Source organism: Phacochoerus africanus, chromosome X (assembly GCF_016906955.1).
Source record: "Phacochoerus africanus isolate WHEZ1 chromosome X, ROS_Pafr_v1, whole genome shotgun sequence".
Lineage (NCBI taxonomy): Eukaryota > Metazoa > Chordata > Mammalia > Artiodactyla > Suidae > Phacochoerus > Phacochoerus africanus.
The window spans coordinates 63,563,272-63,635,360 of record NC_062560.1 but is presented as its reverse complement, the minus strand read 5'-3'; the positions used below and the strand labels follow the sequence as shown (position 1 = coordinate 63,635,360).

The following is a 72,089-nucleotide window of genomic DNA, read 5'->3' as shown; positions in this document are numbered from 1 at the left end:
TTTGCTGTATTTTATTTTTAAGTTTCCACATATAAGTGAAAACATACAATATTTGTCTTTTTCAATCTGACTTATTTCACCAAGCAGGTTCATCCATGTTGTTACAAATGGCATGATTTCATTTCTTTATTATGGCTGAATAATATGCCATTGTAAACATATACCACATCTTCTTTATCCATTCATCTGTTGATAGATTCTTAGATTGCTTCTATTTATCGGCTATAGTAAATGATGCTGCTATAAACATTGGGGTACATGTATCTTTTTGAATCACTGTTTTCATTTTCTTTGGGTAAATAACCAGGAGTAGAATTGCTGAGTCATATGGAAGTTCCATTTTTAGTTTTTTGAGTAGCCACCATAATGTTTTCCATAGTGGCTCCATCAATGTACATTCCAAACAATAGTGCAATGAGGGTTCCCTTTTCTCCACATCCTAGCAGCATTTGTTATTTGTTGCCTGCTTGATAATAGCTATTCTGACAAGTGTGAAGTGATATCTCATTGTAATTTTGATTTCCATTTCCCTGATGATTAATGATGTTGAAACTCCTTTTTTTATTGATACATAATTCATATACCATAAAATTCACCACTTCAAAGAGCATGATTCACTGGTTGTTAGTATACTCATAGATTTGTGTAACCCTTACCACTATCTAAAATGAGAACATTTTTATCACCCCCTAAAGAAACCCCATACCCATTATCACGCATTCGGTCTTCCCCCAAACTATCCCTGGCAAATACTAATTTGTTTTCTGACTCTATGGATTTACCCCTTTTGAACATTTCATATAAATTAAATCATACAATAGGTGGCAGTTTTTGTCTAGCTTCTTTTACTTAGTGTGGTGTTTTCAAGGTTCATGCATGTTACAGTATGTATCATACTTCATACCTTTTTATGATTAAATAATATCCCATTGTATGGATATATAGTGTATTGTTTATTTCATATGCACGTTTGAGTTTTTACTTTTTGACTATTATGAATAATGCTGCTATTGAACATTCATGTAAAAGTTTTTCTATGGATATATATTTTCAATTCTCTGGGGAATATACCTAGGAGTAGAACTACTGGGTAATGTGTACTGGGTAATGTGGTAACACCATTTTAAGCCCTTTGAAGAATTGCCAAATTATTTTCCACGGCACTTCACAATTTTACATTCCCACCAGCAGTGTAACAGGGTTCCAGTTTCTCCACATCCTTGCCAACATTTGTCATTTTAATTATAGCCAGCCTGGTAAATGTGAAGCAGTGTATCATTGTGCTTTTAATTTGCATTTCCGTGACAGCTAGTAAGGTAGAGCATCTTTTTATGTGCTTATTGTTCATTTGTATATGTTCTTTGGAGAAATGTCTATTCAAATACTTTGCCCATTTTTTGATCAGGTTTTCGGTCTTTTACTGTTGAATTATAAGAGTTTTAGATATATTCTGGGTATATGTCCATTATCAGGTATGAAGTTTGCAAACATTTTCTTCAAAATATAAATTTTTTCAAGTTCTTGATGTGTCCTTTAGAGCATAAAAAATTTAAACTTTGATAAAGTAAAATTTTTCTGGGTTTTTTCTTTTTATTAGGGTACAGTTGATTTACACTGCTGTGTTAATTTCTGCTGTACAAGAAAGGACCCAGTTATATATATATATATATATATATATATATATATATATATACATTCTTTTTCTCATACTATCTTCCATCATGTTCTATCCCAAGAGATTGGACATAGTTCCCTGTGCTATGCAGTAGGACCTCATTGTTTATCCATTCTAAATGTAATAGTTTGCATCTACCAACCCCAAACTCCTTGTCCATCCCACTTCCTCCTCCTCCCCCTTGGCAGCCACAAGTCTGTTCTTCATGTCTGTGAGTCTGTTTCTGTTTTGTAGATAGTTTTATTTGTGCCGTGTGTGTGTGTGTGTGTGTGTGTGAGTGTGTGTGTCTTTTTAGGGCCGAACTCAAAGCATATGGAAGTTCCCAGGCTAGGGGTTGAATCAGAGCTGTAGCTGCCAACCTATGCCACAGCTGCAGCAGTGCCAGATCCACGCCATGTCTATGACCTACACCACAGCTCACAGCAACAGCAGAACATTAACCCACTGAGTGAGGCCAGGGATCAAACCCCATGTCCTCATGGATACTGGCCGGGTTCATTACCACTGAGTCATGATGGGAACTCCTGTGCCATATTTTAGATTCCACATATAAATGATATCATATTGTATTTGTTTTTCTCTTTCTGACTTACTTCACTTAGTATGAGAGTCTCTAATTGCATCCATGTTGTTGCAAATAGCATTATTTCGTTGTTTTTTATGGGCTGAATAGTATTCCACTGTGTATATGTACCACATCTTCTGAATCCATTCATCTGTTCATTTAGGTTGTTTCTGTGTCTTGGCTACTGCAAATAGTGCTGCTATGAACATAGGAGTGCGTGTATCTTTTTGAATGAAAATTTTGTCTTGATATACAGCCAAGAGTGGGATTGTTGGATCATATGAGATAGTTCCATATTTAGTTTTCTGAGGAACCTCCATACTATTTTCCATTGTGGTTGTACCAATTTACATTCCCACCAACAGTAAAGGAGGATTCTGTTTTCTTCACACCCTTTCCAGCATTTGATATTTATAGACTTATTAATGATGGCCATTCTTACCAGTGTGAGGTGGTACCTCATTGTAGTTTTGATTTGCATTTCTCTAATAATAATTAATGGAGTTCCCGTCGTGGCGCAGTGGTTAACAAATCCGACTAGGAACCATGAGGTTGCGGGTTCGATCCCTGCCCTTGCTCAGTGGGTTAACGATCTGGCGTTGCCATGAGCTGTGGTGTAGGTTGCAGACGTGGCTCGGATCCCGCATTGCTGTGGCTCTGTTGTAGGCCGGTGGCTACAGCTCCAATTGGACCCCTAGCCTGGGAATCTCCATATGCCACAGGAGCGGCCCAAGAAATAGCAAAAGATCAAAAAATAAAAATAAAAAATAAAAATAAATAATAATAATAATAATTAGTGATGTTAAGCATTTTTTCATCTGCCTACTTGCCAGCCATATGTCTTCTTTAGAGAAATGTCTATGTAGGTCTTCTCTTCATTTTTCAATTGAGTTGTTTGTTTTTGTTGTTGTTGTTGTTGTTGAATTGTATGAGCTGTTTGTATATTTTGGAGATTAGACCCTTGTCAGTTGCATCATTTGAAAAGATTTTCTCCCATTCTGTGGATTGTCTTTTCATTTTTTATGTTTTCCTTTGCTGTGCAAAAGTTTTGAGTTTAATTAGTCCCATTGGTTTATTTTTCTTTTTATTGTCATTATTCTAGGAGGTGGATCAAATAAGAAACAATAAAAAGTATTCTGCCTATGTCTTCCTCTAGGAGTTTTATAGTATCTAGCCTTACATTAGGGTCTTTAATCCATTCTGAGTTTATTTTTGTGTATAGTATTAGGGAATGTTCTAATTTCATTCTTTTACATGTAGCTGTCCAGTTTTCCTAGTACCACATATTGAAGAAACTATCTTTCCTCCACTATATCTTCTTTGCCTCCTTTGTTATAGATTAGTTGACCATAGATGCTTGGGTTCATTTCTAGGCTTTCTGTCCTATTCCATTGATCCATATTTCCGTTTTTGTGCCAGTACCATACTCTTTTGATGCCTACATCTTTGTGGTATAGTCTGACATCAGGGCGCCTGATTCCCCCAGTTCCATTTTTCCTTTTCAATATTGTTTTGGCTATTCAGGGTCTTTTGTATTTCCATACAAATTTTAAAATATTTTATTCTAGTTCTGTGAAGAATGTCCTTGGTAATTAGATAGGGATTACATTGAATCTGCAGATTGCTTTGGATAGTAGGGTTATTTTGACTATATGATTCTTCCAATCCAAGAGCATGGTATATCTTTCCATCTGTTTGTGTCATCTTTGATTTCTTTCATCAGTGTCTTAAATTTTTCAGAATACAGGTCTTTTGTTTCTTTAGGTAGGTTTATTCCTAGGTATTTTATTATTTTTGAGGTGATGGTTATTTGGATGGTTTCCCTAATTTCTCCCTCTGATTTCATTATTCATATATAGAAATGCAATAGATTTCTGTATATTAATTTTATCTAGGTTTTTTAATGTGTGTTGCTGTGCCCTGGGCTTTTGATGTCATATCTAAGAAACCACTGTCTAACTTGAGGGCATGACTGTTTACACCTAAGTTTTCTTCTAAGGGTTTTATACTTTTAGCGCTTACACTTAGATCTTTGATCTATTTTGAATTAATTTTTATATATTGTGAGAAATAGGTATCCAACTTATTTCTTTTGTATCAGTTGTCTCAGCACAGTATCTTTAACAAAACTAGTCTTTCTTTGTTGAAAATTAGTTTACCATAAATGTGAGGATTTATTTCTGAACTCTCAATTCTATTCCATTGATGTATATGTCCGACCTTATGTCAGAACCACAAGTCTTAATTACTATAGATTTGAAGTAAGTTTTAGAATCAAGAAATATGAGTGCTATAACTTTATTTCTTTTGTTCCAAATTCTTTAAGCTATTCTGGATCCTTGCAGTTTCATATGAATTTCAGGATTAGCTTGGTAATTTTTGATGTATTCAGGCTGGGGTTTTAATAGAGATTGTGTTGGATGTGTAAAAAATTGGGAGAAGTATTGGTGTCTTAATATTAAGTCTTCCAATCCATGAACAGTGAATCCCATATACGTTAGTTCGTCTTAAATTTTTTAATGACATTTTGAATCTTTCTATGTATGCTTTGTACTTTGATGTTAAATTTATTCCTAAGTGTTTTCATGCTATTTTATTTTGGCCATGCCCATAGCATGTGGAAGTTCCTGAGCCAGGGATTGAACCCATGCCACAGCAGCGACCCAAGCCACTGCAGTGATACTGGATTCTTAACCTGCTGTGCTATGAGAGAACTCCTATTTTAAATGGAAATTTCTTAATTGCATTTTCAGATTGTTCATTGCAAGTGTATAAAGCTACAGCTGATTGTTATATATTGGTTTTGTATTGTACAACCTTGTTAAAATGGTTTACTAGTTCTAGTTGTAGTAGTTTTTTATGGATTCCTTAGAATTTTCCACATATATAAGATTATGTCATTTTAAAATAAATTTAAAAATAAATAAAATACAAATATATATAGTTTTATTTCGTTCTTAATTTGGATGGCTTTTATTTCTTTTTCTTGTCTAATTGCCGTGGACCTCCACTATAAAGTTGAATAGAAGTGATGAGAATAAACATCCTTGATTTGTTCCTGATCTAAGGAAGAATGGGTTTCCATAAGTGCTGTATAAGTTTCCTATTGCCACTGTAACAAATTACTGCAAAGTTAGTGACTGAAAATAACACAAATTTATTCTCTTAACACTTCTGAAGATTGGAAATCTGAAATCAGTTTCACTTAGTTAAAAGCAAGATGTTAGAGTTCCCATCATGGCACAGCGGAAACCAATCCAAATAGAAACCCTGAGGTTGTGGGTTTAATCCCTGGCCTTGCCCAGTGGATTAAGGATCTAGTGTTGCTATGAGCTGTGGTGTAGGTCGCAGACATGGCTCGGATCTGATGTTGCTGTGGCTAAGGTGTAGGCCGGCAGCTGTAGCTCCAATTGGACCCCTAGCCTGGAAACCTCCATATGCTGCAAGTGCAGCCCTAAAAAGCAAAATAAATAAATAAATAAAATAAAATCAAGGTGTTAGCAGGCCAGCATTCCTTCTGAAACCTGTAGGGGAGAATCTGTCACCTTGCTTATTCTTGCTTCTAGAAATTATATGCATCCCTTGGTTTATGGGCCTCTTCCATCTTCAAATCCAGCAGCATAGTATCATCTATAATCTCTCACTTCTGATTCCCCCTGCTCATTTTCTTTGACTCTAATCCCCTGCCTCCCACTTAGAAGGAACTCTGTGATTACATTTGGCTCACCTGAAAAATCCAGCATAATCTCCCCATCTCAAGATTTTAATCACATCTGTGAAGTCTCTTTTACCATGTGAGGTAACATGCTTACAGTTTCTGAGAAGTAGGGTGGGGGCCATTATTCAGCCTTCCAAAGATGTTCTTTTCCAGTTTGGATAAGTTCCCTTCTCTTCCTAATTTGTTAGATTTTTTTTTTCATGAAAGGGTTTGGATTTTGTTAAAAAATTTTTTTAATTTATTGAGATGATCATGTGGTTTTTGTGCTTTATTCTATTAATAGGGTGATTGATTTTCATATGTTGAATCAACCTAGCATTTCTGCAATAAATCCCAATCAGTCATGACATAGAATCCTTTTAAAGTTTCTAGGTTCATTCTGGTAGCACCTTGTTCAAGATTTTTGCGTCTGTATTTTTTTTTGTCTTTTTTTGCTATTTCTTGGGCCGCTCCTGCGGCATATGGAGGTTCGTTCCCAGGCTAGGGATCCAATCGGAGCTGTAGCCACCGGCCTACACCAGAGCCACAGCAACGCGGGATCCAAGCCGCGTCTGCAACCTACACCACAGCTCACGGCAACGCTGGATCCTTAACCCACTGAGCAAGGGCAGGGATCGAACCCGCAACCTCATGGTTCCTAGTCGGATTCGTTAACCACTGAGCCACAAGGGGAACTCCTGTGTCTGTATTCTTAAGAAATATTGGTCTATAGTTTCCATTTTGCCTGTCATTTTCTGGTATCTCAGTATTGGTAATTCTAGTCTCAGAGAATGAGTTGGAAATTGTTTCTTCCTCCCCTGTTTTTTGGGAGAATTTGTGGAGGGATGCTAGTTCTTTAAGCATTTGATAGAATTAACCATTGAAATCATCTGGACCTGGGCTTCTCTTTATGGGCTTTTCTTTGATTACTAATTTTCTCTCTTCATTTTAAAAGGTCTATTTAGATTTTTTATTTCTTCTTGAATCAGTTATTGGTAGTTTCTGTTCTCTGTCTCTCTTTCTTGGCCATATCTGTAGCATGTGAAACTTCCCAGGACAGGGGTCAAACTCACACCACAGCAGCAACCCAAGCCATGGCAATGACAACTCTGGATCCTTAAATTGTTGCACCGCTGGAGAACTCCTATGTTCTCCTTCTGAGTGCTGCTTAAAACTATTTTAGACTAAACTTCTGTAGGACTGAAATAATTAGAATATTTATGAGCCAAGTTATTGGCTGCTTCTGTAAGTCGGAAGTATTCATAGAAAATAACTTTTCTCTGGTTAAAAATGAAAATTGTGAGGGCACCTTATTTAATTTTTCATATCTCCACTTCAAATGTGAAATTAGGGAGTTCCCATTGTGGCTCAGCAGGTTATGAACCCAACTAGTATCCATGAGGTTTCAATCCCTGACCTTGCTCACTGGGTTAAGGATCTGATGAGCTGTGGTGTAGGTCACAGATGTGGCTTGGATCCCACATTGCTGTGGCTGTGGCATAGGCCCACAGCTATAGCTCTGATTCAAGCCCTACCCTGGGAACTTCCATATGCTGCAGGTGCAATTTTAAGAAGAAAAAAAAAGTTCAAATGTGAAATTAGTATATCTATAATTTCCTTAATTTCTATTTGATATGAATTTTCTTCATAATAATTGATTATCTCATCTGGTGATTTGTATGCTTATAATTAATTTACTTTTTTCATTTATCTTCAAATTCAGGAAAAAATTCATATCTCTTGATAAAGTTTTACATTCATAAAACCTACTTTCAAAGTTGGTTTATTTCATTACTATTAAAAATACATAGAAATATGTATATGTGAACACACATTTTCTTTTGCTTCAAGCTCTAATATAGTTTAGCACAACAATGCTGGTTTTCACTTAAAATTTCAATATTTTGTACATTATGGATCTATTGCACTATTTTTTTCGGCCATGCCCATAGCATGTGGAATTTCCTGGGCTAGGGATCAAACCCGAGCCCCAGGAGCAACCCAAACTGCTGCAGTGACAAGGCTGGATCTTTAACCTTCTATGCCACAAGGGAACTCCAACACTAATTTTAATTTTTAAAAAACTATTGCATTTATAACTTCATGTCTGCTAGAATGACTGTAATAAACACACAAGTATTGATAAGAATGTGGATAAATTAGAACTCTCATATATTGCTGCTGAGAATATACAATAAGGAATAGTTTGATGGTTTCTCAAAAAGGTAGACCTAGAGTTAACACATGATCCAACAGTTCCACTCCTAAGTATATAGTCAAGATAAAATATATATCCACACAAAAACCTGTTCGTAACTGCATTATTCATCACAGCCAGAAAATAAAGACTATTCAAATGTCCATCAACTCATTAATGAAAAAACAAAATATATCCATAGAATGGATGAATGAAACTTGAAGCCAGTTACAAAAGACTATATAGTGTATAATTTCACTTACATGAGGTGTATAGAATAGAAAAATTTATAATAACAGAAATTAGCTTTGTGGTTGCCTAATTGGGAGGAGAGGGGTTAGGGTTGAGGGCAATGGGCCTGATTCCTAATGGGTACAAGGTTTCTTTTGGGAGTGACAAAAATATTCCAAAAATACAGTATGGCAGTGGTTGCACAACTCTGTAAGTATAATAAAAATCATTGTATTGTGAACTTTAAATTTTAAATTTCAAACAAAGCTGTAAAAAAGTAAATAAATATCTTAAAATGTTATTCATCTTTATTGCTGAGTTTTTGATGCTTTCTTAAATTTTGAATCTAAGGCAAGTGCCATACCTCACCTTAATCCTGGCTCTGGGAAGCAATGACTCCCAAAGGCTCCTTGTATGAAATCATGCATTGTCCACAAGCTACTGATCCCTGAAATTTCAACCATTAGAGATTATCCTTTTAGTCTTAGGTTGTCATTCCTATTAGAATGTTAGTTCCCTAAGGGGAAGAAAAGCAAATAATATCCCAGTAAGTATTGTCCACAATTTACCTCTTGTAAGGGAAGTCATTTGTTCTTTTCCTCAGAGAATTATTTAATGGGAAGGTATGAGGCATTAGGTCTCTGAAACAAAAAGGGCACTAGGGATGAAAGAAGTCCAGAAAAAGAGATCAAGGCCCACAGAAGCAAATTCTACTTTTTTTTTTTTTTTTGCTTCTTTAGGGCTGTACCTGTGGAATATGGAAGCTCCCAGGCTTAGTGTCGAATCAGAGCTGCAGCTGCCAGCCTACACCACAGCCGCAACATCATGAGATCTGAGCCACATCTGTAATCTACACCATAGCTTGCAGCAACACTGGATCCTTAACCCACTCAGAGAGGCCAGGGATCCCCTTATTCTCTATTTCTCCTGCTTCTAGGTGCTTCTAACAAAACCTCAAATTCCCTAAATACAGAAACCTTATCTTACTGTAGTTTTAATGTCTAGAGCAGGGCTTAACACAGTGCCCTGAAAATATATATTCACACCCAGCAATGGCTTATTGAAATGAAAAGTTAGGAGTTCCTATTGTGGCTCAGTGGGTTAAGAACTCCATGTAGTCTCTGTGAAGTTGTGGGTTTGATCCCTGGCTTTGCTCAGTGGGTTAAGGATCCAGTGTTGCCTCAAGCTGTGGCACAGGTCACAGATGTGGCTCAGATATGCTATTGCCATGGCTGTGGTATAGGCCAGCAGCTACAGCTCCCTAGCCCAGGAACTTCCATATGTCGCAGGTATAGCCATAAGAAAGAAAAAAGAAGTGTAAAATACCAAACTAAAGTATCATGTTGTTATTGTATTAAACAGGTTGGTTCAGATTATAGGTGTGCCCTTTGGCTGCCACCATCAGCACAACAAGAAATCCAGGCAGGAATTCCTGGAGCAAAGAGGGCAGTTTCCTTCCCCACCCATTATTTACCAGGTTTTAAAACCACTTTATTGAGGTATGATCAATACACAAAAAGTTGTACATATTTAATATATACCTACAACTTGATTAATTTGGAGGTAAGTATATAACCATGAAGCCATTGCCACAATCTGTGTTATAAACATATCCTTAAACTCCAAAACCTTCATCCTGTCCTCACTACTTTTCTGTGTGATAAGAACACCTAAGATCTATCCTCTTAGCAAATACAATACAGCATTGTTAACTATGGGCACTATGCTGCATAATAGACCTCTAAGACTTATCCATCTTGCATAACTAAAACATTGTACCCTTTAACTGATACTTCCCCATTTCCCCCTCCCCTAGTCCCTGAAAACAACCATTCTACTATGCTTCTTTGAGTTTAACTATTTTAGAGGCCTCATATAAGTGGTACCATGTAGTAATTATACTTCTGTGTCTGGCTTTCTTTCACTTAGCATAATGTTATCCAGGTTCAGGAAAGGGGACAGTTCCTAATAAGCAAATCACTCCCTGTCTCCTCCATTTTCTTTCCTGGCAGCCTCTCTCCATACAAACACATTTATATCCAGATGAAATCAATTTTTACTAAAGGTCAAAAGTAGTCTTTAAAAGTTGGCAGAAAGGCAGTTACAAAAAGATACCTTGAAGTGTATGGATGAGAATTCCCAATGTCATATCCTTACTATGTCCCATTTGGACATAACGAAATATTGAATACTGCCCTCAAATAACCCTAGATGACCAATCAAATATCTTTCATGGAACACAGAAGTAACATAAATGAGTTAAATCACAAGAGAGTAGGGAGTTGTAGAGACTATGGGCAGCTAGAGAATGCATGTTCCATGTGATGACATTTTTATTTAAAAATTGAGGCAACAATGAGCCTTAACATTAAACCTCAAAAGACCTGTCCACTTAATCAAAAAGTCAGCCTAAAAAACACTTGGTTGCTCTTTTTGTCTCTTTCTTGGCCGACGGGTACCCACAAAGCCTCATCAATTTTCAACTCTCTGCATACTTTTTACTTAAAGAAAGTGGTACCTGCCAGTGGCAGTGAAGACAATTCTGAATAGGGAAAACAGAAAGCTGAAATTTTAGCCTCAGCTCTGACTCTCACTTCCTACATGGCTATTCCCAAGTACGCCATCCTGAATATCCTGCTTAGGAAGTGACAGTATATCTTTGAGCCTCAGCTTCCTTAAGTATAGAAATGAAAGGACTTGGCTTCTGACCCATAAATGCTTTTCAACTGAAACCTTCTGTATTTAAACTTGGGGTGAGGAAGATGGAGTAATGGTAGTTCATTTTTTGTTACTCAAGCCAGAATTCCTCTTGTCGCTGGTCCTAAGAACAGCCCAACTTAATTTTGGATTGACTCAAATTCAGAGGAGTCAGCTTTCACTGGATAGAAAGTTTTTTTTTTTTCCCTGAAAACACTGCCATTAGTCAGAGAAAAGGGCTAACCTTACAGGAGGAGACCAATTAATACCACCTGGACCCCCTGCCTATGCAGGCAGGGGAGAGGGATTGGATACAGGAGGTGAAAGCAAAGAAGTGACACTTGAGGAAAGTAACAAGTGGCTGCAGCAAAGATTTCTGGACCTTGGTCCTCTTTGCACTGCTGTCCTAGTTTTCTATCAACTTTTGCCTGATGCCTATTCTAGAGTATTCTATCCTGGTTAGCCTATTCAGCTTGTAGTGTCAAGATCATGGCATTGGGGGGAAGCCAGATAGGGATAACTTTGTAAGTATGTGTGTTTGTGGTAGGAGAACAGAAGGCAATGGAATTATGGGTTCACCTCTCCTCACAACGCAGTAAACAACTGAGACATCTGGCTGATGAGGGGGAGACTGGGAAGGGGAAGACAAAAGAATCTCACCAAGAAGGATGCCGCTAGTCGGATTGAAGAGGATGGTGAGGTCCCAGAGCCTATGGGTAGGCTATTTTTGTAGGAAACGCAGAGAAGTGGGAGTTGGGGCTGAAGAGAAGTAATTAGGTAATTGCCCCCTGGTCCAGGGGGCAGTAGCTCTGGGAGATGGAATAGCAGCTCCTCCCCTCTAAGCTCGTTCAACAGACAGCCCAGCTGCCTAGGTGAAGGAAAGCTACAACTCAGAGATGCTCTCCAGCCCCCAACTACCCAGGCACCCTCTACCCATGGAGAGGAGGTATGTGGCTTTCCCTACTTCTTCTGTCACTTGCCTCCACCTGTTTCTGCATTCTCCTGGGGCTTAGCAAATAATTGTGGGGGCGGGCGGGTGTTAAATTACCATTCTCCTAGACTCGTCTACCTTGGAAAGGAACAAAAGTCCACCTAAGGTCAAATAAGTCAATCTTTAAACCCAAGAAATTGTCCCCTCTCCAAGGGCTCCTGAGAAGGATTTCCAGAAGAGTAGGGTAATATAACATGTTGTCTTTATGCTGTTGTATAGTTCTGGGGATCAGCTTCCTCACTCACCATTTCATTAGAGAATATGAGGCTAGTAAAGATAAGTGTAGCTCCTGAGGCTCTTCTCATCACAACCTTCCTCAAAAAAACTAGGAACAGATGCCTCGTGGAGAAACAAAAACTCCCTTTAGTTCCTCCTCCACATTCTCCCCACACTGCATACCAGGATTCCTCCAGTTTATTTCTCTTTTTTCTCTCTGGCCTTTGTCTCTGTCTTTCAGATGAGACCAAAGCATCAAAAGAGGTTGAGGAATTCAAGCCTGAACCTTGTAAGGGAGGGGTAATCTCCCCAGATCTCCATGGGTCTCCCTCCCCTAGAAAGTCCATCAAGTAGTTTAATGAGAAAGTCTGAGAGAGTTAGGATGGGGTAAGGTAAAAGTAGACTTTTTCAGTCAGAAAGGGCTGTCTTGGAGTAACCTTTGTGGCTTAGTGGGTTAAGAACCCCACTAGTATCCCTGAAGATGAGGGTTTTATCCTTGGTCTTGCTCAGTGGGTTAGGGATCCGGCATTGCCATGAGTTGTGGTGTAGGTCACAGATATGGCTCAGATCTTTGTTGCTGTGGCCGTGGTGAAGGTTGGCAACTGCAGCTCTGATTCCACCCCTAGCCCAGGAACTTCCATATACTGCAGATATGCCGCCCCCCAAAAAAAAACCTGTCTTGGAAAGACACAGAAATAAAATATTGTATACACATTTTCTACTCGGTGTGTGTCTCTGTCGTCTGTGTGTGAATATTTATGTCATATGTATATGTGTGTGTATTTTTTTTAGGGGTGCACCCAATGCTTATGGAAGTTCCCAGGCTAGGGGCCGAATCAGAGCTATAGTCACTGGCCACAGCAATGACAGATCTGAGCCCTGCCTGCGACCTACACCACAGCTCACAGCAATGCCAGATCCTTAGCCCACTGAGCGAGGCCAGGGATCAAACCTGCGTCCTCATGGATACTAGTCAGATTCGTTTCTACTGAGCCATCACAGGAACTCCATGTGTGTGTATTTAAAGCATAGTATATGTGGTTGGAGTTCCCTGGTGGCCTAGTGGGTTAAGGATCCAGCCTTGTCGCTGCTATGGCACGGGTTTGATTCCTGGCCCAGGAACTGAATTTTCTGCAACAGATTCATGGGGAGCCTGATTACCTAGATGTCACTTTGAGAAGTATCAACCTAGGCCTTACATCCCCAAGGGATAGCCAGGGGTCCACCCCTAAGAAGAGACCAGAGGCAGAGTGTTGGTGGCAATGGGCAAGAGGGAGAATTAAGCTTTCAGAAAAATTAGAAAGCAGGTGAATCCTTGCACCTCTCCTTTCCTGAAACAAGTATCCCTCTCAGGCACTCTGTCTACCCCCACCCCAACTACCTCACCTTACATCTAAAATCTGAGCCGTTTCCTATTAATGAACAGACCGTAGACCATTTTTCCACCCAGATAGCTATTTTTGTTTTGAAGACTTTTAGAAACCATGTGGCCAGCTCTCTCAATTTTCATCTAGGAAACTGAGTTCCATGATATGGAAATGATTTGTCCACAGTCACACAGCAAGTTGTAGAACTGAAAATGACTCCTGATTCCTTGATCCACATTTCTACCACAACACAGTAAGTCTTGATCTCTGTTCCATTAATTTAATTAGGTGAATTGCATTTCTGTAGGTTTTCCATCAGATGAGAGTGGGGGGCAGATCAATTTCCAGGTTCAGGATATACCATTTGTGGGTTTTGTTATTATTATTATTTCTTTTTAGGGCTACACCTGTAGCATATGGAAGTCCCAGGCTCGGGGTCAAATTGGAGCTTCAGCTGCTGGCCTATACCACATCCATGACAACACCAGATGCAATCTGCCTCTGCAACCTACACCACAGCTCGTGGCAACACTTGATCCTTAACCTACTGAGAGATGCCAGGGATTGAACCTGCACCCTCACAGACACTATGTTTGGCTCTTAAACCACAATGGTCACTCCCACCCTTTATGTTTTTAGATGTCGGAACTCTTACTACCTTTTTTTTTTTTTCCCGAATTGGAGTTGAATTGGAGCTACAGCTGCCGGCCTACACCACAGCCACAGCAATGCCAGATCCAAGCAGCGTCTATGACCTACACCACAGCTCACGGCAATGCCAGATCCTAAACCCACTGATCAAGGCCGGGGATTGAACCTGAAACCTCATGGTTCCTAGTTGGATTAGTTTCCGCTGCGCCACGACGGGAACTCCTCTTACTACTCTTTTTTACCTGTATGTATATCATACTGGTTCCAGCAAAACTCATTTCCCTGTCAATGTCCTAAGTGCCCAATATGATGAGGGAGAGGGGTTCCCTGTGGCAACCCAGAAGGAGAACTCTGCCCTTCATAACTCTTCCCATGGTTTGATTCCCTAGGTATTTAATGGATAGACCCCTGGAAGAACAATTGTTTCTGGAACTACAAAAAGTATGATAGTGAGCTGAAAGCTGCATACATATGCCCAGATATCTCAATATTAAGGCTGAGTACTGAGCAGGAAGGCCAGAGATTCTAGATGGGAAGCGGGAGATATATCCACTATGAAACCTCCTTGGCAATGCTGATTCCTTACGCCTATTTCACAAAGTGTAAAAATTGTGTACCCCTCACATTTCCAAATAAGACTTTCAAATTTGTGTGAGTATATTCACCACAAGAAGTCAGTTTCTTTACTACTTGGAAAGATAAAATGAAATCAGAAAATTTGAAGTGACCTCCAAAACTACACAGAATCCATGCAATGCCAAGAAAATCAGATGGATTCTTTTCATTCAAGTATTTCAGTTTTTATCTCCACTAACTGCCTATGAAAAAAAATCCTGTTTACACAATCTGATTAAGCTTTTTTTTTTCTTTTTAGGGCCACACCTGCGGCATATGGAGGTTCCCAGGCTAGGGGTCAAATTGGAGCTACGACTGCTAGCCTACACCACAGCCACAGGAACTCCAGATCCAAGCCACGTCTACGACCTACACCACAGCTCACAGCAACGTCAGATCCTTAATCCACTGAGTAAGGCCAGGGATCAAACCCTAAGCCTCATGGTCCTAGTTGGATTCGTTTCTGCTGCACCACGATAGGAACTCCTGATTAAATTCTTAACCATGGCCAGTTGTCTTATCAATGTTATACAATAATTAAAGCATCTATTTCTTGGGCATTTGATAATAAGAATGGTAATATATTTAACACCAAGACTTTTAAGACATTGTATTTCAAAACCTCATACTATCTCAGTCATCTTGAGAAAATTCCTTTAGATAATTCTCCTAGAGTTGAATTATTGTGGGTAAAGTTTAGTGAAAAAAAATAATACAAATATATTTGATTAATAAATTTAACTTCTTGTCAAATGTATAAAACTCTTTTTTGGTTTTGTTTTTGTGTTTTTCTTTTTTAGGGCCACACCTGTGGTATATGGAAGTTCCCAGGCTAAGGGTCAAATTGGAGCTGCAGCTGCCAGCCTATGCCTTAGCTCACGGCAATGCTGGATCTTTAACCCACTGAGCGAGGCCAGGGATCAAACCCGAATCCTCATGGATACTAGCCAGGTTCATAACCCACTGAGCCACAGTGGGAACAACATCTTACTCAAAACAATTCTAAATATTCAAAGATACGTCATAAATATCCAGAAAGGTGGATAATAGCTTGTCCATTTTATAATTTGTTCTGAGGTTGCTATTAAAGTCTTTAGTCATTAAATAATGGAAATCTATTTTATTTAATTTTTTGTCTTTTGTCTTTTGTCTGTTTTTAGGGCCGCTCCCAAGGTAAATGGAGGTTCCCAGGCTAGGGGTCGAATCAGAGCTGTAGCTGCTGGCCTAGCCACAGACACAGCCATGCGGGATCTGAGCTGCATTTGCGACCTACACTATAGCTCATGGCAATGCCGGATTCTTAACCCACTGAGCAGGGCCAGGGATTGAACCCAAGTCCTCATGGATACTAGTCAGGTTCATTAACCACTGAGCCATGACGGGAACTCCTGGAAATCTATTTTAAAAAATGGTACACCTCATCTTATGAAAGACAAGGTAACCTCCCAGAGAGATTCAGCATATTGTCCACAGACACACAATAAAATTGCAGTTCCCACTGAATCCCAGTTCACATCACACTTTGCTCTAGGCTTACCCCTTAATTTACTCATTAATTAATTTACTCATTACTCATTAACAGCAACAAAAACAAAAGCCAAGATGCATGTCTGAGTGTTTATTGTAGTTATCCTTGACTTCTCTTTCTCCAGCTATTTCTTCACTTGGCTTGAGTGAAAGAGTCATAATTTCCATCAAAAGACCTTTGATTTTTCCTTGATCTTTAATGCCACAACCTTGATTTTAACAAACAATGCTACTTGTGAATGAGACCTGGAGAAGGAATGCAGAGGAAAGAAGATAAAGGAAAGGAGACTGAGTTTGGAATGAGTTTATCTTTCTTCTTGCCTTTTTTTTTTTTTCCTAGGGCTGCACCCGTGGCATATGGAGGTTCCCAGGCTAGGGGTCTAATCGGAGCTATAGCCGCTGGCCTACGCCAGAGCCACAGCAACGCAGGGATCCAAGCCGCATCTGTGACCTACACCACAGCTCATGGCAACGCCGGATCCTTAACCCACTGAGCAAGGCCAGGGATCGAACCCGCAACCTTATGGTTCCTAGTCGGATTCGTTAACCACTGAGCCATGACGGGAACTCCTATCTTTCTTCTTAGATTGATCTTTTTCTGATTAAGAGGAAAACTGCTACTCAGTTCAGCTGCCACATAAGCCTAGACATTTGGCATTCTTCAGTGGGGAAAAGTAAGGGATGAGAAAAGATAGGAAAGAAAAGAGGACTGAGTAAAGTTAAGCAGTGGGTGAGTGTGGGTGTGGGGCGTGAGCAGAGTCCATGTATCAGGGTAGAATGATAGAAGCAAATTCTGAGATGAGTGTTGAGGAGTGGGAGGAGAGTTGAGGAGCAAGGAGAAAGAAGTATTGAAGGAGAAGCTCTCTAAGTTTTTACTCCCACAGCAAATGCTACACATTTGAGCTACTGCAGCTCAGAAGTATGTTTATTTATGGGTGTGTTGTGTGTGCATGCATGTGTGTGTATGTGTGTGGGCTTAATAGCTGGCATCCAAGAAATCTGTGCTCACGGGTACACTCAGAAATGAATCTGTCTTCAAATGTTCTCCCAAGAAGTAAAACAAGAAAAAAGAGTTAGATGGGTCTTTGCAGTTTTTGAATAGATATTTACACTTGAGATTTGCCCCCAAAACTTCCAAAACCATGCACAGCTGATCAGAGTAATAGTGGTGGAAAATACTTCATTAGTAAATGTAGCTTTAAGGAATATGCAGAAAATCTGTTCAGTATCTGTTCATAGCAGCAACTACCTCTAATTTTCCTCAGCCAAAGAATTTAGTGGAGGAGAGCAAGCAAGAACATGAATATGGACTTGTCGGGCATTTTTCTTCTTTAATGTGGTAAGGATAAACTCAGCTTTATCCTCTCAGTGGATTTTCTTCCCCCGACTATTTCCACCTAGGGTGCCCTATCTTCAGCTGTATTTATCCAACTCAGGTATTTAGACACCTTTGCCTATAAGAAGTTCCAGGCCAGAATCACACCACTCCAGGGTTTCTCCCTACAAACCAAACTCCCTGGAGCCTAATCATATTTTGATCCTCTGACTTTTTTTTAATGTCTTTTTAGGGCTGCACTCACGGCATATGGAAGTTCCCAGGCTAGGGGTCAAATCAGAGCTTCAGCTGCCAGCCTACATCACAGCCACAGCAACACAGGATCCAAGCCTCGTCTTCAACCTACACTGCAGCTCATGGCAGTGCTGGATCCTTACCCACTGAGTGAGGCCAGAGATTGAACCTGCATCCTCATAGATACTAGTGGTGTTTGTAACCTGCAGAGCCAGACTGAGAACTCCTGGAAGCTAATTATATTTCACTCTACTTCTCTCCCTCACTTTCTTCTATTTATGCAGGAAAGTAGAAACACTGTTATCTTCCCTGAACAAATCAATTGTTCCTTCTTTTGGCTAATGGCTTTGTGTCTACTCTATCAGTGACGATAAAAGCTACCACCTTATGCAATTCCTTTCCTAGAATGTTCACTTCATTGACCTGAGCCTCGACATCCCTATCCTGCTCATAGCAGGATGACCTGCTATGGAACAACTTTCTATAATCCAAAGACATTGTGCAGTTTCTCAGTGACTTGGATAGTAAGCTCTCTGCCAGGGAATATGTTTTATACCTTTCAGAAGCTATGTCAGGAAGTGGACCACAGGCATATTCAACCTGGTGATAGGGCTATCCACAGTTCTCAGGTCATTGGGGGTCAGGAGGCAGTGAACAGCAACAATGGAAGCAATTCAGAGAAACAGAGAAAATGGTTCCTCTCTCATCTCAAGTCTCCCTACATACAAGTAAGCCCTGACTTTTAAGAGTAGAGCATCAACCACCTATATCTGAAGAGCCAGAAATGGTGAACTGAAAATTGGAGCATTTTTTCCCTTCTTTCTGTATTACCGAACTTTTTGTTTTGTTTTGTTTGGGTTCTTGTGTTTTTGGCAGTTCTTTTGGCTGTCCCTGCAGCATATGGAAGTTCCTGAGCCAGAGATTGAACCCACGCCACAGTAGGAACCCAAGCCACTACAGTGATAATGCCAAATCCTCAACCTGCTGTACCACAAAAGAACTCCTTACTGAACTTCTTGATTTCTAAGTTTGTGGTTTTCTCCTTTCATTGATTATTTCTTATGGAATTAGAGACTCTTTGAGAAGATCCATCCCTTCATATTACTGATACCTCTCCATCAGACAGTATCTGCCCTTAGCTTGGAAAATGTAGAATTGGGTCCCTTGAGATTGTCATTATTGCTTAGTACTTTAGGGAATACCCCAATTATGGTTGATGGTTGCAGTGGACAGCTACATGTAAAAAATGACATTAGAATATTTTCTCATACCATGTACAAAAATAATCTCAAAATGAATTAAAGACTTAAATGTAAGACTGGAAACCATAAAATGCATAGAAGAAAATGTAGGCAATATACTCTGACATAATTTTTTTTATTACTCAATGAATTTTATTACATTTATAGTTGTACAATGATCATCACAATCAAATTTTATAGCATTTCCATCCCAAACCCTCAATGCATACCCCTAACCCCCCAGCTTGTCTCATTTGGAAGCCGTAAGTTTTTCAAAGTCTGTGAGTCAGTATCTGTTCTGCAAAGAAGTTCATTATGCCCTTTTTTTTAGATTCCACAGGTAAGTGATAGCATTTGATGTCTGACTGACTTCACTTAGCATGATACTTTCTAGGTCCATCCATGTTGCTGCAAATGCCATTATCTCTTTCCTTTTAATGGCTGAGTGATAGTCCATTGTGTATATGTACCACATCTTCTTCTTCTTCTTTTTTTTGTCTTTCTAGGGCTGCACCCGAGGCATATGGAGGTTCCCAGGCTAGGGGTCAAATTGGAGCTGTAGCCGCCAACCTATGCCACAGCCACAGCAACGCCGGATCTGAGCCGCATCTTCGACCTACATCACAGCTAACCACAACACTGGATCCTTAACCCACTGATCGAGGCCAGGGATAGAACCCACATTCTCATGAATGCTAGTCGGGTTCATTAACCACTGAGCCACGATGAGAACTCCAATGTACCACATCTTCTTTATCCACTCCTTTCGATGGACATTTAGGTTGTTACCATGTCTTGGCTATTGAAAACAGTGCTGCAATGAACATTGGAGTATATGAGTCTTTTCGAGTCATGGTTTTCTCTGGATAGATGCCCAGGAGTGGGATTGCTGGATCAAATGGGAGTTCTATTTTTAGTTTTCTGAGGAATCTCCATATTGTTTTCCACAGTGGTTGCACAAATTTACATTCCTACCAACTGTGTAATAGGGTTCTTTTTTCTCCACACCCTCTCTAGCACTTATTGTTTGTAGACTTTTTGATGACGGCCATTCTGGCCAGTGTAAGGTGGTACCTCAGAGTGGTTTTGATTTGCATTTCTCTAATAATTAGTGATGTTGGACATATTTTCATGTGTTTTTTGGCCATCTGTAGGTGCTCTTTGGATAACTGTCTGTTTAGATCTTCTGCCCATTTTTCAGTGGGGTTGTTCATTTTTTTGGTATTGAGCTGCAAGAGGTGTTTATAAATTTTGGAGATTAATCCCTTGTCTGACATAAATTTTAACAATATATTTTTTGGATCTCTCTCTTCAGACAAAGGAAACAAAAGCAAAAATAAGTAAATGAGACCTAATTAAATTTAAAAGCTTTTCCACAGCAAAGGAAACCTTCAGCAAATCAAAAAGACAACCTACTAAATAGAAGATATTTGCAAATGATATGTCCAATAAGGGGTTAATATCCAAAATATATAAACAGCTCATACAATTCAATACCAAAAAACAAACAAACAACCCTGTCAAAAATGGATGGAAAGGAGTTCCCGTCATGGCGCAGAGGTTAACGAATCATGAGGTTGGAACCATGAGGTTGCGGGTTCGGTCCCTGCCCTTGCTCAGTGGGTTAACGATCCGGCGTTGCCGTGAGCTGTGGTGTAGGCTGCAGAAGCGGCTCAGATCCCGCGTTGCTGTGGCTCTGGCGTAGGCCAGTGGCTACAGCTCCGATTTGACCCCTAGCCTGGGAACCTCCACATGCCGCGGGAGAGGCCCAAGAAATAGCAACAACAACAAGAAAAAAAAGACAAAAAAGACAAAAAAAAGAGACATTAAAAAAAATGGATGGAAGAACTGAATAGACATTTTTCCAAAGAAGCCATACAGAGGGTCACCAGATGCTAACACTGCTAGTCAGCAGAAAAATGCAAATCAAAACCACAATATTAGAATGGCTATCATCAGAAAGAGAGTTGGAGTTCCCGTTGTGGCACCACGGAAACAAATCCGACCAGGAACCATGAGGTTTTGGGTTCTATCCCCGGCCTTGCTCAGTGGGTTAAGGATCCGGCGTTGCCATGAGCTGTGGTGTAGGTCACAGACATGATTTGTATCTGGCATTGCTGTGGCTCTGGTGTAGGCCAGTGGCTACAGCTCCGATTAGACCCCTAGCCTGGGACTTCCATATGTGGCAGGTGCGGCTCTAAAAAAAGAAGCAATAAATAAATAAATAAATAAATAAATAAATAAATAAATAAATAAAAATAATGCTTCTGTGAACACTGGGGTATATATATCTTTTTTGTCTTTCTTTAAAGTAAGGTATAGTTGATTTACAATAGTGTATGTTTCAGGTATTCAACACAGTGATTCACATTTATTTTTTATTTTTGTTTTTAGGGCCGCAACAGTGGCATATGGGGGTTCCCAGGCTAGGGGTCGAATTGGAGCTACAGCTGCCAGCCTATGCCACAGCCACAGCTACAACAATGTGGGATCTGAGCCACATTTGCAACCTACACCACAGCTCATGGCAACACTGGGTCCTTAACCCACTGACTGAGGCCAGGTATCAAACCCAAAACCTCATGGTTCCTAGTTGGATTAGTTTCTGCTGTGCCTGGACGGGAACTCCACAGAAGCATTATTTATAGTAGCCAAGATATAGAAGTAACCTAAGTGTCCATTAACAGATGAATGGATAAAGAAGATGTGATATATATATATATATATATATATATATATACACACACACACACTATATACATATGTGAATATATATATACACACACATAATAGAATATCACTCAGATATAAAAAAGAATGAAATTTTGCCTTTGCAACAACTTAAATGGATATATAATAATGAATATCGAATATCAGAAACTAATATAACATTGTAAATTTTATATTACCATAAAAAAGACAAAAAAAAACCCAAAACAAAAAAGCAAAACTACAATGGCACTTATAAGCACTTCAAAAAAAGGAAATATTTGAGTAGAAACCTAACTAAATATGTACAAGATATATATGATAAAAATAAAAAAATACTGATTAAATAAAATTTAAAAAAACCTAAATAATTGGAGACATGTACCATGTTCATAAATTGAAAAATTCAATTTAGTAAAAATGTAATTTTTCATAACTGATATTTAGTTGTTTTTGGTTTTTGTTTTCTTTGTCTTTTTAGGGCCACACCTGTGGCTAGGCGTCAAATCAGAGCTACAGCTGCTGGCCTCTGCTACAGATGCTGGCATCTGCCACAGCCACAGCCACAGCCATAGCAACGTGGGATCTGAGCTGCATCTGCGACCTACACTACAGCTCATGGCAACGCCAGATTCTTAACCACTGAGCGAGGCCAGGGATTGAAGCTGCATCCTCATGGATGCTAGTCAGATTCATTTCCGATGAGCCATGATGGGAACTCCTGACTGATATTTAGTTTTTTTTTTTTTTTTTTTGTCTTTTTGCCATTTCTTGGGCCGCTCCTGCGGCATATGGAGGTTCCCAGGTTAGGGGTCGAATCGGAGCTGTAGCCACCAGCCTACGCCAGAGCCACAGCAACGCAGGATCTGAGCCAAGTCTGCAGCCTACACCACAGCTCACAGCAATGCCGGATCCTTAACGCACTGAGCAAGGGCAGGGATCGAACCCGCAACCTCATGGTTCCTAGTCAGATTCGTTAACCTCTGCGCCACGACGGGAACTCCTGATATTTAGTTTTAATGAAATTCCTATCAAAATCATAGCATGTTCTGTAGACATGGACAAGTTTATTCTAAAATTTATATGGAAAGGCAGAGACAAACCCATGTTTCACAGAGGATGAGAATAGCTAAAACAATCTTGAAAAATAACAAATTACAAGTAATCATGCTACTTGATATAAGCCTACTTGTATGCTAGAGTAATCAGAACAGTACAGTATTGGCAGAGGGATTGACACACATATCTGTGCAAGAATAGAGGACCCAGAAATAGATACACAAAAACATATCCAATTGGTTTTATTGAGATTGCAAAAGAAACTCAATGGAGTAAGGATAACCTTTTTTTTTTCCTTTTTCTCTTTTTCTTTTTGTTTTTTTAGGCCCACGCCTGTGATATATAGAGGTCACCAGGCTAGGAGTCAAATTGGAGCTGTAGCTGCTGACCTATGCCATAGAGACAGCAATGCCAGATCCGAGGTGCATTTGCGACCTACACCACCTCACTGCAATGCCAGATCCTTAACTCCCTGAGCAAGGCCAGGGATTCTAGTCAGATTCAATTCCATTGAGGTATGATGGGAACTCCAGGATAACCATTTAAAAACATGATGGTGGGGCAACTGGTCATGCATAGGCTAAAAATGAACCTCTGCCTGAGTCTCACATATTTTACAAAAATTAACTCAAAATCTATCACAGAGTGAATTGTAACTGCAATTAACTGCAATTAAATGCAAACCTATGTAACTTTTAGGAAAATATGGGGGAAAATCTTTGGGATCTAGGATGAGGCAAAAAGTTCATATGCTTGACACAAAAAATATGATCCATAAAAAGAAATATTAAGTTATGCCACATCAAAATTTAAAACTTTTCCTTTCCAGAGTTCCCATTGTGACTCAGCTGGTTAAGAACCCCAACTAATATCCATGAGGATACCGGTTTGATCCCTGACATCGCTCAGTGGGTCAAGGATCTGCTGTTGCTGTGAGCTGTAGTGTAGGTTGTAGACATGGCTCAGATCTGGCACTGTTGTTGCTGTGGTGTAGGCCGGCAGCTACAGCTCTGATTCAACCCCTAGCCCAGGGACTTCTATATGCCATAGGTGCAGCCCTAAAACAAACAAACAAACAAACAAACAACAACAACAAAAAAACCCTTTGCTTTCCAAAAACTCCTATAGAGAAGACAAGCTATAGATCAGAAGAAAATATTTGCAAACCACATATCTCACAAAAGACTAATATATAGAATATATAAATAACTCTCACAACTCGAGTAAAATCAAATGAATGAAAAAACCCAACCCAATATATAATTTTATGGTGTCACTTCAATGATATTTAGTACATTCAGATGTTGTACAATTATCTCCACTATCTGTTTCCAGAACATTTTCATGACCACAGAAGAAAACCTCACCCATCAAGCAGCCACTCCCCATCCCCCTCCTCCCTCCAGCCCCCAGCAACCATGAATCTCCTTTCTGATTCTATGAATTTGCTTGTCTGAGTAATTTCACATAAGTAGAATCATGCAATATTGCCTTTTTGTATGGGCCTCTTTGAATTAGCGTAACATTTTTAGGGCCCATCTACCTTGTAGCATGTCCCAGTATTTCATTCTTTTTATTGTTGAATAATATCCCACTTATGGATATACCACATTTTGTTTATCCATCAGTTGATAGTTATTCTGATTGTTTCTCTCTTTTGGCTGTCATGAGTAATATTCTCAATTTCCTTCTGAAATTGTTCAATACTAGATTATAGAAATACAACTGATTTTGTATCCTACACTACTGCTGAATTCATGTATTTGCTTTATAGTATTTTTCTGATTGTTTTGGTTAGAACTTTTTCCGCTATTTCAGATTCTTCTATTTTTTTTTTTTTTTTTGTCTTTTTAAGGTCGCACCCAAGGCATATGGAGGTTCCCAGGCCAGGGGTTGAATTGGAGCTGTAGCCTCCAGCCCACGCCACAGCCACAGCAATGCCACATCTGAGCCAGGTCTGTGACCTACACCACAGCTCATGGCAATGCTGGATCCTTAACCCACTGAGCAAGGCCAGGAATCGAACCTGTAACCTAATGGTTCCTAGTCAGATTTGTTTCTGCTGCGCCATGACAGGAACTCAAGATTCCTCTCTTTTATGCAGTAAAAATTTATATCCATTTTTGGTGGTATCTGTGTCTGGTTTTGGTATCAGGGTGATGGTGGCTTCATAGAATGAACTTGGGCATGTTCCTTCCTTTGCAATTTTTTGAAAGAGCTTCAGCAGAATAGGTGTTAACTCTTCTCTGAATGTTTGTTAGAATTCACCTGTGAAGCCATCAGTTCCTGGACTTCTGTTTTTTGGAATTTTTTTAAATCAGTTTCCATTTCAGTACTTATGATTGGTCTATTCATATTTACTATTTCTTCTTGGTTCAGTTTTAGAAAATTGTACCTTTGTAAGCATCTGTCTATTTTTCTAGGTTGTTATTTTATTGGTATATAGTTGCTTTCACTAGTCTCTTAATGAACCTTTGTATTTCTGTGGTGCCAGTTGTAACTTCTCCTTTTTCATTTCTAATTTTATTTTATTTTATTTTATTTTTTTTAAACAATGAAAAATTATTTTTCACAGTTCTGGAAGTTAGGAAGTCCAAGATCAAGGTGCCAGTTGATTCTGTGTCTGATGAGAGCCCACTACCTAGTTTATAGATGCCTATTTTCTGCTATATCCTCACATGGCAGAATGGGTGAGGAAGCTCTCTGAGGTCTCTTCTTCTTTTTTTAAAAAATATTTTTTATTAAAGTATAGTTGATTTACAATGTTCCTTCAATTTCTGCTGCATGGCAAAGTGACCCAACCACACATACACACACATTCTTTTTTTTTTTCCAAGTTTCCATCATGTTCTAACCCAAGAGTCTAGACACAGTTCCCTGTGCACAGTTCCTGTGCAGGACCCTGTCACCCATCCATTCTAAATGTAAGACTCTGCATCTACCAACCCCAAACTCACCATCTATTCCCCTCTCTCCCTGCTCCCTCCTGGTAAACATAAATCTGCCCTCCATGTCCATGATCTGTTTCTGTTTTGTAGATAGATAATTTGTGCCATATTTTAGACTCCACATATAAGTATCATATGGTGTTTGTCTTACTCTTTCTGACATACTTCACTTAGTATGAGAATCTCTAGTTCCATCCATGTTGCTGCAAATAGCATGATTTTGTTCTTTTTTATGGCAGAATAGTATTCCATTTTATATATGTACCACATCTTCTTATTCCATTCATCTGTCAATGGACATTTGGGTTACTACTGTGTCCTGGCTATTGTGAATAGTTCTGCAATGAATATATGGGTGAATGTATCTTATTCAAGGAAAGTTTTGTCCATATATATGCCCAGGAGTGGGATTGGTGGGTCATATGGTAGTTCTACATTTAGTTTTCTGAGGTACCTCCATACTGTTTTCCGTAGTGGTTGTACCAACTTACATTCCCACCAACAGTGAAGGAGGATTCCCTTTTCTCCACATCCTCTCCAGCATTTGTTGTTTGTTGACTTCATTTCTGATTTTATTAATTTGAGCCCTCTCTCTTTTTTTCTTGATGAGTCTGGATAAAGGTTTATCAATTTTGTTGATCTCTTCAAAGAACCAACTTTTGGTTTCACTGCTCTTCTCTATTGTTTTCTTTGTCTTTATTTCATTTATTTCTGCTCTGATCTTTAGGATTTCTTTCCTTCTATGAATTTTCGGCTTTGTCCGTTTTTCCGTCTTTAGTTGTTTTAGGCGTAAGGTAAGGTAGTCTATTTGAGATTTTTCTTGTTTCTTGAGGTAAAATTGTATTGCTGTAAACTTCCCTCTCAGAACTTCTTTTGTTGTTTTGGATTGTCGTATCTTTGTTGTCATTTTTCTCAAAGCGTCTTTTGATTTCCTATTTGATTTCTTCAGTGATCCATTGGTTGTTTAGTAGCATATTGTCTAGCTTCCAGGAATTTTTTTTCCTTCTTCTTGCAGTTGATTTCTAGTCTTATAGTATCATGGTTGGAAAAAATGCTTGAAATAATTTCAATTGTTTAAAATATACCAAGACTTGATCTGTGGCCTAAGATGTGGTCTATCCTGGAGAATGTTCCATGTGCATTTGAGAAAAATGTATATTCCTCTGCTTTTGGATGTAATGTTCTATAAATATCAGTTAAATATATCTAGTCTAGGGTGTCATTTAAGGCCTGTGTTTCCTTGTTGATTTTCTGTCTGGATGGTCTGTCCATTGGTATAAGTGGGATATTAAAGTCCCCCACTATTATTGTATCACTGTTGATTTCTCCTTTTATGACATTTCTCCAAAGAAGACATATGGAGGGCCAATAGGCACATGAAAATATGTTCAACATCACTAATTATTAGAGAAATGTAAATCAAAAATACAATGAGGTACCATATCACAATGGTCAGAATGGCCATCATTAATAAGTCTACAAATAACAAATGCTAGAGAGGGTGTGGAGAAAAGGGAACCCTCCTATGCTGTTGATGGGAATGTAAGTTGATACAATCACTATGAAAAAAGTATAGAGATTCCTCAGAAAGCTAAAAATAGAACTACCATATGATACAACAATCCTGCTCCTGAGCATGTATTAAAGACAAAACTTTCATTCAAAAAGATACATGCACCCCTATGTTCATTGTAGCACTATTCACAATAGCCAAGACATGGAAACAACTTGAATGTCCATCAACAGATGAATGGATTAGGAAGATGTGATACATATACACAATGGAATACTACTCAGCCATAAAAAAGAACAAAATTATGCCATTCACAGCAACATGGATGCAATTAGAGACTCTCACACTAAGTAAGTCAGAAAGAGAAGGATAAATACCATATGATCACTTATGTGGAATTGAAAATATGGCACAAATGAACTTAGCTGCAAAACAGAAAGTCACAGACATAGAAAGCAGACTATGGTTGCCAAGGTGGCAGCAGGGGTGGTGGAGAGTGGGATAGCCTGGCAGTTTTGGATTAGTAGAAGTAAACTATCACATTTATGATGGATAAGCAATAAAGTACTACTGTATAGAACAGAAACTATATCCAGTCTCTTGAGATAGAACATGATGGATGATAATATATGAAAAAGTATGTGTATGTATTCATACATATATATATATGTGTGTGTGTATACATACACACACATACCTGGGTCACTTTGCTATACAGCAGAAATTGAGAAAACATTGTAAATCAACTATATTTTAATAAAAATTAATTTATATCCAATCAACAAATAAAAAAATGGAAAAAAATTTAAAAGTCAAAGAATTGTCTTTCAAGTTGGGCACAAGTCCAGTTTTCAGAATTTAATAAAATTAAAGTTAAAATAAAATGACACATCAAAAGAAGCTTCTAATGGTTAAAATTTGGTTCAACAGAGCAAAATTTGTACTAAGAGAGCTGCTTCTCTTTTTCTCTTGCTTTTCTAAAAGTGAGTGGTCTTTTTACCTGTGTGATACTGCTCATTCTAAATTTAGAAAACCTTGCTTATGAAATATTTTGCTTGGCTCTCATCTTCTATTCTTAGTTTGCTGACTTTTTATGTTGATAGAGCATTGGATTTTATCAGCTGCTTTTTCTGCATCAAGATGATCATGTTGTTTCCTTCATCCTATCAATGTGGTATTGATATTGATTGATATTCATACTCATATGTTGATGCACTCTTGCATTCCTGTGATTAATTCTGATTGGTCATGGTTATAGTCCTTTTAATATGCTGCTGGATTCAATTTGCTAGTATTTTGTTGAGAACTTTTCCACTTTTTGTACATAAGGTTTATTGCTCCATAGCCTTCTTTTTTTGTGGTGTCTGTCTAGCTTTGATGTCATGGAATGAGTTAGGAGATATTTCCTACTTTTTAATTCTTTTTCAAACTTTTAGCAGATTTTACTAGTCAAGCCAACTAGTCCTGGGTTTTTCTTTGTTAGGAGGCTTGACGTTACTGATTAAATCATCTTACTCAGAACAGGTTTGTTTAGGTTTTCTATTTCCTCTAGATTCATATTGGTAGCTTGTGTGTTTCTTGGAATTTGTCTATTTCATATGGGTTATCTAAATTTTTGTTCTTATATTGATCGTAATAATGAATTATTATAACCTTACAAAAAGTAAATCTTTTTATCTCTGTTAGGGTATAATAATGTCTATAAGGTTTTTAAAAGTTATAAAACAAGGTCTATTTTTTCCCTCTGACACAAGAAAGCTACAATAGGTGTCCATGCTTCCATCCCCACAGCAGATTCCCAGCTAAGAAATGGGAAATGGTAAGTGGGTAACCAAAAATGCCCTAATACTCTATTACTATCCTTTTTAAAAACTAGTCTTTCTTCATTAAGCACTCCTCTCTTTGTTCCAAGTTGTTTTTTATTTAGATTCCAGAGTTCTGAAAAAGTTGATTCTGGCAGTTTTCCCTAGCCTAATGATTGCTTCAGTGGATGGATGAATCCTTGGAGCTCCCTCTCCTTCATTCTCAGTGATGTCATCCCTCCCTACAGCATTTAATTTTGACTACGAAAACTTTGAATCATAGAGCAAAGATGAAAGAAAAAATAGTACAGTCAAAACCTACCACATAGGTTCTATCACTGACATGCTATTATACTTGTTTTTAATCATATAACCATTTGTCTACGAATCCCTCTATCAATTCATTAACTCCTGTTATGCTTTCATGCATTTCAAAGTAAATTGCAGATGTCCTTAAACCCTCTGACACTTTCATATATATATAACATTAACAGAGTTCAATATTCCTTTCAGTATTTCTCTGGACACACACACACACACAGCACGTGGAAGTTCCCAGGGGTGGAACCCATGCCATAGCAGCAATTGGTGCCACAGCAGTGATAGTGCTGGATCCTTAACCAGGGAATCCTCCTTTTAGTATTTTAAAATCTGAGGTAAAGCATACGTACAATGAAATGCACAATTATTAAGTACACAATTTCTGAGCTTTAACCTGTATAACTCTTTCTTCTTTTTTGATAAGCAGAAAACCACTCCCAACATGTCTACCCTTGAAGGACACCATAAGTGGTATGTATGTGTGGTAGGGCAGGATTAGAGGAATGACACAAATACTTTGATGAGGTTAATAGGATCTTGATCTAGTTTGATGATCCTTACAGGGCGTGGGGCCCAAATTTTCAATCTGATGATTCTCTACATAGAAAGCCCACAAAACCCATCATTGGCTTGTATACCTTCAGGGATTGACATCTCATCAATTCTGGAAGTAGTCTGCTCCATCATTGGATAGTTCAGAGTATTCAGACATCCTTCTACAAAGCTACGCAAAACAAGACTAATATCTCCCCCACTGCAGACAGTCCTTATGAGTTGTAAAAAGCCCTTCCCTAAATATTCTCTTCTTAATAATATGTCCTAATTCCTTTAACTGCTTTTCACTGACATGGCTTGGAGTGCCCCCACCAGCCTGCTAATTCCACTCTGAATGCTTTATCAAAGTCCTCTTTAAATAGCACTGGGTCGAAGCCAAGGACAAACTCTCACTAAGGAGGGCTATTCAAATGAGAGGGTATTGAGAACTTTTATTTCGCTCCTTCTCCTGATGTTGAACATGTATGAATAAAACATTTTCCCCATCAACTTGGACCTTAGTCGGGCTTGGTACAGGTAGGACCTTTGCGCCTTTCTCAAGGTGGCTCAGTGTTTCTTTGATTATTCCATACTGCCATCTGGTGGCTAAATCACTTTCTGCTTTTTTCCAAACCATTAATGGCAATGGAGAGGAAATATATTTAGGTTAAGAAAATGAGGAGCCTTATAATATAATAATTGGAGTCTTTTTAAAAAAGGGATTTGATTCCTCCACCACCCCATATAATTCCTGTTGTACGTTATGCATTTGGGAGCCCAAAGTAGAGGATGTAGACACAGCTAGGCTATAGCCACAGAAAACATGCCTAGGTCATCCCATTTTGGTCCAACTCTGATGAGCTAATTGACTTTGAGCAAGTCACTTTTTCTTCTAGAGTCTCAGTTGCCACATTTGTGATCCCAACAGATTTATAAAATGAGCCAAGCAAAAGCGAAGGCAAAGCCAGGCTGTGAAAGGAAGAAAATGAATGATTGAGGGCTGAAGGTGGGGGAGGGGGAGCAGCCTGAAAGAGATAAGTGAAGCCTGAAGTTGATAAAGGTCAGGAGAGCTGGGCTTGCCACAGGGCAAGCTGAGCCCTAGGCAAATATTTCTAGGGACAACCTTTCTATTAAGTAATCTGATTAAAAATATAAAAGTCATAGGTCCTGTGGCATAGAAATGAAGATTTAGAATGATGAGTAGGAAAGAAGTTCTTATATGTTTGTTTATTTAACAGTTCATGTGAAAATTCTCCATAATATCTGAATACAATCTCTTCCTTTTTAGGTCTAGAAACTATTTCTTCATTTTCTTTATTGAAACTATTTCTTCATTTTCTTTATTGTCAAATGCACCATACCTGACAAATTTCATATCTTCCATTACAAGAAAAAGGTAGCAACATTCTTATAACTTGCAATGCAAAGGCTCTTTGGAAATTGTTTGTACCCTCCGCAGTTTTTTAGCTCAAGTCTTGGCCTTGGACTGTGGAAGTCTAGAGCCTAAAAATGTCCTGTGTCCGATGTGGGTGAGAGTCATCTCAAAATCAGCATTTCAATACCATTTTGATGACTAGCATGGTCACCCCCCCCATACAGGACCTGGCTGCGGAACCCAGGGACAACCAGCTTATAACTTGTCTTTTCACCTTTTAAAGTGTTTTTGTGAAACAAAACGTTTTGCTTTCAAAAATTCAAATTTATCAATCTTTTGTAGTTGATGCTCTTTGAGTATTAAAAATTTTCCCTAACCCATCTAAAACTGTAGAAAATTCCATTGGACAGGCCTAGTTACCCTTATAATTGGCAGCCTGTGCTAAAGAAAAAAAAGCTGAAACAGGTTAAACTCTATAGTGGTGTCAGAATCCTGGTGATACTATTAGTTTGTGGCCCATAGAGAAGGAGCTTAGGACTGGTCCTGAGAGTCTTGATGCTGATGATAGCTGACTTTTTTTTTAGGTCCTGCTGATTAATCTAGGCTGAGATCATAGGTGTTATATATAACAACTACGTATATAATAATTTTTTTTCTGATGGCTAAATGATATCAGAATGGTTGTAGCTACTGCCTTTTACAGGTATGGTTGTTATTTTTCAAATATACCATGAGCATTACAGTAATTTTAAACTCCATTCAAATTCCACAATTCTCACTAGAGAGATTTGACATGCAAGGTAGTAAAGTGCAACCAAAATTATCTGAGTGTAAGGACCTCTGCCATGGAATCCTCTTGTGAAAACTAGCTTTTTTTTTTTTTTCCTTTTTGGCTGTCCCTGCAGCATGTGGAAGTTCCCGGGCCAGGGATGGAACCCTTGCCACAGAAGCCACTCAAGCCACTGCAGTGACAAAGCTGGATCCTTAACCTGCTGAGCCACCAGGGAACTCCTTAAACCACAAGCAAAGGAATCAATATCCTTCAATCTCAATTTACCACTGTATACAACAAGACTTCTTTTCCTCTATTTGTTTCATTGGAAATGTGTGAAAGATTAAATTAGGGTGAAATCTTAAAGACTTTCAGAAATGTATGTATTATATGCATGAATCCCATTTCTTGCCTCGAATATTTTTGGAAATACGTATATTATATATAATATATACAGTATATATTATATATAAATTAATCTCATTTTCTGCCCCAAACCTGGAGAGCATAGCAGATTTTGTTTGTAGGCGTTTGCTTCATAGTTTAATTTTTGGGTATTCAGGAAGGGTCCTATGGAAAATTATCTTCCAGACTGAGATTCTATTATTAGATTCTCTTTGTTAAACATTATCTTCTAAAGCATACCACATTTACTATGCAATATCTCTCATTTGGAATAACAAGTCAGATTATTTTTTTGTGTGAATCACGAGCACTTAGAAGATGGAGTATGTCCTTTAAGGAAAAAAGTTTTGCATTATTTTTTACTTACCTGGAGACTGGAGGGCATGCTTACCTGACAGTATTTGGGTTAATTGTTACACTTTCCAGTTCCGCCACTGGGAGGGCAATGTATCCTTTGAGTTTCTAGGAGTTGAGTGTAATACTTAGTTTCCATTGTCTTCCTCAGGTTCTCTATTGTTTCTCTGATAAACAATATAGGACAGTTTATGAGATTAATTGCTTCTCATTGAAGTAGCCAGCTTTCTAGGGGCAGCTTTGGTCTGGCCTTTATATGAGCATTTTTCTAAGCAGCCGGCACCACCACTGTACTCTTATGGAGGGTTCAATGTTGGGGTCATCAGATTCATGGAAGAAGTAGAAGATACTAAAGATGAAGGTTTCACAGTTAAAAACATTACAGTTTACTCAGGGGCTACATGGACTTCCTGTGAAATGTCTTTTCCTCCCTCTGTCTTGCTCAGCAGTTAAGTTAGAAGCGTCTCCAGTCTCCTATGATCAGCAGCCATGAAAAGACAGTGATGCAGTAGAAAATACACTGACTCAGAATCTCTTGGTGTGTGACTTTGTTGCACATCATGTAACCTTTATGGGTCTCTTTTTCAAGTAAACCTTCACTATCACATTAGATAATGGAAGGGAAAGTCCTTTGAAGAGGTTTCTAACCTTAATGTATTGCCCCTTCCTAGCTTCTTTGGTTCAAAAGTTTGGTGGGGAAGTTATACACTCTGGCTAAATGAGGTATTTGGATACTTTATTAACATATCAAAGCTCTACCTCCCTTTTCCTCCTATTTCAAAACCAAATTAAACTAAAACCTATTCATTTGCTATAGTGTTTGTGGAAAATTTTAGCATTAGTTATCTAATTCGATTTACTCAACGTCCCTATTTTGCAGATGGGAATCCATTGAAAACCGTTTGAAGTCGTGGCGCCTAGAATACAAATGAAGCCTATTTCCAGTCTGATGTTCCTTTTAATATGTTGTTGTTTTTTCGAAATCTCTCTTTTTCTTTTTACTGGCTAAATTTTGAGCCGGCTAAACTACAAATATGTCTGGCTTTCAATCTTCTTGGCCACTCCTCTTCTACTCCCTCCGCCCTCAGTCCCCTCCCTCTCACTTCTTAAAGCGCTGCACTTTGCTGCGACCGCCATATTTCTTCTTTTTCCCGGGTGGAAGCTTGCTGGTATTGGATCTCTTTGCCCGTGTGGTTCTTTCTGGAACATTTTCCAGCCCCCAGCCATGCCTTATGGCGTATTTCTTTTAAAAAAATCCACCAAAAATTCATAAAATGTTTTAAAATTTCTAAACTTTCTCCTAATATTTACTTGACACCTTATCTCTAGTTTACAGTTATTTGGGATATTTTAAGGCAACTTTCTATTTTAAAATAATTTTTCTTTGGAATGATTTTTGGTTGACTCTTCTGGTTTTTTCGTGGTGTAGTTTTCTTTTCCCCCTCCTTTTCTGTGTATTATGCCCATCGGGGCTGTGGATACCTGGTTTTAATAATTGTTATTTATTTTTTTGCCCAACGGGGCCGTGGATACCTGCCTTTTAATTCTTTTTTTAAAGACTTTGCCCATCGGGGCCGCGGATACCTGCTTTTAATTTTTTTTCCCCTTAGCCCATCGGGGCCTCGGATACCTGCTGTGTCCCCCTCTTTCTCCAACCCCTTGGGCCATCAGGGTAATGGATACCTGCTTTTTTATTAAAAAAAATTTTTTTTTTTGGCCCATCGGGGCCTCGGATACCTGCTTTAATTTTTTTTTTTCCTTGCCCATCGGGGCCTCGGATACCTGCTTTATTTTTTTTTTTTTTCCTTGCCCATCGGGGCCGTGGATACCTGCTTAGATTTTTTTTTTTCATCACCCATCGGACCTTTGTATGGATGGAAAAGTGTTGGGTTTTGTGGTTCGTTGTACTGTCTGGAATGTCTACAAAATTTTGCTGCTAATCGTTTGGTGTTGTGTGAGTGGACCTACGGCTTTGGTTGGGAGATGACTTTGCAGTTAGGCTAGGGGGTTGGTCAGGCTGGGGAGGAAAGATGGCGGCCACTTGAGATTTGCCGCCCAGCTCGGCTGAGGGCTACTTGTTTATGCTAAGTGTAAACTAGGGAGGCAAGATGAATAGTGGGACAGGCAGAGGAAATGATATGCATTGCATGAGTTACGTGTTTTGAATTAGTCGATTTGGGTCTTGTTAGGACCTTTGCATGGATTGTGGTATCATGAGGTGGAAAAACGGGGTCATCCTGTGTCATATTACAAGAGGCTAATAGAAAATGAGAGGGAGAAGGTTTAGGCGCAGGGTTCAAAATGGCGATTTTGACTTTGCAGCATTGCTTAGCATGGCTCTCTGCTTTGTTAGAGTGTTCAAAATGGCGGACCCACTTTGCCGCAGTGTTCCAGTGGCGGGAAGCCACATTATGGGTGTCTTTGTTCTAGCGTGCAGCATGGCGGTGGAAATATTCTGTTACATAGCAAAAGATGGCGGCTCAAGTACTTGCCGCAATCGAAAACATGGCGGGCCTTTGTCTTTGCCGTGTGCATTTCCTGACAAATTTTGCCGCAGGGACAATATGGCTGACCTTGTCATGTGGATAGCATGGCAGTCTGTCACGTGGACGTCATGGCAGGGGTGTTTGACCGTTACATTCTTGGCGGGCTTTGCACCAGGAGGGCCTGCCGCATTGTTCAAGATGGCGGGCTTTGCCGCGAAAAAGTGCAGGAGGGATTGGCAGCGTTGGATTGCCGCCCGACACATCCAATCAGAAAGGGTGGTGGAATTGGTCACAGACAGTTAGTGGAGGATGGAATTAGTCGGAGTTAGCATAGCACCTCGCTACCGTCTCTATTCAGCCAGTCAGCACCGGCCACGTTTGTACTACTCCCAGTGGGTGGTACCCAAGGTCTTTCCAAGGACGTTTGGCCTTTCCACCTCCCTCCCCTCTCACTGGCTCCCTCCCCTCCAGCATTACCACCTGCTCTGCTGAACTTTAGGCTATATGGGCTGAACCTCACACCATTCCTCTGCATTGGTGGCCTAAGGCTAACTTACTACCCCTTCCCCCCCTCCCCCTCCCCCGCCTCTGCTCTTCTGCACTGTGGCCAGGGGCAGTGCTCCATGCCTGCCAAGTGTGAACATGGCGGTGAGTCGTGGCAAGGACCAGAATGGATCGCAGATGATCGTTGGCCAACAGGTGGCGGAAGAGGAATCCCTGTCTTCCTCAAGAGGAACACCTACCCCGTGGCTAATGCTGGGGTCGGATTTTGATTTCTATTTATTTCTTGGATGTCAGTCATATATAGTTTGATTATGTGGTTTGCTAGTGTTCGATTTGAGCCTTAAGTGACTACTATGGTAATGTATTTAGGGACTTTGTTATTTGTAGAATTCATTTCGTGGGTTTTGAAATTTAGTGGGTTTTGAAATTCCTTAAAGTTTTCAATTTCTTTTTTTTACAAATGCTTACATTTCTTTATATAGTCAAAGTCAATAATTTGGCATTTATAAGTTTTTACTACTTTTTTACTTTGAAATTGACTTAATGAACTACTTCCTTTTGGATTTTTGAAGTCTTATAGTACAAAAATAGTTAATTTAAAATTTAACATTATGACCAAATAATCTTTGAAGGTCCTCTTCTGTCCAGGTCTTGCTTTGTTCCCATCCTTAATGCTGCACTGATTGAATAATGACCTACCTATCTGCAGAAAACTTGAATTGCTGTGGACTTCTTCTATCCTAATTTATTATATTGGAGTATTATTGCCCATAATTTCAATTTTCTGTGGTGACCTGTCTCCACAGGCCCCAGCTCCTCTCCACACCTCTTCCCAGCAACCCCATATTTAGCCCCAGCCCCTGCCCCAGCCCCAGCCCCAGCCCCAGCCCCTGCCCCAGCCCCAGCCCCAGCCCCAGCCCCAGCCCCTGCCCCTGCCCCTGCCCCAGCCCCAGCCCCAACCCCAACCAAGCCCCAGCCCCAGCCAAGCCCCTGTCCCACTCCTGTTTCTCCCTAAAGCCAGTCCAGTTTGTATTGATTTGATGCTAAAAATAAGTTTCAGTTGCTCTTCCATCAGACTAGGATACCTTGTCTGCCTCTAGCATTGCTGATCTTGAGTGCTGACTACCTGAGTCATCATTTTCAATTAATGTACACAATCCCATTTGCCCATTATCCCATGTTAGAACAAAGAATTTGTGCAATAATGTTAGGAAATTTAATTAATTGTGAGCTTCATATCAGACAATTATTGTCCATAAATCTGCTTACTCATCATCTCAATCTCCTGCCTTTAAGGAAGGAGAAACCATTCCTCTGTCATTGCTGCAGTAGTCAAAATCCCAGTTTTCTGGAAAGTGCATATATACTGTGCTGACCACCTAAACTCTTTGCACTCAGTGAAATTCTAATCGTCCATAATCCTGCATTGGACTAAATCCCAATTTAAAAACCCTTTTGCATTCAGCAGTCCCAGTTGTCATACCCTTGTCTGTTAAACAAAGGCATCCTACCATTTTTACCCTCTTGTGAGTCCTGTTCTTGGACAATTAAAGTACCAAATTGTAATTGTACATTGTCTCACTTATTAATCAATGACCTTCTGTCCCGTTTGCATTGCTATTAGGCAGTGCTGACTATCTGAGACCATGTTCCTTGAATTATTATTATTGACTAGAATACCAATTGTTCATTACACAAATCCTTTGCAGCTTCTTTGCACTATAAGGGAAGTGCCCATCACTAAAGTCCTTTACTTCGGAATATTAATGGATACAATCATTACTGGTCATGGTCCTGCCTACCAGATAAGACCCACCCATGCTCTTTTCATTGTTCTTAGGTAGTGTGGACTACCTACCACCTTGCATTAATATTTAAAATCCTCATTGTCCATTGTCCCACTGTTAGCCTAGGATATCCCTTACCTCTATGCCATTTCTTCTAAGGAGTTCTGATTACCCTAAGTCCTTTCTCTTAAACAATTTATGTGCATAATTGCATATACCTGTGGTCTCATGCAATTAAAAATTAAATCCTACACTCTGTGGAATATTGCTAGGTAGTGCAAATTATTTAAGGACTCAGCTTTGGGACAGGTAATCCACACAGTTGCGGTTGTCCAGAGTCCCATCCATTTTAGTGGGCCACTGTGTCCCATTTGGGTGCTAGGTGTGTCAGGAGGACCCTTCTGTTGAATTGATAATGTGCATAATTGCATTTGTTCATGTCCTGTGAACTAGTAACATCCACCTGCTTTGTATTCCAGCAGGGGACCCTTTTTAACTTAAGAGCCCTGCACTGGGACACTCTACCTGTGCAAACCTAATTGATTAGACCTGAGCCTTTTGTATTAGGAACCCTGCATTATCTTTACACCTAAAAGGTGCTAATTGCCTAAGGCCATTTCCTGCCCTAAGGACTGTGTTTAAACTAGAGTCTCACACTCAATAACCACCTTTGCATAAGAGTAGAGGATACTTGTGACAGTTAAGTGGTTTGATTGCAGCTACAGACCCTGCTGTTAGACTAGCATCCATTCCCCTCCTAGATGATTCACATGACCACAATCCGTACTAGGGACTGTTAATGGGCTTAAATGCAGCTACAGTCCTTTATGTTAATCTAGGATCCCATCCCCAACTCACTCTCTTTTCATTAATGCAGGGCTTACATAGGACTTGTTAACGACCTTTATTGCACTACTGTCGCTTCTGTTAGTCCAAGATCCCATATCCTCCTAAATCCTGTATTACCGAAAGAATATAAGGGACTGTTAAAGTGCTTAAAGCAGTTACAGTCCCTTATGTTTATCTAGGACCCATCCTCAACTAACCCCTTTTGCATGACTGCAGAGGGTTCTTGGGACTGTTAATAGGCTTTATTGCAGCTACAGTCCCTTCTATTAATCTGGACTCCTATCCACTCCTACACAATTTGCATTACCACAGACTATACAAGGGACTGTTAATGTGTTTAAATGGAGCTACAGTTCCTTATGTTAAACTAGGATCCCATTTCCACCTAACTCCCTTTTCATTAATGCAGAGCCTACATGGGACTAGTGGGTTTATTTGCACTACTGTCCCTTCTTTTATTCTAGGATCCCACCCCTCCTACTGGATTTGCACTACCCTAAAATGTATGAGAGACTGTGGATGTGCTTAAATGTATCTACAGTCCCTTTTGTTAACCTATGATCCCGTTCCCATCTAACACCCTTTGCATGACTGCAGAGGGTACTTGGGATAGTTAGCTCAATTAGAGCTACAGATCCTTCTGTTAGTGGAGATTCCCATGCCCTCCTACTCCATTTGCATTACCAAAGGGAGTACAAGGGACTGTTAATGGGCCTAAATGCAGCTACAGTCCCTATGTTAACCTAGGATCCCATTTCCACCTAACTCCCTTTTCATTAATACAGAGCCTACATGGGACTTAGTGGGCTTTATTGTACTACTGTCCCTTCCATTAATCTAGCATCCCATCCCCACATAATTCCCTTTGCATTACAAGGGAGGATACAAGGGACTGTTAATAGGCTTAAATGAAGGTTCAGTCCCTTTCTTATTTTACGTAGGATCCCATTCCCACATAATTCCCTTTGCAAAACCACAGAGTACAAGGTACTGTTACTTACTGTACTTAAAAGCAGCTATAGTCACTTATGTTTATGTAGAACTCCATTTCCACTAACTCCCTTTTCATGACTGCAGAGGGTATCTGGGACTGTTAATGGGCTTTATTGCAGCTACAGTCCCTTCTGTTGGTCTGGATTCCCATCCAGTTCTATACAATTTGCATTACCACAGAATATCTAAGGTAATTAGCTTAATGAGCTTAAATACAGCTACAATCCTTTATGTTAACCTAAAATTCCATCCCCACCTAACTCTTTTTAGGACGGCTGCTGAGAGTACAGGGGACTGTTAAAGGGCTATTTTGCAACTACAGTCCCTTTTGTTAGTCTAGAATCTGTTTCCATCCTACTCCATTTGCATTACCATAGAGCGTATAAGGGACTGTTAATGTGCTTAAATGGAGCTGTGTAGTCCCTTATCTTAACCTGGTATCACACCCCAACTAATTCTCTTTTCATACTGCAGAGCCTACGTGGAACTTGTTAATGGACTTAATTGCACTGCTGTCACGTCTATTAGTCTAGGAGTCCACCCTTCCTACTCAGTTTACATTACCCTAGAGTGTATGAGAGACTGTTAATGTGCTTAAATGCATCTGACTGTTATGTTTACCTATGATCCCATTCTCACATAATTCCTTTGCAATACCATAAAAGGTAAAAGGAATGTTACTGTGCTTAGAAGAAGCTATAGTCATTTACATTTATCTAGGACCCTGTTCCCATCTAATTGACTTTCAGTGACACAGGGGGCAGTTGGGACTGTTAATGGGCTTTATTGCAGCTATAGTCCCTTCTGTTAATCTGGAATCACTTTCCTTCCTGCTCAATTTGTATTACAACTGAAGGGAACTGGGACTGTCTATATGCTTAGGTGCAGCTACAGATCCTTACCTTAACCTAGGATCCCGTTCCCACCTAACTATCTTTTTGTTAATGCAAAGCCTACATGGGACTTGTTAGTGGGCTTAATTGCACTATTGTCCCTTCTGTTATTTTAGGATCCCCTTTTCCTACTCGATTTGCATTACTTTAAGATGTATGAGACTGGATTTGCTTAAATGCATCTACAGTTCCTATGTTAACCTATGATCCCATTCCCATCTAACACCCTTTGCATGGCTGCAGAGGGAACTTGGGATAGTCAATGGGCTCGATTAGAGCTACAGTCCCTTCTGTTGGTTGAGATTCCCGTTCCCTTACTTGTTTTGCATTACCAAACGGGGGAAGAAAGGGCTGTTAATATGCTTAAATGCAATTACAGTCCCTTATGCTAACATGGGATTCATCCCCAAATAACTCCCTTTTCGGGATTGCAGAGGATACTTGGGACTGTTAATGGGCTTAACTGCATCTACAGTCTCTTCTGTAAGTCTAGAATCTGTTCCTTTCCTACTTGATTTGCATTACTACAGAGGATACAAGGGACAGTAAAGAGGCTTAAATGTAGCTGCAATCCCTTATGTTAACCTAGGAGCCTGTCCACAGTTATTTCCCTTTTCATTAATGCAGAGCCTACATAGGACTTGTTAGTGGCCTTAATTGCTCTACTGACCCTTCCCGTTAGTTTGGGATCCCATCCTCACCTAATTCTCTCTGCATTACCAGGGAGGATACAAGGGACTCTTAATGTGCTTAAATGAAGGTACAGTCCCTTTTTTAAACCTAGGATTTCATTCCCATGTAACTCCATTCGCACTACCACAGAGGGTACAAGGGGCGAATGAGCCTAAAAGCAGCTACAGTCCCTTATGTTAACCTAAGGATCCTGTCTCCTAGGAACTCCCTTTTCCTGGCTGCAGAGGGTACTTGGGACTGTTAATGAGATTTACTGTAGCTATAGTCTCTTTTATTAGTCTAGATTCCCATTACCTTCCTAGATGTTTTGCATTACCACGGACTATACAAGGGACCATTATAGGGCTTAAATGCAGCTCCAGTCCCTTATTAACCTAGAATCTCATCCCCACCTACAGCCTTTTTCATGCTGCAGAGGGTACTTGGGACTGTTGATTGGCTTTATTGCAGCTGCAGTCCCTTCTGTTAGTCTAGAATCTGTTTCCATCCTACTCCATTTGCATTACCACAGAGGGGACAAGGGACTGTTAATGTGCTTAAATAGAACCACAGTCCCTTATGTTAAATGAGGATCCCATCCCCAACTAACTCTCTTTTCATTACTGCAGAGCTTAAGTAGGACTTGTTAATAGACTTTATTGCATTACTGTTCTGTTATTCTATAGGTTCCCACCCCTCATTCTATTTGCATTACCCTAGAGTGTAAAGGGACTGTTAATGGGCTTCTATGGCTCTACAGACCCTTACGTTACCTATGATCTTTTTGCCACTTAACTCCCTTTTCATGCCTATAGAGAGTACTTGGGACTGTTAATGGGCTTTATTATGGCTACAGTCCCTTCTGTTTGTCCAGAATCTGTTACTTTTCTACTCGATTTGCACAGATGGTACAAGGGACTGTTAATGTGCTTAAATGAAGCTACTGTCTCTTATGTTTAAATAAAATCCCATTCCCCACCTAAAACTCTTGCATGGCTGTAGAAGGTACTTGGGACAGTTAATGGCTTTAATTAGAGCTACAGTCCCTTCTGTTGGTCAATATTCCCATGCCCATACTCCATTTGCATTGCCAAAGGGAGTACAAGAGACTGTTGATATGCTTAAACGCAGTTACAGTCTCTTATGTTAACCTAGGATCTGATACCCAACTATCTCCCTTTTCATTAATGCAGAAGCTACATGGGACTTGTTAACGGCTTTAATTGCACTACTGTCCTTCCATTAGTCTAAGATCCCATCCCCAACCTGATTGCCTTTACAGTACCAACCAAGGAAGATACAAGGGACTGTCAATGTGCTTAAATGCAATTACAGTCCCTTTTAAATTTTACCCAGGATCCCATTCCCCCTTATCTCCCTTTTCAACACTACAGAGGGTACAATTGACTTACTGTGCTTAAAAGAAGCTACAGTCCCTCATGTTAACCTAAGGATCTCATCCCCAACTAACTCTCCTTTCATGACTACAGAGAGTACTTGGGACTGTTAATGGGCTTTATTGTAGCTATAGTCCCTTTTGTTAGTCTAGACTACCATCTACTACATGATTTGCATTGCCACAGAATATGCAAGGGACTGTTACGGCGCTTAAATGCAGTTACAGACCCTTATGTTAATCTAGAATCCCATCCCCAACTATCTCTCTTCATTAATGCAGAGCCTGCATAGGACTTATTAACAACCTTTATTGCACTACTGTCTCCTCTGTTAGTCTAGGAGCACATCCCCTCCTAGTTCCCTTTACATTACTAAAGAAGATACAAGGGACTGTTGATGGGCTTAAATACAACTACTGTCCTTTATGTTAACCTAGGATCCCATCTCCACCTGAATCCGTTTGCATGACTGCAGAGGGACCTTGAGTTTTATTGCGGCTACAGCCCCTTCTGGTAGTTTAGCATCTGTTGCTGTCCTACTGGATTTGCATTACTACAGATGGTGCAAGAGACTGTTAATGTGTTTATTAAATGGAGCTACAGTCTTTTGGGTTTACTTAGAATCCCTTTTCTCTAACCTAAAACCCTTTGCATGACTGTAGAGGGTACTTGGGACTGTTAATGGGCTTAATTAGAGCTACAGTCCCTTTTATTTGTTTAGATTCTCGTGCCTTCCTACTCTATTTGCATTACTAAAGAGACTATAACCGCACTATTTATGTGCTTAAGTGGAGCTCCAGCTCTTATGTTAACCTAGCATCCTATTTCTACCTAACTCCCTTTTCATAACTGCAGAGCCTATGTGGGACTACTCCCTTGTATTACTTCAGGGCTTACATAGGACTTTTTAATGGGCTTAATTGCTCTGATTTCCCTTCTTTTAGTCTAGGTTCCCATCCCTCCTACTCTATTTGCATTACCCCAGAGTGTACAAGGGACTGGTAAGTATGCTTAAATGCAATTATAGTCCCTTCTGTTAGTCTAGGATCCCATTCCCACCTAATTCCCTTTACATTACCAAAGGGGATACAAGGGACTGTTGTTGTGCTTAAGTGTGGGTACAGTCCCCATTTTTTCTTTTTTTAGCCTAGGATCCCTTTCCCACCCAATTGCCTTTGGATGACTGCAGAGAATACTGGGGACTGTTAATGGGCTTTATTGTAGCCATAGTCCTTTTTCTTAGTTTGAGATTCCATCCCCTCCTAAGTGATTAACATTAGCCCAGAGTGTATACAGGACTGGTACTTTGCTAAATGCAATTATAGTCCCTTCTGTTAGTCTAGGATCCCATCCCCACCTAAATCCCTTTACATTATCACAAGGGATACAAGGGACTATTGTGCTTAAATGTAGGTACAGCCCCCCCCCCCTTTTTAACCCTAAGATATCTTTCCCACATAAATGCCTTTGCATGACTGCAGAGGATACTTGGGACTGTTAATGGGCTTTATTGTAGCCACAGTCTCTTTTCATAGTCTGGGATCCCATCCTCTCTTAAATGATTTACATTACCGCAGAGGGTGCAAGGGACTGCAAAGGTGCTTAAATGCAGGTAGTTGGTTTTTAAACCTAGGATTCCATTCCCAGCCTGACTTGCTTTGAATTACTAAAGAGGCTACAAGGGACTGTTATGTGTTTAAGTGCAGGTACAGTGCCTTTTGTTAACCTCGAAATCCGTTCCCACCTAACTCCCTTTTCCTGACTGCAAAGGGTAATTGGGACTGTTAACGGGCTGTACTGTAGCCACATTCCTCTCGTAGTCTAGGATCCCATTCCCTCCTATTTGATTTGCATTACCCCAGAGGGTACAAGGGACTTTTAAAGTGCTTAAATGGCACTATAGTCCCTTATGTTATCTAGGACCCCATTCCCATCTAACTTTTCATGACTGCAGAGTGTACTTGGGACTGTAAATGTACTTAACTGCCTATACAGTCTCACCTCTTAGTCCAGATTACGTGCCCTCCTACTTGAATTGTATTATAACAGAGGGTACAAGGGACTTTTAATGTGCTTTTTTAAAAGCAGCTAAATTTCCTTACCATAACCTCAAAATCCATTTCCATCTCAAAATCCACTCCCACCTAACTCCCTTTCCATCACAGCAGAGGGTACTTGGGACTGTTAATAGGCTTAATTAAAGCTATTCTCCCTTCTGTTGGTCTAGATTTCCTTTCCCGCCTCTATTTGGATTGTACCACAGTGTACAATGGACTGTTAACTGTGCTTAAATGCAGGTACAGTCCTTTTTTAAAACCTAGGATCCTATTCCCACCTAACTTCCTTTGCTTTACTGCAGAGGGTACTTGGGGCTTGTTAATAGGCTTAGTTGGACTACAGTCCCTTCTGTTAGTCTAGGATCCCATCCCCTCCTACGTGATTTGCAATTCCACAAAGGCTACAAGGGACTGTTAAGGTGCTTATTAAATGCAAATACAGTCCCTTATGTTAACCTGGGATCCCATTCCCACCTATCTCCCTTTGCATGACTGCAAAGGTATTTGAGACCTTTAAAGTAGTTAATGGCTGCTGTAGCCTCTTCCATTATAAGTGTACTTTCCCAAGCACTCCAGCTCCATGTAACCTGGGAGCACATTTGGGGCTGTTAATGCGCTCATTTTTAGCTGTGGTCCCTTTTATAATTCTAGGATCACATCCCTTTCTGCTTCTTTGTGTTACTTGTTGGTATTTGGGACAGAAAAGTACTTAAATGCAGCTGTGATCTAACTTAGGCTCCCATGCCCTCTAACTTTTTACATTACCCCAGTGTATATTTGGGACTGTTAAAGTGCTTAATTGCAGCTGTGGTCCCCTCTGTTAGTCTAATTTCCCAAGCTCACCAATTCCCTTTGTATTACAGCAGAGGGTACCTGGGACTGTTAAAGTGTTTATTTGCAGCTCTGGTCCCTTCTCTTAGTCTGGGGTCCATGCCCCCAGCTTTGTTTGCATTACCACAGAGGGTACTTGGAACTGTGAATGTGCTTAAATTCAGGTGTGGTTCCCTTGTAATTTAGGATTCCTCGACTCCTTTTACCAGGGAGGGCGTTTGGGACTGTCAAGGTGGTAAGGGCACCTGCATTCCTTTCTTTCTGTTCATCTAGGATCCCATTCCCTCCTACTCCCTTTGTATTGCATGGGAGGATTTGGGGGGCTCTTAAGGTGCTTAACTGCAGCTGTGGTCCCTCCTGTTAGTTTCCAATCCCTTTCTACTCCCCTTGCATTACCACAGAGGGTACTTGGGACTGTTGTAGTACATCCCATTCTCTCATGCCTGTTAGCATTACAGCACAAGGTCCTGAACACCACGGCCCTTTCTTTTGCACTGTTAATGCACAATTTCATTTGTCCCTCATCTTCTGCAGTATTTATAGACCTCACTCATTTCCCTTGTATTCAGTGGTGAATGCCCTTTACTCAAGACCTGTGTACTAGGATAGTTAAAGTGAGCCATGGTAATTGACCCCAAATAATGTCTTTCACTTAAGTCCCTTGTATTCTTTGTTTTACAAGAAGATGTATTAGTTACCTCAGTTACTTCCTTCTGGGAGTGTTTACATGCAAAATTCCAGTGTTCATGGCCCCTTTCTTTAAACTAATATCCCTCCTTTTTTATATTCAGGGGATGTTAGTGACCCAAAGTCCCTCTCTTGGGATTCTAATGTGCATGTGCCCTCGTGATAAGCTAATACGTTGAGTTCAGGGATTACTGACTACCCAAGTCTTTTTTCGGTGGGGGTGGGGGACAGTTAATGTGCAAAATTATACTAGGATCCCATCCTATCCCACCCCTTTTGCATTTGGGGTGCCGACCAACTGTGGCTGCTTCTTCTGTACAGTTTAAATGCACATAATTTCAGTAATCCATGCTCCCTTATGTTAGACTAGAATCCCATTTTCTTGCCCCATTTACGTTACTTTGGGAGCTTCTGAATAGCCAAGATTCATTTTCTTGGACTGTTAATGTGTATACTGCCATTTGCTCCTGTACATCAGGTAAGGACCCTCTCCATTCTATTTATATTTCAGCAGGAGGTGCCTACTTCTTAAGATTTATATACTTCTGCAGTTAATCTGCATAATCTTAGTTGTCCTGTACACATTCTCGATTGTCCACAATTGCTTTTTAGGTTAGGACTCCTTTACTTATTTAAGCACAGCATCCTGACTACCTTAAAGGCTTTGTCTTGGGACTGTTACTATGTGTAATTACAATTGTCCATGGTCCTTTGAGTTAACTTGTGTCCCAATTTTCACACTCTCTTTGCTTTATTGCAATGGGGTACTGTTCACTTAAGGCCCCTTTCTCAGACAGTATTATATGTAATGACAATTACATTAGGATCCTTCCCCTTCACATTCCCTTTGAAGTACCACAAGGATTCTGATCCCTAAGGTCCCATTTCTTGACCTGTTAATGTACGTGATGTATTTGTCTGTGTTCTTGTGCATTCCTTTTCTCTTCCAGCAGGAAGTGCCCCCTCCACAAGACTGTTAAGTTTGGACAGTCAAGATGCACATTTGTAACTGACTGCAGCCAGTCACCTTGGATGTTAATGTGTATAACTGCACATGGCTCATCCCATATGAATAAGATCCTACCCTCTCAGACCCCTTCTTTAGTATAGCAAGGGTACTGATTCCTAAGACCTCTTTCCATGGCTAGTTATTGTACATAAGTTGCTTTTGTACATGTTCCTGTACGCTAAATAAGGATGCCCCTCTTCCCACTCCCTTTGTCTTTTACAGGGAGCGTACACTACTTTAAGATCCTTATATTTATTTGTACAAAGTACATGATTTTAATTGACCATACCATACCCCTTGGACATTAATGTACATAATTACACCTTAATTCATCTTATCCTTTTGCTCTCCATTTGCAGTATATCAGGGTTTGTGACCCTAAATCAGCTCTTTCCTTGGCCTGTTAATGTGCATAATTGCATTTGTCCAGGTTCTTGCACACTAGACAAGGACACCCCCCCACCCCCGCCAACTTCCTATGCCTTCCGGTACGTAGGTGGTTCCCACTGCTAAGACCTTTATATTTGGATAGTTAATGTGCAGAATTGCAGTTTTCCACAACCCAGTTACTTCCAGGACTGCTGTATCTCCTTTGCAATACCTCAGGGGATACTGTTTTTCCCCAAGATCTTTTCTTGTGGACTGTTAATATATGTAATTGAAATGGTTGTCTTCATCCATAGACTAAGATAATATCCCCTCAGCTAACTATCATGACCTCAGCTCTTGGACAATTAATATTCACCAATAACATATCAAAAGTACTGATCATTAGATAGGACCCCTGTTCCCTTACTGTATACATCAGGGGTACTAAGGCCCCCTTTTTTGACTGTTAATGCGAATATTTGCAATTATCTAATTCCCCTTCTATTAGAGTAGGACATTATTTCCTTGCACCCCATTTGGATTACTGCAAGGGGCTGCTGACCACACAAAACTTTTACTGGGACTGCTGATGAGCACAATGACGATGAGAAATGGGTTTTTACTCCCTGGCCTTGTTGGGCAAGCGCTCCCAGCCCAGCCCCAATTTCCCATGGTATAATAAAGTATAAATACTGCAGTGTGCCATGAACTTTCCATCAAACAGCAGCCCATACTCCCACTCCACTTGCATTGGCTCCAGTGTATCAAATTCCAAATAGCCATGGTCTTGCCCTTATGTTCCCTCTCCATACCCTTTGCCTGCCCTTGGACCTTTCTTATGGACTATTAATGCTCACAATTTTCAGGTGTCCATGTATCCAGATAAGATTGTGCTCCCTTGCCCCTCCTGCCCCTCCCACCCCTGCCCTGCCCTTTTGCATTGTTGCTGGGAAATGTCCACTGGCAAAGCCCTTTTGTTTTTAAGACATTAACAATCCCAGATGTCATTGCTTTGCCCATTTTGAATTGCTGTAATGCCTCAGTTACCCTTTCTTTGGTTCCGCCCATCAGACATGGACCCTTCCATTTCCTTCTTTGCATTACTCCTGAGTAGTACTGACTACCCACAGCCCCTTCTGTGTCCTATTTTTTCAGCCCACCAGCCCAAGGTCTCCCTACCACTTTGATGTTGTATTTGTGCAGTATTGACTACCAAAAGCAGACCTGAACTAGGTGGGTGGGCCTTCACTCCTTTTCCTGCATTTGTTAATGATCCCAATTCCAATTATTGTCACATTCTGGGGACAGGAACCATTCCTGCCCCTCTTTTACTGCTTTACTAGGCAAAATTTTTAAAGCAAGTCAGGCCCAAGGGAACTTGGATTGCTACCCTGTATTTATTTATTATTTATTTTATATAAGTATCAATTGAAAATTGTCTCCCCAGGAAGGAAGTTTAACATTGTCTCTGCATTCTCCCTTTCAGAGCAGATTGCCTGGCTAAGAATCTCTCTTGGCCTCTTGTATATTCCCAACATGTAATGCCAATTGCCAGGATACAACCAAAAAGTTGTTATTTTTTAAATTTTTTTAAAATGTACATCTGGTTTGCAAGGTGGAATTGATAACCTGGTCATTGAATTTTTGAAGTCTTAAAAACCCATTTATCCCATGTATCTGATGACCAGTGTCTCTCATTTACTAAGGGTGGTGGGTCTGTGGATAGACGGCTGTGACTTTGATATTTTAGTATTACTACCAAAGGAGTTCTAGAATGGAATTCTTAGGACAAGTATCTTTGGGCTCTACCACCATTTTGAAACCATTCCTGTTTTGGCTATACCATTATTCACTTTTAGAAAAACAACCTGAACTTCCTAATCCTTAAATTTCTTCATCTGGAGCATCAACCAGCCCCTGCTTATTTCAAGAACATTGCTGTAAATGGATGAAATGAGAAAACATATGCTGAAGTGCTTTTTGGAAACTGTTGATCACTTTATTTGATTAATCTGTTAAATAAAATGCGTTACATTAAATTCTTAGCCTAAAGCACCACACTGAAGTGAGGGCTTAGAAATGATGGGACCAGTTTCCTGTTTTATATTAAAATAAAAATAAGCCAAGATCTAGTCATTCTTTTGGATATAGGTTTTCAGGAGTGAGATAGCTGCCTGGTTAAGATGAATAATAGCCTAGCTTCCAGTGTACAGGGTGTTTGATGGCAGAGAAGTATTAATGTGGAACTGCTGAAGGAAATAACTAGTTATCACTGCAGCAGTTCTTTGTAATCACTGAAAAGGATACTCTTCTCTGAGAAGGATGTCAAAAGATCGGCTCAGCTCAGGGTGCAGTTTGCACTACTAGCTCCTTGGACAGCTGTAAGAAGAGTCTCTGGCTCTTTAGACTACTGTAAGTACTACTTTGTAGCTTTTAAGTAATCTTTTCCCTATTCTCGTTTCTTTCTCTTAGATACTACTCCTAGAAAAGTCAGAGGATCCTATAAGTTTCCTTCCCTGTTTCTCTCATTTGCAATTTGTATATCACCATATGAGTTAACTGACAAAATTATGGAATTAATGTTGTGTACTTGGCCTATGCTGGGTTACACTGAAGTAGAAACGATATAGTCCTATATGATCTCATCCCCCAGATGGCTGTATTGTTAAAGGAGCTAATATAAGCATACTTGAAATAATTTTAGGAAATGATACTCAAGTGCTGTCTTATGTGAATTTTAAGTTTTAAAAAGGGAGTTTTAAAAGGAGTTCAATAGGGTTTAAAGTTGATCAGATAAGCTTGAAGGAGGTGTGTTAACTTTTTGTATTTACTCTGGGATATGAATAATATTGCAGCCATCTGGGTAGTACAGTTGGTTTATTTTAATGTCATTCGGTTTTTACCTCTTTTGGAGGCATGGAAAGCGATTAGCAATAAGACTTAGCTATTATGTTTGGCTATATATCAAGGCTGGCAGATTGTTAAATTTGTTCTAAGCTTGAGTGTTTCAAGCTTCAGGGATTGGGGGTATAAATCTGATGTGTTAGATCTTTGTACCCTTTTTTAACCTCTGCCCAAGGACAGATGAGAGTAGCAATGCCTTCTTAGTCTGAGCTATTTGTGAAACTTGTTTGGCAAGAGGGCAGTAGAAAAGTATGCTTTGCAAGAAAACCATGACCTTGCCTACTTCATGATGAAGTTGGTATACACTCTTCCCTTTTGCCTGTTTCAACAGGTCCTTTGGTAAGATAAAAAGCTTATCCTCCCTGTTTGTAAAATAAACACAAAGGTCTAGCTGAAAAAAAATGTTAACATCAAATTTGAAACATTTTGTGTGTGTGTGTGCACATCCATGTATCCTAGCAGGAGCAAGAAGAATCGTATTAATGAGTGGGGCTTCTCTAACTGCCCATTTAAATTCATGTCCATATTTTCTCACAGCTTTTCTCCCCTAATGCCTAAAGACATTATTTGTCTGACTGACTGGGGGAAATAAATGAATGGTCCTGAGCCTTTTTGGAAACGTGGCCTCTGCCACTGTTTCTCAAACAGAAAAATTTGTCAGGATGCAACACCTCTTAATTTTTTTTTTGAGATCCTAAAGAGTATGTGTTTTGAGAAACACTGACAAAGTTATTTGAAATGAAAACATGTTTTTCAATTTCAAGTTATCTTTGTTGAAGACATAATTTATATAATTTATGTAGAACTTGGGGATCCATGATAATATATCCACAAACCCCCAGGGTTCTTATCACCCCAATTTGAGAAACACTGGTCTATGCTTATGAGATCTTTTATTGCTACTAATCTAAGCGAATTATTCATTATTAACACACAACAATAACTACTTGTTGGAATTTTTTTAAAGGGATGAATTCTGAGCTGGTACCCCCACCTCAAGAGGAAGGATGGATCAATTTTAGGTGAATTGAAGCCTGTACTAAACAGCCTCCAAAGGTGAATCTTGGAGTTGTATTTCAGTTCATTGCTTGAAATAAAGTCTCTAGCAGTGGCAAAAAGGGATGCTCTGGGAACGTGGGCATCTTCAAATTTGAGAAAATCCTCTTGTTAATTCAACAGATATTTATTGGACCAGGCACTAGAATAAACAGTAAAACCTAAGACATGGTTTCTGTCAAGGGATTTGCTATTTCATGGAGGATGCAGAAATGAACAAATCACTTTGGGCAATTTGATGAATACCATAAAAATTTTGAGAAATTTTGTGGGGCATAGAGGAAGAAGAGTGGAAAAAAAGACATTTTTTCTATGCAAAGTGATGGCAAAGGGAAAACGCAAGGTGTGCCTAGAGAGCACCTTAATCAGTCAGCTGGGGGGGGGAGGGGGGCTTTCTAAGCTGAAAGCTTACAGGCACTACTCTACTGCTTTTTCCTTTTTACAAATGCATTTTAATGAAGCACTAGTTTTTTTTTTTTTTAAGATGGAGTGAATCACTATTTTTTTTTCATGGGTTTGGAGGCAGAAAGAGTGAGATGCTGACAAAATTATGAAAAAGTTCTGAACTGGAAATAAGAACACCTAGCCCTTGGTCTTGGCTCTGACCTTGGATCAAATCACCATCCATCTCAACTTCAGTGTCTAGGGACTGCTGATGAGTTATGATAGGGACTTGAATACCTCAATCCCTAAAAAATTTTGTCATTTTCAAAGAGTCAAGAAAGAAAGCACTTAATTTTTTTTTGGCATTTCTCTAAATGGTTATTGAGGTTTCTCTTCTGATTTTCCTTCTTATAGAACCTTAATATATAAGATTGGAGGGAGTTTTCCAACCCTGGTTTTGTGCTTCTTTTCCCATATTCCCCTTGAGCTTTTCTGTTGTCTTTCTACAACTTACCTAGACATTTCTCTAACCATCTCCCTAAATTATAGAAAATCTTAAAACCCAGGGATGCTATGACTAAGCATTAATAATTTCTTTTCAGGGTATCTAGGCCCTGGTCATCAAATGTACACCTGGATAGGAATTTGTGACTTGAAGAATTAAAAGTTGATCTGTGGTGGCTGTTAAATATTCTTAACATCCTGGGAAAATTAAAGAGAAGGAAACTGATATCTGAACTGTTACCCCTAAACCTTATAAGCTTGGAGGGCAAAGAGTACTGATGTGCATGGTTAAACAGAGCTAATGCCCTCCTCTGCCTCAAGTCTTAAAGACGAGTAGAAGAAATCTTGATTTTCCCGCTACCATATTTTTGGCTACAGACAAGTAGCACTTAACACTGGTGTCCTTCAAAATCCACCTCAAGTTGGATCTCAATTATTTGCATGAAACTTAGCTGACCTGCTGAATGTAACAAAACTAGAGGGCTTTGATGCTAAAGTAGCCGTACTCAGTCAATATTGCTCAGAGTGTCTGAGAAGATCTGGGGAGACTGGAATAGTTGTTTCCTTTTGAGTATCTTAACTAAGCAGTATATAGATGAATTTGAGCCTGGATTTGTGAATTTAAAAATTCTTTGGGTAAATCTGATTGTATATGGAGTGTCCACTTACTGTCATTAATTGGGTTTCAGGAAGGAGCAGAGTAAATATGTTATGGATTGTCATGTTTAACTGGAAGGCTGTATTTAGGGATGAAATAACTAATCTTAGGTTAAATAAGGATGGGGAAGGATGTTGCCAAAAGACTTCAAAGCCTGTTCTCATATTGAGAACATCATAAAATACCAGTTAGGCTTTACTGGACATCTTATCTAGAGAATAGAGTTGAATAAATGATCTTTTACATACTATAATTTGTTTGATATTGACATAAAGGTCCTTGTAATGTAATATAATAATATAATCAGGAATCTGGAAGCCATACCTGGTGCTTTCCACACCATAACATACCATACAAATTACTTTCACAGCTACAAACTTGGCTTAGACCTGCTTCAGTGAGCTCCTATCCTATAGTAAGGGCATTTAGCTATTTATTATAAATGATCAAGGCAATCGTAATACCTTGCATCTTGAAATATTTTCTTCAAGAAGTAGGCCACAGATTTAGTCATCTCTAAAGGTGGCTATTGGTTTGACCCCATGCTTTCATTTAGTTCTTTTTCTATATTTGCCTAATCCTTCTGTGATACTGCCAAGGCTTGACCTTACAGGACCTTTGGGAGATAACAGGCTAGAGAGGAGAGACAAGAGGCAGCAATATCTAATGCTTCAAGTTATTGCTGCTTCATTTTTTGTTTTGTTTTGTTTTTATTGTAGTTGATGTTTTCTCAACACTTTTGGTATCTTACTGAACCCTGTCTTTATTCTCAAGGATATTCCAAGCAAGTGAGCCCTGAGACTGCAAGCAGCTCTCAGAAGTTCCACATTCATCAGGTCTTCCCTTTTGAGAATCTGGATAAGCTCCAACCAATCTAAAAAGATGGTTTGCGGACTGTCTGGAGAAAAAGGTAATTTATTTGGGGAGCCCAGTGTTGTATGAATTCTCTTTGGGTTTAAGGGCTTTAACTTCCCGCAGCTCTCCTTTTAAAAACAAAACATGAGCCAATTTTCATTAATTCCTACACAGTTTTTTTTTTCTTTTTGGGCATATATATATACATGCCCAAATGTATATATATATACATTTTAACTTTCCACAATGAGTTTGACCTATTATTTTTATCTGTCCCTCAGAGCTAGGCTTGAGTGAGATCTGTAAGGGTAAGCACACCTGATCCTCATTCATAAATGAAGGATGAGAGATGCAAAACAATAAATTACTTCATTTTACATCTCATAGCTACTTAACAGAAACCTTAGAGAGCAAACTTAATGCCTTGAAATTATTTCCACTTTCCTTGGACAGACTGGTAAGTGCTGAGGATTTGTTATGATCTGTTTCATAGCCTTGTTTTGGCAGGCCTAATTCCATTGTCACTGTCATTTCCTTGTTTTAAGAAGTGGAGGATTTGTTCATTTGAAAAACCATGGAATGGCTAAAGGGTAGATAACGGAGCCCTGAGGGACTGGTTAAGCTATTTATTGGATCCCTATCCTTCCATACCTTATTTTTCCTTTTGCATAGATTTGCTTAGCTGGGGTTTTATATGCCTGTTGCCATTCCTGATTTTTCTGAATATCCTGGCACTCTGGTGGTGCCTCGTTTATATATAAGCTGTTCTGGAAATGTACTATGTAGATTGAGTAGAAAACAGTTAGGTTTACTTTGGCAATTCTCCAGCATCTTACTACTTAATATACACATTAAAATAGAGGAATGCTGCAAAACTAGATGAGAGAGAGGCACATTGGTTGAGATAGATTGCTCAGTTCTTAAGATAGTGCTTTGTAAAAGAAGCCTGGGGCAATGTGAAGAACTCTTACAGAGTATAAGCTCAGTAGGGCAACATTGGAGCTTTTCTTTTCTTTTTCTTTTTCTTTTTTTAATTGAAGTATTGTTGATTTACAATGTTGTGTAAATTTATGCCGTACATCAGAGTGACTCAGTCATATACATATATACATTCTTTTTAATATTATTTTCCATTATGGTTTATCCAAGGATATTGAATATAGTTCCATGTGCTATACAGTATGACCTTATTGTTTATCCATTCTATATGTAATACTTTGCATCTACTAACCCCAACCTCCCACTCCATTCCTCCTCCAACCTTTTCCCTTTGGCAACCACAACTTTGTTCTCTATGTCTGTGAGTCTGTTTCTGTTTCATTGATAGGTTCATTTGTGCTGTATTTTAGATTCCACATGTAAGTGACATCATGTGGTATTTGTCTTTCTGACTTAGTTCACTTAGTATGAGACTCTCTAGTCCCACCCATGTTGCTGCAAATGTTATTATCTTGTTCTTTCTTTATGGCTGAGAAGTATTCTATTGTATATATGTACCACATCTTCTTAATCCATTCATCTGTTGATGGACATTTAGGTTGTTTCCATATCTTGGCTATTGTGAATAGTGCTTCAATAAGCATAGGGGTGCATGTATCTTTTTGAATTGTAGTTTTGTCTGGATATATGCCCAGGAGTGGGATTGCTGGATCATATTGTAATTGTATTTTTAGTTTTCTGAGGAACTTCCATACTGTTTTCCATAGTGGTTGTACCAACTTACATTCCTACCAACAGTGTAGGAGGGTTCCCTTTTCCACATTGGAACTTTCCTAAAGTGACTTGATGGCTCTTGGTTGAGAAAGCTTTAATTTCTCCTTTTACTAGTCTCAACCCCTTAACTTCTTGACCTCCACTATATTTTATGAAGACACCAGGACATTAGAAGTCTATACTCTAGAGGATTGTTCATCAGTGGAGATTGGAGAATAAAGCACAGTGTGGGTATTTTGCTAATTATTTAGCTCTAAAATGCACTTCGAGATGAAGGGAAGCACAGAGAATGGAGCTGGAATGAATAGAAGAATTTATTTGTTGCTAGGCTGGTAGCCAGAATATAGAACTCTACACAATTCTAAATTTCCACTTGTTAATCCATCTGAAGAAAAGGATAGACATAGTTTAATTTTACTACTGGCCACTCACTGGGACACTTTCCTAGTGTATTGATTGCATTTTGGTAATTTATTTATTTATTTTTCTTTCTTCTCCAGATCTTCCTCAGAAGAATAGGCTTGTTGCCTTACAGTGTTAGTGACTCATTCCCTTTGACGATCCTTAGGTGGAGATGGGGCATGAGGATCCTCCAGGGGAAAAGCTCACTACCACTGGGCAACAACCCTAGGTCAGGAGATTCTACCAAGATTCTTTCCTGGGTCCAGATAGGAAGATGAAGTCTCAAGACAACCACCACACATCTGAGGTGGGTAAGGTGTCCCTAAAAATATAATCAGTAGTCTTTAAATTTTTTTGGCTACACCTGTGGCATGAGGAAGTTCCCAGGCCAGGGATTGAACCCACACCACAGCCAAATAGGCTTTACTTTTGATTTTGTTTTTAATTATACATTGCACTTAGCTTTCCCTTTAGATTGTTTTCATTGTTGTCAACCACGTCTGTTTTGGTAAAACCTGCTTCCTAATTAGTCTGGGAAGCAGCTGGGTGTGACATGGGTGAAAATTATGATGTGAAAAGAATAGCAGGCTGCATGAGTTGGGTGTTTAGGGTGGGACTGTAGGATGTGATAGAGGCTTATAGCCAAGTTTTCTTTCTTTTAGGAAAACAGGGACAACAACTGCCATATCTTACATTCATCATGACATTCATCATGAGCAGATCATAATTCTGGACCCTTTGATCCCCAAAGCCTCCCTTGAGGCCCTGTTGGAGAACTTCACCAATCATTTATATACTTCAAGATGCCTTGGGATAACTGGACAAAACAAAAAAACAACCTGTTTGAGAAGATAAAACAGTTGTATCTTTTTATGCTGTGCCTGCTAATTGAAAGAAGCCTCATAACTATGAATGTGAACCTGACTAGGAATGGAACAAAGTTATCTATCATCAGGCTGGATCTAAAGAATCAGCACCCTGCATACTCTAGGTCAGTGGTAAGAGAGGCTGATTAGGGGGATGCAGGTTGGAAGATAAAAGTAACCATTCAGTGTAGTAAGGCTTTGTATACATTAGTACCAACACATTAGTATTGTATACATTAGTATCCCAACTAAAGGAATAAGGCTGTGTTTGTGATGTTTCCAGTGGCTCACTGAGTGTCGTTAGGCAACATATTTTCCTATTTATGCCATAGTTTCCTATTCTGTTGAATGAAGCAGTTGTGTTAGTTTTAGCTCTAAGAGGTAACTTTATACTTTCCTAAGCTCTGGAGAGACAATTTTTATAGCTCATTAATTTGAATCTTCTGTAACTTTAGCATAGTACTTGGTTAATATTTCTCTATGGCACTTACTTGATTTCCTTCTCATTTTTCGGTAGCTCCTGATTGTTCCCTTCATATTTGCCAAATCGTTATCTTTCTAAGAAGCAGTGTAGAGCAAGAAATTTGAACACACCAAAGGAAGATCAACATGCCTGGCGGTCTGGCATTTTAAAACAGCAGAATGAAGTAAGTTGTTAGTGGTGTAATCCTGTATGAATCACTTTAGAGCTAATAGCTTTTTGTTGGAGGTTTGTGTGGAATGGGGTATGGTGATCTAACTTGGAAGGGGAGCAAAATGTGAGATGGGAGGATGGCTAGTAACCTGTTATCAACTGGATTCACTGAAGCAACACAAAGGTAATACAGTCAGTGTACTAGTTGTGTCACAGAGTAATTTAGTCTCACCTTGTCTGTTCTTCATGTTCACTGCATAGATTTTTTGCCACCCTTAGAAGCCTAAACAAATAGAAAATTAAACCAAAACAATGGTTTTGTTTTTTTGCTGAAAGGGTGTCCCTTTCTTACCTCCTTTTGTGAGAGAATCTGTGGTTAAGATTTAGTATTAAAGAAAATCCAGTCCCTGAAGCTGACATTGTAATTGTAAAGGGTGTGAAAATCAAGGCAGTTTTCTAAAGGGGTGAAGATACAAAGTGAGGGGATTGATTAGGTGCTCTCTAAGGGCCCTTTATTAAAATATTCACTCATCTGTGGCACCTAGGAAACAAGTCAGTTAGTAGAATGTTTAAATCCTCTGCCACTCATTAGGTGAAGAGCCTTTGGCAGTTTAGAGTCTAATTAGACTTGTCTGTTTGTGAAGGTTAAATAAAATAATATATGGAAAGAGCTTCACATGGTAGGTTAAAAAAAACCTAAGAAGTTTCATAAGTTCATTTGACGCAGCCCAAGTGACCACTGATACTGTCTAGTGGCACAGAGTTGGTGTGTTTTGATTCTAGGTAAGAAATTCCTAGGTTAAGAGTTGGTAAGTAGAAAAGTATCTCTGTTGGTAGTGCTTAATGTTATTATAATCATTATCATTAGTAATAATGTAAATAGTATTGGCACTAATAATAGATCTTTTTTTGTTTTCTTTTGTTGTCCTCTGTTTGTGATGCTTATTGTGGCTATTGCGCTCCTCACTGTATTTTGTCTCTTCCATTTCTTACCCTCTTCCAGTGATTGTCTGCCTTTGCTTATCTTAAACTCTTAAGTGTGTATTTGTTTGCTTGTCTCTTTCTTCCTTGCGCATCTTTGGTCTTTCTTCTCTAAATTGTGTCTTCTTCTCAGTACATCTTTGTCTCCTTTTTTGTACCTGAGTGTGCGGTCTGTGTCTCGTCTTAGATGTCTCTCTCTAGTTTCTTTTTTTCATTTTGTTATTGATTCTCCTTGGTCTCCTAGATCTGGCTCTTCTGTCACTGTTGTTCACTTTGTGTCTCTTGAGTCACATTCTGTGTGCTCTTTGCTCATTTCTTGTTATGCCTACCTTTCTTCTTTTTCTCTTTGTGAACTCTGATTGTCTGTTATCCATTCCCCTTCTTGTTCGTTTGACATTTCACCTAGTCTAACACTGGCTACCATTTTGCTGTTTCTACTCCTGATCTCACATTTCTCTTTTCACATATTCTTTTTGCCTCTCTTGGGCCATTTTCTCTTTTTCCTGCTTTGTATGCTTCTGTGTCTCCTTGTGCTTTGTGATTTTCCATTTCAACATTCATCTCTCTGTTCTCTTATTTCTTCTCTACTTTTGACTTCCTACTCACCTTTGAGTATTTTGGCCCTTTCTTGTGTCTATGTCTCCCCTTTGATTACATGCAATTCTCTCTCCTTGCACATTTTCTATGTATGTGTGTGTGCTCTTGTGTGTTTGTAACAAAGGGGCTTCCTAACCCCTTCTCAGTAGGTGCAAGAGTGTCAGCTACCAAAATAAGCATTGCAGAGCTGTTCCTTATGCCAGACCATGCTGTGAGATGCTGTGAGATTGTGCTGTGAAATGATCCAAGACCAATAGAAGGCCCAAGATCTGGACTGGAGTTGGATGGAAGGCTAAAGTCTCAGTGAAACTGAAGGCCAAAGACCTAGGACTCAAGCCTGTGTATATGGACAGAAGGCCCAAGAGAGACAGATATCTCAAGACTAAATTAAGTGGGCAGCTCAAGGTCCATGGCCCAGATTCTGGGAATGATAGAAGCACCAAGACCAAGGGAAATTACAAGATGATAACCCTAAATCCCAGCTCTTTTCTATTGTTCTCCTCCCTACTCTTGGATATTTTCACTTCTTCCTTTCCTGTTCTTATACCACCATTTAAACCCACTTTTGTGATGTTCTTTTTGATGTTGCTGTTACCTTAAAGTTAAAGAAACATATCTTCAAATCAACAGTATTATGCCTGGGCCAGTCTTAAACCAGTTTTTTTAAACTTCCATTTCTCTTCACCTCCACTCCACTTGAGAGACACATAGGTGACATTATATTTCAGTCCTCTCTTTTCCTCAGATACTCTAGGCTAATGAGAAGAGAAAAGTATCATGCTGTTGAGGGGGAAAAATGTGCCAGGCTATCTAGAGAAAATATGAAGAGATGCTCCAGGCCAATGAGAAGAATTAGACAGGAAATACACAGATGCACCAGCCTGCTGAAAAGCATCAGCCAGCAACACCTTACTCCTTTGAGCTTAGGTGAGCAGGATTCCTGAGGTTTGGGTACTAGTGATGGTTATGAAAAAGGAAATTGGGTCTGGGACAGAGTGAGGGAGGTCCCAAGGAGATAGCCTGAACTCCCTGCTCATAGTAGTGGCCTAATAATTTGGCAAACTGCACTAACCTTGTGCCTGGTTTTAATACCCACCTCTAGGCTTAAAGTTGAAAGAACTTAGGCGTATTTAGCAGGTTTAATACTTTCCTTCATTTCTTTCCTCTTACCATGAGGGAAAATAATTTAAATGAAAATATATGTGAAACCTTTGTAAAACACAGAAAAAAACAAAGCATTCTCATTAATAACATATTGGCATTTGTGCACAGCAAAGATTTGGAAATGTACTGTCAGTTGTGAAGTACTATGTAAATCAGGGGTCATCATATGCTTTCTGTAAAAGATCAGAAGGTAAATCTTGAGGGCCATATGGTTTCCTGCTTTAAAAAACAAGTGAATTTGGTCTGTGGGCCATAGTTTATTACCCCTGATGTAATTGCCAGGGACTGTGTGCTGAAATTAATTCCTTCTCTGTGCCTGTCCCTGTATTAGGCACTAAGGATATAATTAATGATTACTTATGATCATATCTAGGTGATCCGAAGAAAAGTATGTAAATGTGCTTTGTAAACTATAAAGCACTTAAAGACTGGTAAATGAACTCTGATTACATAGTATATACAAGCCAAGCAATGTATATACAGTGTTAGGCACTGTGGCTACAAAAACCTGAGGGATTTAAGATAATTGTGAACACTTATAATGTGCCAGATAACATTCTAGGCATTACAGATGTCAAAGGAAAAAACAAGTTCTCATTACAGAATTAAAATTTTTACATAGGCAGTACATATTAAAGTGCTTTGTAAACTAAAGCACCATATAAGTACCAATGGGCTATATATGTTTATGAATGAATAAATAAATATTAATTGCCTTATATGTGCCAGCTATTATTTCAGGTACTATGAAATCTAAGATAATACTCCCAAGTAATAAGAGGGAGGTTTATGTCTTACACTACAGAGGTATAAGAATTAGATATTGCTTATTTTAGTCAATCGAGACTTTACCAGTGAGGTCAGATTAAATTATTACCAGGATGTTTTCCCAGGTAACAGGAAAATGTAATGAATGAGATTGAGTTTTCTAAACTATAAAATGCTTCATAAATATAAGACATTAGATGTTTTCGATGTGAATAAAACTTATGTGAGGCAGGCATTATCTCTACAAAATTCTCATTGTGTACGTAACCCACTATGAGAAAAGTTGTATAAATATTTATACAAACTGTTTAAATACTTAAGTGAATTAATTATTCATATCAATTGCCTACTATGTGAACTCACTGTTACAGGCATGAAAGATATGCACACATTTATCATTTTATTGTGCCTGTAGCTGAGAATAAAGTAATACATATGTTAGCATTTTGTGAACTCTAAAGCACCATGTAAATATAACTATTGATCTTCTTATTTGGTGTGCCTGTACTAGTTTACAAAATTGCATCATAGTTATACTATGAAAAAGAGAAAAAAAATTGAGGAAGGATTTTTTACTCTTGAACACTTTGAATATGATATTTAAAGGATTAAATGCCTGATGAATGAAAGACTAAATAATAATTTTCTATTATGTGCCAGTCTCCTGAATCAGGGCTGTGAAGATAATCCATTGTTTTATTGTGTTCTAGGTAGCAGAATGTAATGTGTAAAATCAATTTGTAAGTCTTAAACTGGCATACATTTCTGCTGAATGAACATTGATTAGTTACTCTTTTCTTATCCCCAGAGATAGCAAGTGGGGATGCTAAATTCATTGTCATTATCACTGAACCTGCAACAGAGATCTGTGTGTAAATTTACAAAGCCTATTGATCTATACAAATATTAGGAATTAACTGTTGGCTCAATGAATGATTACCAGTTACTTTCTATGAGGCTCAGAACTGCACATGCTCTAGGATATGAAAATGATATCCTTATCTGATGTTCCCTGGAGGAAATGAGGTAATAGGTGTGGGAATCTAGACTGAAAGTTAGTTACTTAATCACTGCCAAGATTATTTGATGGCAAAAACATAGGAAAAATGGAATTGTGCAAGGCAGTGTGCTTCTGAATGCTGAGCTAGGTGGAAAGAAAATCCAGACCAGAAGGCTACTTGCTCCTTGGCCTGATTGACGAGATGGGATTTTTTTCTTTAAGCAAGATGTTGTGCTTGTTTTTAAATTCTAAAGATGGAGGTGAATGAGATCCACCCTGACATGGCATTAAAGGAGTAAAAATTAATGGCTCAGGTTGCTTTTAGATTAATTTGATAAACAGTATCTTTTATGTGGAATACATTGTTCTAGGTCCTGAGCATAACAGAAATGAAAGGGGCCTAGTCTAAAGGGCATTAGGTAGATAACAAATCATGGCTGAAAATTCAGAAATGTCTTTGATTTCTGGAAATATTTGAGTGCCTCTGGATGAATTTGTTGATTAGATCTGATCCAAAAAAACCTATTGACTTGCCTTGGAAATTGAAAAAATAGGGAAAAAAAGATATGATTCTGTCAATGTAAAATGACATTTTTCCTAGATCTGGAAAGTCCCAGTGTCACTTGGTCATTGACATAGATTGAAGCCAGAAGATTGATAAAAGAGCTCATGGTTTGTCCTTTAATTCTTTAACATTCTGCTTTTATTATGGTTAAATGGTTTATGATGAAAATCAAGATGAAACAACTAGTTCTAAAAGTGTTTTTTTTTTTTTTTTGCTCATTGGTCTGCCATAGAGTCAGGAAGCCACTTAACTAAAAACTAAAACAAAAAAAAATAATAAAAACTTCCTAGATTTTTCATATTTTGTAAAAAAAAACTAGTCACTTGAGTGAAGTACTGTTCTTAAGTACCAAGAATGAAGATTTTCAAGATCTAGATCAAAATATAATTTCAGTAGCTTATAGAGGAAACATAAGAACAAATTTAATAAGAGACTGAAGTTCTTTCATTAGTTGAAAAACTTCATTGAGCAGCCATGATATTAAGAAACTGAAATGGAATGGTTAAGTAGACACCTTCTACTTGGCATGTGTGGTAGCGTAGGAATAAGAGACCTTTGTGTTTACTCATTCATGTAAACACTGAAGAAGATGATGCTAAATTAAATAGATGTGGCACAAAAGCACTTAGTCTTGGAGATGTAATTAAAAACAACAATAAGAAATGGAGTGAAACTCTTCATGAAACAGAAATGTCTATTTCAAGGCATTGTGTGATACTCCTAGACAGAAAACAAAAGATCTTGACTGAAAGATACTTGCTTGGCTTGGAAACTGAAATACAAGAGGAGAGGTTACTGTTTATTCATATTTTCATTTATTTGTTCATTCTGCCAGTATATTTGAGTGCCTACTGTGTGTAAGCTTTCTTGGCTAGTTTCTTAGTTGGTCCCAGAGACATGAAAAAATGAATGTCTTCCAAGAGAACTTAGAACTTAAAAAACTTGCCTTTTGGCCAGTTTTCTGGTTAGGGGCAAGGCTTAGTTCCTCAATAACATTGTGTAGCTTGATTCTTGCTCCATATTTCCTCTGCTACTCTGGCCACTACAATAAGTAGGGATTTCTATTGCACTTGCTCCTTCCTTAACAATAGTACTTCATTTTTCCTAGTCCATCCTTAATGAAAAATGGCCGTGAACTTTGGTGGGCAGGAGAGATGAGAAACAATTGATTCCCTAACTCTAGTCTCATTGGTACCAGCTTTTGGGAACCATTCATATTCAAGCCACAACTGGTTTTGAAACACATTTACCAGTTTTGATGATTCTCAGTTCACCTTTTATATTATGGCAAATATATTTTTAAAAGACAATCCCCCAAAAGTACATAACAAGTATGGAGATGTTTTGGTTTTGCAGTAGCTTCTCAACTTACACTTAGAAATCTTCCTTCTCACCATCAAAACCTGCTTAAGAAAGGACTTATTATTTGTAACAGAATAGTGCAGAGAATGAAAATAACAATTTTATTCTTAAGTTTTAGGAATAATAAAAATTGGAAGTAATTGGAAAAAAATTGGAGAGAAGAAATACCCCCACCAAAAAAAGTCTAAATTTTGACCCAAATGGGCTTTGGCCTTTTCTATTTTTAAATCACTCAGAGAGGGTGGGATAGGAGGAAGAGTGAAAGAAAAGGTCAGACCTAGTTCGATGGGCAACCTGCCTTTGTTCTGGATTGGTCTTAAAAGTACTACTACCTCCAGATCTAACTTGGGGGATTGCATCTTTAGTTTAAATGCAACTCCAGTAACTGGTCACTATTAAGATGAGGACAAATTCCTTTGTTCCCCCTCATTTCTATACGTTTTTGAGAAACATTTTTTGTTAATGGCTGTCAATTAAGCCTTGTGCTAGATGTTATGAAGTTGATTAATTAAATCAATGTACTCTTAAGCTAAAGCCGAAATTCATTGCAAAAGAAGAGGGCTTTTTTGTTTACTGTAAGTCATACATATTTCATACATATTTCAAAGCATCCAAACTTTAGTTTACATGGCAAGCCAACAGTAACATCTGTGATGGAGAAGGAAATAGATGAATGGCGAAGGATAGTTGCTGAAGGGAGCAAAGTTGAAGAGGATTTTCTGACATGTTAATAATGTTTAATAAAAAAATAATAATGTTTAATATATGATATCAGCTGGATGCAATTATTCCTCTTTCTTGAGGTGGGGGTGGGGGTGCATTATTGGAAAGTGAAAAGGAGAAAGTAACTAAAAGCCTTCCTTTCACAGTTTCTGGCATCCAAGACTACCACTACTGATAAACAAGAAAGAACATGCTATCATCCGATTTTTGTAGCATAAATGAAGTTGTGAACAAATCTTTTTTTAAAAAGGAATGGCTTCACCTCTACTCTTTTACCTACCTCAAAGGGAATCTATGCCAAAATACTCCAGTGAATGCAAGACACTGGACTTGTGAACTGATGTGAAACACAGAATCTCTGAGCCTTGGTTGTTTTGAAGATTGAAAAATTTTGTTCAACATGGATGACCACCAAAAATCAATGTAAACTTGTCTATGTGCCACAACTGAGACAAATTGAAGAGTTTGTTGTTTAATGTCAAATAAAATACTGTTTTTTGAAAACATGGTATTTTGGTTTTTTTTGTTTGTTTTTGTTTTTGTTTTGCTTTTGCTTTTTACAGCTGCACCTGAGGCACATGGAGGTTCCCAGGCTAGGGGTCAAGTCAGAGCAACAGCTGCCAGCCTATGCCACAGCCACAGCAACACAGGATCTGAGCCTCATCTGTGACCTACACCACAGCTCACGGCAATGCCAGATCCTTAAACCACTGAGCAAGGGCAGGGATCGAACCTGAAACCTCATGTTTCCTAGTTGGATTCGTTTCTGCTGCACCACGATGGAAACTCTGAAAACTTAGTATTTTGATGTAACATATTCTACCTCATTGTCCCTTCCTAACCACGTTAGTTACCTCATTTTTTTTTTTAATATCTGAGTCATCCAGCTTGGGGAAATGATTTGAGAGGTCTCATTTTCCCCCCTCACTTCAGTTGCTTTGGTCGGGAGTACTGAGAAGCACAAACCCCATTTAAAAAAGGTGAGATGCAAAAAACTGTTGAAGAATGGAGGTTGGGTAGGAATAGAGCATAAAAATATTTTTAAGATGGTGGGAAGTAGGATTTTTTCAGAAAGGTAATCACTGTAGAAGGTAATGGGTCCGATCCCTGAGTAGGTAAAGGGGTCTTTGATATTCCTAGAATTTTGAGTGGTTAAATACCCAAATGTTAGGTTGTGCATATGACCCAATGCAGTGTTTATAGGCGAGAGTTTCTACTCATTTGTTTGTTTGTTGGCATCTTAAGCCATTCTTAATTGTGCTGGAGACTGCTCAGCTCCCTCTTTGCAATGACACTCCCTATGCACTATCAGGTTTTTTTTTTTTTTTAACCTGTCCTTTTTTGCAGTAAGACATGGTGGAATAATGGCCAGTGTTAGAGGAAATAAATTTGTAATGGAAGGCACAGAAGAAGCACAAAGGTTTAGGATAGCAAGGCACAAAATGGCCCCATTACCAAGCAGGAGCTGTCATATCCTAGAGTCCCAAAGCAGATGTTAATTTGGTGGAGAAGAGTTCGCACATTACTTGACAGAGTGATTAACCAGATAACTATTTGCTTGCTTCATTCTATAACCCTTGCTTATGTTCTGTTCCTTTTTTTACCTTAATGTTTGCAGCTGTTATCTCCTGCCAAGTGCTTTTTGTCCATTTCCTGATAATCTCTAAAATATCGAATTCTCCCTTTCATAAAGCTAGACTTGTATATAAATAGGGCTGTGTATTGTGATTTCCAAGGTATAAGAAAGCCTTACTTCTCAAACCTGTATTCTCTCTTAGTAGTTTATGTCTGATAATCTATTACCTAGAGTTTAGTCTCTGATTCTTCAATATTTGATAAAGCAGGGACTGTTTTATTTTTGTACCTGCACAGAAACTAACAATAATGCCTTGCCCATAGGAGATGCTCAACAAATACATTTGAATTAAGACTTAAACTTAAAAACCCTCTAGGAAAGAAAACATGACATTCCATGCATAAATCAAGAACAGCTAATACATCACAGTTTCTTTCTCCCAATCCATGACAGATAGTATTAATTAATCCTGGCACTTATTCCTGCTAAACCTAGACTCTAGAGACTGCTAGTTGTCCACCAAAATAGAATCTCCCCTTTTATTTATTTTTTGTCTTTTCTAGGGCCTCATCCATGGCATATGGAGGTTCTCAGGCCTAGGGGTCTAATCGGAGCTGTAGGCACTGACCTTTGCCACAGCCACAGCAACACTGGATCCAAACCACGTCTGCGACCTACACCACAGCTCACCAACGCCAGATCCTTACCCCACTGAGTGAGACCAGGGATTGAACCTGCAACCTCATGGTTCCTAGTTGGATTCATTAACCACTGAGCCACAACGGGAACTCCTAATCCCCTTTTAAAAACGTGACTGCCCAGGTAGACCATGATTCCCAGTCTCCTTTGCAGTTTTGTGTTGCCAGATGATTATAACCAGCAGAAGGTGAGTGGAAGTGATGGGTGGCATTTATGGGCCTGGCTTAGAGCTTGATCACCTCTCCAATTTCTTATCCCCCATCCACCAGCTACAACCTAAACATAGTGGCTAATCTACCTTCAACATTACAAATGACAAATCATTCTTTATAAGATGGAAGTACAATGACTTGGAAAGAAACCATGTCCCTGAATGAAAAGAAACATAATTGCCCTTCTCACCTGAACTTTTTACACTGAAACTGTCATGCAAGGAAGAAATAATGTTTCTCTAAACCACTGAATTGATTTTCATTCTTAGAGTAGCCTCTTTTTCCTATAACTAGAAAAAACTGGATGCATCTGCACAATCCTTTTTTAAATTAAATTTTTTTTTTCTCTTTTTAAGGCCACATCTGCACCATATGGAAGTCCAGGTAAGAGGTCAAATCAGAGTTGAAGCTGCTGGCCTACACCACAGCTACAGCAACACCAGATCCAAGCCATGTCTGCAACCTCTGCCGGATACTTAACCCACTGAACGAGGCCAGAGATCAAACCTGTGTCCTCATGGATCCTAGTTGGGTTTTTTACCTCTGAGCTGCAATGGAAACTCCCAACTTAAGATTAAAAAAAAAGCAGGAGAAACAACTTGAGACAAATTTCTTAACAGAATTTGACTGAGAGATTACCCATAATCTAAAAATTACTATAATTAATAATATAATTAAATTTATAACTAAATAAAATAAACTATAATATTACAATTATAATTTATAATTAAAGGGTTTGGTAGAAAGCAGATGGCATGAGCAAAAGGAGAATTTTAGGAGACAGTAGGAAACTACTAGAATGTTTCTAATAATGCTAGAAAAAATGTGGGAACAGGTGAAGAAGGCCTTTTATGAGCTCATCAGTAGATAAGACACAGGCAAAAAGAAAGAAATTCGGTGAACCTGAATATAGGTAAGTAAAAATTTATAGAAACTGAAACAGAAAATGGAAATGTAACAACAACAGCAAAACCAACAGAAACTTGCACCCATGAGTTGTGGAACAAAGTAAAACAGTTTAACATGTGGTTAATTTTTTCCCCTAAAGAACTAAATACACTAACCCACAGAACCAAAAAACTAAAAACAAACAACTGCCCCAACCCAAAGAGGATTTTAAAACTATATAGACAAATGATATTCAAATTGTGAAAACCAAATGTTAAGAGAATATTTGGAGACATTCAGAAACAAAGTGACATTGTATACAGAAGAACAAAAGAATTATAGCAGACTTTTCAGATATCCGAGCCAGGAAACAATAGAGTAGAATATCTAAAGCACCAAAAGAAAAAAAGGCCAGACTTTTCTACATGTTAAAACTGTATTTCAAAAGTGATAGTGAAAACTAAAACAGTTTGAACAAAATCCACTACCACAAAACTGCACTAAAATATGTTTTTACAAAAAATATTAAAGGAATATTTTTTCAGGAAGAAGGGATGGAATACCAGGCAGAACATTGAATCTGCATAAAGAAAAAAGGTCCCCAGAAATGGATGGAATGAAGGCAATTATAAAGGATATTTTAACTCATTTTATCACTCTTAAAAACAATTGATGGCAATGATGTTGTTTCAGATCAGTCCTCATGAAAATTTTACTAGCCATCTCAGTCAGCGCAAAAAGGCAAGACAAGAATATATAGAATGGGAAAAAACTAAAATGCTCTCAGGGGAGTTCACCTGAAGGAGGAAATAATGAAACAAACCTCTGCAGTCTAAAAGAGATTGAGTTCAAAAAGGAGATAGTGAAAATACTGAAGGAATTAAGAGCAAATATGAACAATAATGCAGATTACTTTAGAAAGGAACTTGAAAATACAAGGAGCCAAGAAAAATGAGAAAATTGATTTGTAGAGATGCAGGCTGAGTTAAAGTCGTTGAAGAGGAGAGTGAATATTGCAGAGGAATGAATTAGTGACTTGGAAGATAGAATAATGGAAATCACCCAATCAGGACAGCAGACAGAAAACCAAATGAAAAAAGAAAGCAATATAAGAGATCTATGGGATAATATAAAATGGGCCAATCTGTGCCCAATAGGGATTCCAGAGCGAGAAGAAAGAGAAAAGGGGATTAAAAATATATTTGAAGATATTATGGCTGAAAACTTCCAAATCTGAAGGAAATAGATATCAAGATACAAGAAGCACAGAGGACCTCAAACAAATTGAAAGCAAACAGGCCCACACCAAGACATATTATGATAAAAATGGCAAAAGATAAAGAGGATTCTAAAGGCAGCAAAAGAAAAACAAAGACTTAATTATAAGGGAACTCCCCATAAGGCTATCAGCTGATTTCTCTACAGAGAGTGGCAAGATATATTCAAAGTTCTAACAGGGAAAAATGTGCAGCCTAGAATACTCTACTCAGCAAGAATCTCATTTAAAATACAAGGAGAAATAAAGAATTTCTTCAAAAAACAAAAATTAAGAGAGTACAGCAATATTAAGCCCATTCTTAAAGAAATACTGAAGGGGCTGCTCTAAATTAAAAAAAAATAAGAAGGAATAGGATGGAGGAAATTACAATTGGATAGCAATCACTTAAATAAGCCAGTATATATAGATCTAAAAGGAAAAAAACTATTGTAAAAGTGACAATAAACACAAGGAATGGACAAACATGAACGACATCAAAATCATAAAATGTGGGGAAGGGAAATAAAACAAATCTGGACTTTTATTTTAGAATGTGTTTGAGTCTATATGACTATCAGGCTAAAGCAAGCAGATATAGGAAGGGGTTAACATCCTTGAAAAACAGGGCAACCACAAATCAAAGCAAAGCAAACATCATATTCACACACAAAAAAGAAGAGCACATAAGCATAAAATGAAATCTTCCAACCAAAAAAAAAAGGAAAAAAGGAGAAACAGAATCTACTGGAAAACACATTTTAAAATGGCAATAGGAGTTGCTGTGGTGGCTCAGCAGAAATGAAGCAGTCTAGCGTCCATGAGGAAGCAGGTTCAATCCCTGGCCTCACTCAGTGGGTTAGGGATCCAGTGTTACAGAGAGCTGTAGTGTAGGTCACAGATTCAGCTCAGATCCCACATTGCTGTGGCTGTGGTGTAGGCCAGCAGCTACAGCTCTGATTCAACTGCAAGCCTGGGAACCTCCATATGCCATGGGTATGGCCTTATAAAGACAAAAATAAAAATAAGAAATAAAATGGCTGGAGTTCCCGTCGTGGTGCAGTGGTTAACGAATCCGACTAGGAGCCATGAGGTTGCGGGTTCGGTCCCTGCCCTTGCTCAGTGGGTTAACGATCTGGCATTGCTGTGAGCTGTGGTGTAGGTTGCAGACGCAGCTTGGATCCCGTGTTGCTGTGGCTCTGGGGTAGGCTGGCAGCTACAGCTGCGATTGGACCCCTACCCTGGGAACATCCATATGCCGTGGGAGCAGCCCAAAGAAATAGCAAAAAGACCAAAAAAAAATGACAATAAATACATATTTATCAATAATTACCTTAAATGTCATTGGACTTAATATTCCAATCAAAATACAAGTGGCAGATTGGATAAAAAGACAAGAGCCTACAATATGCTGTCCACAAGAGACACACATATAAATTGAAAATTAGGGGGAGGAAAAAGATATTTCATACAAATGGAAGACAGGGAAGCAGGAGTTGCAATACTCATATCAAACAAAACAAACTTTAAAATGAAGGCCATAAGGAAAGACAAAAGGCACTATTTAATGATCAAACAATCCATTTAAGAAGAGGAAAGTAAAATCATCAATATATATGCCCCTAATAGAGGAGTACCCAGATACATACAAGTACTAACAGACATAAAAGGAGAAATTAATGGGAATACAATAATAGTAGGAGACATTAACACTCCACTCACATCAATGGACAGATCCTCTAGACAGAAAATAAGGCAACAGAGATCCTAAATGACACAACAGAAATTTAAACTTCATTGACATTTTCAGGACATTACATCCAAAAAATATCAGAACATACATTTTTTTCAAATGCACATGAAACATTCTCAAGGATTGACCACATACTGGGGCACAAAACTAACCTCAGCAAATTTAAGCATATAGAAATTATTTCAAGTATTTTCTCTGACCACAGTGGCATGAAACTAGAAATCACACACAGGAAAAGAAATAAGAAAAAACTGCCTACATGGAGACTAAAAAACATGCTACTAAAAAAGCCAATGGATCAATGAGGAAATCGAAAGGGAAATTAAAAAATATCTTAAGGAGTTCCCATCGTGGCATAGTGGTTAACAAATCTGACTAGGAACCATGAGTTTGCGGGTTCGATTCCTGCCCTTGCTCAGTGGGTTAAGGATCTGGCGTTGTGAGCTGTGGTGTAGGTCACAGACACGGCTCAGATCCCGTGTTCCTGTGGCTATGGCATAGGCCGGTGGCTACAACTCCAATTAGACCCCTAGCCTGGGAACCCCCATATGCCGTGGGAGCAGCCCTAGAAAAGACAAAAAAAAATATTGAGACAGATGACAATGAAAACACAATAATTCAAAATCTATGGGATGCTGCAAAAGCAGTGCTTAGAGAGAAGTTCATAACAATACAGGTCTTCCTCAAAGTAGAAGAAAAATCTCAAATTGACAACTTAACCCACAAACTAAAATAATTAGAAAAAGAACAAACAAATCCCAAAGTCTGCAGAAGGAAGGAAATCTTAATGATCAGAAAGGAAATCAATAAAATAGAGATTAAAAAACAGTGGCAAAAATCAACAAAATTGACAAACCTCTGGCCAGAATCTTCAAGAAGAGGAGAGTAAAACTGAAATAAACAATGTAAGAAATTAATAAGGAGAAATCTCTAGAGAGGACAAGATGGCGGAGGAGTAGGGGGACACGCTCACCCTCTCCCACAAACACAACCAAAAAAGCACA

General features: G+C 39.0%; 1 long non-coding RNA gene across 2 annotated transcripts; it reads left to right on the top strand.

Moving 5' to 3' along the window:
• Nucleotides 1-37,002: 37,002 nt before the first annotated feature.
• Nucleotides 37,003-65,206, top strand: LOC125118805 (uncharacterized). Of its 2 annotated transcripts, XR_007132896.1 has the most exons (8): nt 37,003-49,978; nt 51,438-51,526; nt 53,847-53,982; nt 56,141-56,349; nt 56,705-57,033; nt 57,426-57,555; nt 58,546-60,047; nt 64,849-65,206. It is a non-coding gene; the product is annotated as an uncharacterized LOC125118805 (long non-coding RNA). The 2 variants fall into 2 exon arrangements; XR_007132897.1 differs by lacking the exon at nt 58,546-60,047 and having other exon boundaries at nt 37,014-49,978.
• Nucleotides 65,207-72,089: the final 6,883 nt, after the last annotated feature.